General features: G+C 38.5%; 2 protein-coding genes across 2 annotated transcripts; one reads left to right on the top strand and one right to left on the bottom strand.

Annotated features, from left to right (window-relative positions):
• Positions 1 to 37,098: 37,098 nt before the first annotated feature.
• Positions 37,099 to 49,861, top strand: LOC149024261 (GroES-like zinc-binding alcohol dehydrogenase family protein). The gene is made up of 6 exons (XM_089144567.1): positions 37,099 to 37,678; positions 37,864 to 37,972; positions 38,059 to 38,150; positions 38,298 to 38,556; positions 38,933 to 39,076; positions 49,434 to 49,861. Exons 1-6 carry the CDS (start codon positions 37,338 to 37,340, stop codon positions 49,527 to 49,529), a joined length of 1,041 nt encoding a protein of 346 aa, XP_089000693.1. The 5' UTR covers positions 37,099 to 37,337; the 3' UTR covers positions 49,530 to 49,861.
• An 18,833-nt stretch (positions 49,862 to 68,694) lies between these two features.
• Positions 68,695 to 69,144, bottom strand: LOC149024260 (uncharacterized). The gene has a single exon (XM_089143445.1). The coding sequence runs from the start codon at positions 69,142 to 69,144 to the stop codon at positions 68,695 to 68,697; it is 450 nt and encodes a 149-aa protein (XP_088999571.1).
• Positions 69,145 to 72,089: the final 2,945 nt, after the last annotated feature.

Here is a 72,089-nt window from a genome sequence, read left to right as displayed (position 1 = left end):
TTGTTCCGATTGTCGAATTTCATGTTTGCTTTTCAGAACAAAACATGATGTCCAAAATTAATGGTTTCAGATGGTGATGGTGTTCTTTGTGGAGAAAAAGAGGGGAATATTCTACTGGCACTGGTATTGTTGAAAGTGCCCATCATGCTAGCAGGTAGTCTTCTGGTTTGAGAAGGAGTTTGTGGAGCAAAAATTTGTGAATTGTTCACTAACTGAGATGGGTTAACAAGAGAAGGTTGAGGATTTTCTGTTTCAGCTATATGAGATGCTGTAAGAGATTGTTCAGGGGTTATATTGACTATTATAGCTTCTTTGTGGTCTTTGTTCATATTGAGGGTTTCTCATTTGTTTATATTTTTTTACTTGTTTCCGATGAAACGGTATATTTTTGTTGTATTGTTGTGGTACATACATTATATCACTATAATTATTTTCTCCTTTTAATTGTTTTTGTGCAAATTGATCTGCACATTTTGCTTTCATATTACCATTATATATTCAATTTTTATTCCTAGACCTCATATATCAGATCTATTTTTTATTTGTTCATCTCAACCGTCATAGAATTTATTCCATTCTTCTAATATTTGTTGGCCTAATATGCCCAGTAGTTTAAGAAATAATTTTGTGCTAACGTCCTTGTCAAAATATAATCCTGCTTTTACATTATGATACATATAATCATTACAAAATTGTTTAATATGTTTATAATCTATTAATGACATTTGTTCTATTGTTTTCAGGGCATCTGCTTGTTCAGCAATATTTCCTACATTTGGATCTTTTCCGGTTATAATCTTTCCTATATAATTTAGGAAATTAAATGGATTATTTCCCATTGTTAGTAAATGTTGGTATTCAGGTTGAAATTGTTGTTTATATTTTTCCCAGATTGCTTTTGCTGAATCGCCTAAATAAGTTTTTAAGCGTGCAAACAATTCTTCAGAGGATAAGCGTTCTATGTCAAAATTTTTATAAAGATCATTTACTACTAATTGTTTCTATACATTAATTACTGAGTTCCATTTTTGTGGATCATGATATGTTAAATTTAATATTGTTCATTTTCCCATATTTTGGAATTCTATTGGTTCGTCTGTTGAGTATCTTATTCCTCTAGATTTCCATTGTAATGAGGTGGGGTTATTATTTCTATATGCTGGTGACCAATATACATCTGTGGGTTTAGCAAATGGTCTGGATAAATTTGTTCCTGATGTTCCTTGTTGGGAATCGTAGATTTGGTTTTGTCCTACACTACTTTGAGTTTCTTGTTGGTCCATATATTCATTATCATGTTGTACATTATTTAAGATGTCTTGTATGTATTCGACTTTAGGGTCGATAACATATTCATTATATGGTTCTAGAACAGACTCTGTTTCTATTATTTTTTTCTTTTTGTAATCTTTTAATTCTATCTTGTTCTATTTTTCTATTTCTTTTTTCTATAATTTTAATACATATTGCTAATTTTCTTTTATATTAGAAAAATGATTATCCATTTTTTCCATGTATTCATCAAAGTTTTCTATTATGTCTACTTATTTATTCACTAACAGATTCTGTATCTGTATCGATTTTAAATTATGATACTGTTTTATAATTAGTGAATTTGATTATTGTGTTTCCTTTAGCTGTTTGATATGTAGAATGTTCTGAAGGAGTTAATTTTGTTTGAGTTTCATTTTGTATTATTTGTGGAATATTCCAAGGTAATCCTGCATATTCGAATGAATCTATTTTGGGTGGTGTTATGGCTTTAACACCTTTACTCGCCATACTTTCAACTATATCTTGTATATTTATTTTATAATTAGTTGTCGAGTTTTGCATTCCTGCTCCTAAAAATCCTGTACAAATTATAAGATTATTTCCTGTAAATCCTTCATATCCTTTAGTTTGTATTCCAATTTGTATATTATTTATAAATGTTTCTTTATCTATTAGCATATCAGGTGTGAAGAATATTAATCCTATATTGTTGTTCATATCTACTTCCATTAATTGTATTATTGAATTTGTATTTTTCCATCTTGAATCGTATATTGTTACTAAGGCTTTTGTTCATAAATGTTTTCTTGTAAGATATTTTATTCCAACCACAAATATTCCAGTGTGTATTAGTTTAATATTTTTTTGTTTTAATAATGTTTTTAGTTCTTTGTCTACTAATGATAATCTAACTGTTTGTCCTTCTAAACAACTTATGATTTCTTCATTTTTATGTTTTATGAGTACTGTATCTCTTGGAAATTTAGCCGTGTTATATAATGTTTTGGGATTTAATAGATTTAATGCATTATTCCTACAGATTTGTATATTTTCATTTATATCTATTATTTCAGTTATTTTGTTTTCTTGTGAACTTTCATATGTTTTAGATGATTGTCCAATCACATTATTTTTTATGGAAAGTGTTTTTAGCATTTTGCTCATCTTTTTGCTATTAAGAAATTTGCTAATTTATTTATTTGTTGGGGTCTAGATTCTCCAATTGATTTATTAATATTTAAAATTTGCATTTTTGTATGCGTAGGTGACATCCATTTCATAAGATACTTTACTATAGTATAAGGATTTTCCAGTAATTAAATTTTTAAAGTGTTCAAGCTCTATTATGCAAAAATAATCTATTGTTCCTTTTTTTAAGGTTTCTTCAATGTGTTCATTAGATTGTAGTTGTAGTGGAGGCAATCCACATTGATTTCGAGAACACGCACAGTTTGGAGTTTGAGTGTTTTGTGGTATGGGTTTTTGACGTTTGGTTGTTGTTGTTGTTACTATTCCACAACGAAGAGCTGTGGACTTTGATGCAATGAATTCTTTATTAAAAATTGTTGGAGTAAGGGTAGAACTGTCAAAGAAAAGAAGAGCTTCTTTGGTAAGAAGTATACCAAAATTCTTAAGGAGAAATTGTAGTCCAAGAAGCTATCAATATGAGAGGGCATGTCATATTTGATAAAGACCATGTAGATAGGGTATTGTATGTTATAGTGTTTACAATGATCTCGAAAAGAGATGGTAGAAGTTTTTAGTTGATGAGTATAATAATGTGGAATCCTATCAATTCCATAGCTAAGAGTAAATTTAGGATTGGATATAAGTTCTATATCATCATCGACGACAAATTTGGAAGAAAGGAGGTTCTTAATACAACCAGTGTCAGCGGTTGCCATAAGAAAGATTTCTTTATTATTATGGGGCACTGTGAGTTTAACCTTGACATGAATTGTACGAATTGTAGGATTTGAAGAGCACTGAAAGGTAGGTTGTTCAACGCAAGAAGCAGATTCAGTGATTAATTCATCATGGAACTGTTCTGTTGGTGGTTGTTCAAAAGGTTGAAGCATATTAGTTATGTATTGAATTTGCTGTTTTAATTCAGCCATTTGTGTATCAAATTTTGTGTTCATATTTGTAAGTTGTGTTTTAATATCGGAGACATAATTTCTAATACTAATAATATCAAATTCAATATGTGCTACATTGGAATTTAATTGTTGAATTTGATGGGTATGTAACTGTGTGGTTTGTTCTAATTGAATAAATCGTAAGTCAGAAGGAGCTGTTGTAGATGGAAGGTTTTGAGGAAGAATTATACTCGGAAGAGAGGTTGATGTTTTAGGGAAGGGTGAAGGTTTTCCTGTTAAGCAAGATTTACATGCTTCTTTATAACATATATTACATTGATATCTATTTTGAAGTGATGGCAAAAAACCACAGTATATATATATCTTATGTGTAAATTTCCTTTATTATTTTCTCAATTATGTTGACAAGTTGTCATTTAATAAATATGAGTTAATGTAAGGTTGTGGAATTGTTTTTCGACTTGTGGTATTTCCTCGATTTCTTGTTCAAGATCTTCAACATCGAGTTGTATTTCTATTATACTATATATACTTTTTGTGTCGGATACATCAATATCCACTTCTAATAATGCTTGATTCGTATTTTGTACTAAATAAGCATTTCTAGTATATGTATTTTGTAATTTTTGGGCAACTATTACTAAAATGTCCTGTATTTCCGCATGTATAACATTTTAATTGTTTACTATATGTTCTTTTTGGATCATATCTCCTAGGGGTGTCAATTTTCAACCTAAACCGTTGAAAGCGGACTGAACCGGTACGTTATAGCCCGAACCGAATCTTAATGGGCTGTGTTTGGGCTGAAGATCCTCAGCGCGAACGGTTTCGGGCTGGGCCTGGTCAGCCGTGTGCGGCCCACTAGCCCGAACCGCTAAGCCCGAACCTCAGCCCATTAACCCGTTTGGATAAATAAAAATAAAAATAATAACTCTTATTCCTTACGGTTAAGGCTCATTAACTCACTGTTCAACCCACGTTTCATATTCTTTAAAATTTAAATTTCAAATTTCAAAGTTTTCATTATTTTAAATTTTAAGTTTTACCAAAACGGTGGCAAACCCTATTTCATTTAATTTTAAGTTTTACCAAGACGGTGGCAAACCTATTTCATTTAATGTTTTAATAATTCAATTTTAGTTTTAACTTTTATCATTTATGCCTTTTAACCTAATGTCTTAGTTCCTTAATTCTTACAATTTCACTTTCAGTTTGAGACTTTCTGCACTGTTTCGAAAAGGGTTTTCATTTTTTTCAGACCATGCGCTGTTACTAGGCTCTAGAAAATCTATTCCTTAACACAAGTAATTTCAAGTTGAGCCTTCATATAAATCTAATTTCATTGGGTGGAGATTATAAGGTTGACCTACACATGATAGAAGAATTTAAATTTTTTATTTTTTGGGGTTAGGGAGTGTTTGGATCAAAGCATCAAGCTAATGCCATCACTAGATTTACTTGGAGTCTTCTTCTTCTCTCTTTCAAAATATTTTGTGTGAAGGGTTGAGGAAAAATAAAAATAAGTTTCAATATTGATTTTTAATTTAATCCAAACCGTTAGCCCAAACCGAATTCAAACCGTTAGCCCAAACCGCTAATCAACCCGAACCCAAACCGCACCAAACCGAAACCACACCGAAACCGTTATCTTTTAAATGGGCTGTGTTTGGGTTGGAGGGTTTCCAGCCCGAAACCTTTAAGCCCAGCCTGAAACCGCTCCAAACTGCACCGTTGACACCCCTAATATCTCCTAACATGTTTATCTTTATTTAAAAATGGTTTTTTAGACATAGATTTTCTTATAGAGTAATTAGATTTTCTAAGGTTATTTTGACTATTATAGCTTCTTTGTGGTCTTTGTTCATATTGAAGGTTTCTCATTTGTTTATATCTTTTTGCTTGTTTCCGATGAAAAGGTATATTTATATTGTATTGTTGTGGTACATACATTATATCACAATAACTATTTTCTCCTTTTAATTGTTTTTATGCTAATTGATCCGCACATTTTGCTTTTAATATTTCCATTATATATTCAATTTTTATTCCTAGACCTCGTATATCAAATCTATTTTTTTGTTCATCTAAACCGTCATAGAGTTTATTCCATTATTCTAATATTTGTTGGCCTAATACGCCCGGTAGTTTAAGAAATAATTTTGTGCTAACGTCCTTGTCAAAATATAATCCTGCTTTTACACTATGATACATATAATCATTAAAAAATTGTTTAATATGTTTATAATCTGTTAATGACATTTGTTTTATTGTTTTTAGGGCATCTGTTTGTTTAGCAATATTTCTTACATTTGGATCTTTTTCGGTTATAATCTTTCCTATATAATTTAGGAAATTAAATGGATTATTTCCCATTGTTAGTAAATGTTGGTATTCAGGTTGAAATTGTTGTTTATATTTTTCCCAGATTGCTTTTGCTGAATCGTCTAAATAAGTTTTTAAGCGTGCAAACAATTCTTCAGAGGATAAGCGTTCTATGTCAAAATTTTTATAAAGATCATTTACTACTAATTGTTTTCATACATTAATTACTGAGTTCCATTTTTGTGGATCATGATATGTTAAATTTAATATTGTTCCTTTTCCCATATTTTGGAATTGTATTGGTTCATCTGTTGAGTATCTTATTCCTCTAGATTTCCATTGTAATGAGGTGGGTTTACTATTTCTATATGCTGGTGACCAATATACATCTGTGGGTTTAGCAAATGGTCTGGATAAATTTGTTCCTGATGTTTCTTGTTGGGAATCGTAGGTTTGGTTTTGTCGTACACTACTTTGAGTTTCTTGTTGGTTCATATATTCATTATCATGTTGTACATTATTTAAGATGTCTTGTATGTATTCGACTTTAGGGTCGATAACATATTCATTATATGGTTCTAGAACAGACTCTGTTTTTATTATTTTTTTCTTTTTGTAATCTTTTAATTCTATCTTGTTCTATTTTTCTTTTATATTAAAAAAATGATTATCCATTTTTTCCATGTATTCATCAAAGTTTTCTATTATGTCTACTTATTTATTCACTAACAGATTCTGTATCTGTATCGATTTTAAATTATGATACTGTTTTATAATTAGTGAATTTGATTATTGTGTTTCCTTTAGCTGTTTGATATGTAGAATGTTCTGAAGGAGTTAATTTTGTTTGAGTTTCATTTTGTATTATTTCTGGAATATTCTAAGGTAATCCTGCATATTCGAATGAATCTATTTTGGGTGGTGTTATGGCTTTAACACCTTTACTCGCCATACTTTCAACTATATCTTGTATATTTATTTTATAATTAATTGTCGAGTTTTGCATTCCTGCTCCTAAAAATCCTGTGCAAATTATGAGATTATTTCCTGTAAATCCTTCATATGCTTTAGTTTGTATTCCAATTTGTATATTATTTATAAATGTTTCTTTATTTATTAGCATATCAGGTGTGAAGAATATTAATCCTATATTGTTGTTCATATCTACTTCCATTAATTGTATTATTGAATTTGTATTTTTCCATCTTGAATCGTATATTGTTACTAAGGCTTTTGTTCATAAATGTTTTCTTGTAAAAGATTTTATTCCAACCACAAATATTCCAGTGTGTATTAGTTTAATATTCTTTGGTTTTAATAATGTTTTTAGTTATTTGTCTACTAATGGTAGTCTAACTGTTTGTCCTTTTAAACAACTTATGATTTCTTCATTTTTATGTTTTATGAATACTGTATCTCTTGGAAATTTAGCCGTGTTATATAATGTTTTGGGATTTAATAGATTTAATGCATTATTCCTATTGATTTCTATATTTTCATTTATGTCTATTATTTCAGTTATTTTGTTTTCTTGTGGACTTTCATATGTTTTAGATGATTGTCCAATCATATTATTTTTGATGGAAAGTGTTTTTAGTATTTTTCTCATCTTTTTGCTATTAAGAAAGTTGCTAATTTATTTATTTGTTGAGGTCTAGATTCTCCTATGGATTTATTAATATTTAAATTTTACATTTTTGTAAGTATTTCATTTATATCTTTTTTTTTATTTTTATTTTTATTTTTTATTTTTATGAAGTGTAAATTGGAGAATGTCTTGTTGAAGTTGATCCATTTCTTTTAATATTCATATCTATCATTATCTTCATTATGAATAAGTGTATTAAATTCTTTTTGTTCAGTCTCTATATATTTTATAATATTTCCATAAATATTTATTAAATTATTAATTTGTTCAAATAAATTTTTATTACTTCTTTCAATTTTATTCATTTGTTTTCTATATTTTTCAACTATTAATTCATGACCTTTATTCATAATATTATACATTATGCTGTAATTTTGTTGAATTCTTGTTCTTAACAAAACAAGTTCATTACCAATATTTCTCTGGTTTTGGATTTCTATTTTAAGTTCATGTTTTTTTTATTTCTAATGTTTCAGACATGTTTAATATTTTATCATAAGGATCAAATCCTATTGATGAGGAGCTTTTATTTATCATTCCTTTTATAAGATCATACCAAGGTAATTTTGTTTCTTTTTTATCAAAATGATTTATTGATAAATGTATCTAATATATATGTCTTTGTCTTTTAAACTTATTCCTTAATTGTTCTTTTGTTCAATAATATTGGTTGGTTTGATAGAAGATGCTAACTTATCAAAGATAAGTTTGCGGATTTCTATTGGAAGAGTTAGTCCTTGTTCAACATATGATTGTGGGAGTTCTAAAATATTCACAATAGACTTATAATATTCCAATAAACTACAAAATACATCCCTTATATGTGAAAATGTATTACAATTATGCCCAAAAATAAATACAAACAGTAAAATTATCAACTACGTCCTTCATTATATAAAATGTAAATGTTTTCTAGAAAAACTTGTAAAAAAGACTATGCATGATTATGACAAGTCAAAGGTGAATAGTAAGGTGAATAGTGATCATGAATAGTAACTTTTACTAAAACACGTATGATAGAATTATCAAAATGTCTATTTTGTGAATAGTAAAGTGTCTATTGTGTGAATAGTAAAATGTCTATTATATGAATAGTAACAATTGAATTGTAAAGCAAGTATGATTAAAAGTCTAACTATGAATAGTGACAAGTGAATAGTGAACGTGAATAGTAAAAGAGAATAGTACCTTAATAGTGAGTGAATAGTGAGCAGAGAAATTTTAACATGAACAATAATTTGTGTATTCCTACTCAGTACTACCATCATAATTGAGATGAGACTTCATTGGCCTTGAGCAAATGCAAATTTACACTATATGAATGCAAAGATATTGAAGGAGTGACTTTCTCATGGTCATTACTGGCGTTTTAAAGTAAAATTCCATTATAGCGCTGTACACCAAGTAATTCTCAAAGATCCACACTTATTGTTGCGAACAGCTAGAGGTGCTACCCCTTTTTGCTTAAGATATCAGAGGGCTATGGTATGAGACACATGCTCACTGATGCCTCTAGCACTATCATGACTGCTAGATGACATACCCAAGGAGTCTACTATTGCAAGGCTAGGTACCCTACATGCTATTTTCCTTTCGGTAGGGGAATTGAAGCCGAATGACCCGTGACAATGGTGACGTGACTTTGTTTCATCCTACAACGGTAACCAGTCCGTGCAAAGACTCAGTGGTTCACTATTGTTCATGCAATGGTAGGGTTGGGCTTATGGACGTCTAAGGAGCGGTCTGAGTGTCTTGAGGAGTCATGAGAGCTTTCCGCCCCAATAATATGTGGATGACCATAGGGTTAGGGAGTGGAGTCTAACTGTGAAATCCAGCCCTAACCTTGACCCGGAAGCCCTATTGTTTGTAGGTCCGAAGACCCAAAATGAAGGAAGAAGGCAACTATAGGCCATCTCAGTGGAAGACATGGTGTTTGACCCAGAACCCATGGAAATTGATGATGGTGTTCCATACTTGGAAACTTTGGTAGTGTTTGAGAAGAAACTGCACCTTGATGAAGAAGAGATTGGTTGATGGACCTAAAGCCTAGTTGTACATGGTTTGAAGGCACTCCTCTATACTAGGTGAGCCATTTGTTGAGTTGGGAGAAGTCCTGTTGATTTGGAAGACGTTTGGGCCTTGAAGTCCCTATTTTGGCCTTACTGTCAAGCTTGGTCGATTGCCTGGTTGATGGGGCCAGTCGACTAGCCAATCGACCATCTATTGACAGAATCAGTGAAGATCTTCTGTTTAGGGTTTTTGAAGCTCTATTTAATAGGACTTCTTGTTTCTTACCTCTTTTGTTTCTAAAACCTCTAGAGAACGTGGGAAGCCTCTCTCAAAGCCTCTCCTTGGTGTTGTTGAAGGACTCTTGCAAGATCTGAAGTTCTTCATCTCCTATTCATCTTCAAGGTTAGTAATCTCTTAACTCTCTTTTGATTTACTCTTGTATTGATCTAATCCTATTGCTATGATTATGAAGATGGTATTGCAACCTTGCAAACACCTCTTCGACAATCTCTAAAGTTGAGAATGAATCTCCATTCATTCTAATGATGCTATGATCTCCATACTTGATTTTTAGAAGAGATCATAGTTTTCTTCACGAAAGCATGATTTAATCTTATTGTTTTGAATTCTCTAGCATGATTGATCTATTTTCATGTTAGTATTCATTTATGATCTACTGTTGATATTCATCTAGAGTGAATCCTTGTTCTCTTTAGTTTCTCTTTTGAATTCATGGTTTGTTTTCATTGAAAACTATGTTTTTGATCAAATTAGTAAGTATTGTTATTTTTTATCATTGTTGGTGTCTAATCTATGCTAGTTAGTCTTAGATTACTATTCTTAATGTTCCTTTGAATTTTCAGAGTGTTTTGAATCTCGAAAGATGAGTTTCAGATCAAAATTCTCAATTTGGCTGCGTGTACTGTTCACCTCAATTTGGCTGCGTACTGTTCACCTAGTCGACTGGACCAAGCTGCAAGGCAGGTTGTCAAGCATGACAGGACTGGTTTTCTTCGTCCGATTTGATCCGTTTGACCTCCAATCTTCTAAAACTTATTCCTAATGTGTATCTATGCTTTTTTAGGGTTTATTTGCTAACTTTGGACTTGATCTCTTGTTCCTCCGGATTTTCTTCGAATCTAGTTAAGGTAAGGACAATTGTTTCCATATTAACATAGATTTCGTGAATCTTAGTTTCTAATTAGGGAATTTCATAGATTCTCTGTTGTTCTTTTATTTTCTTAATATGATATTACTACTGTAAGTATTGCAAGTACAGTAGGACCTTGTTCATGTATTCTTCTTATTACTTTGATCATGTATGGACATTATTCTTGTAATTTACATATTCAATTGATTGTGTTTACATATTTATCTTTCTATATGTTGGAATATCAGTTGTGTATGTTATGACTGAATTGGGAATGTGATTGATTAGGTATGATTTGGGATTGGGGAATGTCCTTTTCATGTTTCTATCCTTGGACATTAGTGGAAGTGGTATGGGACATTTCCTATGGTGCCCTTAGACTCTTTCCAGGAATATTGGTCACATACCTAGGGCTTGTCTAGCTGTGTTTGGCTAGGATGTCCTTGTTATATCAGACCAGATTCGGAAGGGTATTGAGATCGAGTATCCCGTGGTAGCAATGTGGGTTAGTGGGCGCTCAAGACCAGAAACCGACTCGTGAGAGGACATGGATCACATTGTGGGGGCCATTCATTGGTAGGGTTGCAAGTAGTAGACTTAAGCTCATGGGCGCTCAAGACCGGTGCGCAATCCGTGAGAGGACATGAGTGTGAAATCCATCCCAAACCTAGCCAGGACACCCTATTTGTTTTGGGTTAAAGAAAGGCTTGTCTAATGTTAGACCTTGAAGTCGGACCTTGATTTCAATGTTGCTATCTTTGAAAACCTTAGGAGGTCATGTCCGACCTTTCCCTTAGTGTAGATCCATGTCCTGAAGTGATGGAAGTTGTCCTTGGGGGTCCTCTTTATGGAAGACATGGTGTTTGACCCGAAACCCATGGATTTTGACAATGATGCCCCTTACTTGAGTACATTGTTAGTGTTTAGTTAGAAACTACGCATCAAAGAAGGGTGAATTATTTGAAGTACCTAATGAACTCCCGTGCTCAATCCGAAGGTATTTCTTGAAACTAGACTTCTTGATTGACTTGTAGGAGAAAACCCCACTCAATTTGATCTTGTATAGCCCTCCGAATCCTTGTCCGAAGTTACTGATCTATGTTTGGCCAATCTTGCTTGGTCGATCCTCTTTGGTCGATCCTGCTTGGTTGATCCTCTTTGGTCGATCCCATCAACCAAGCAGTCTGCTGCATTTTTAAGCCCGAGGATTTTGGGTTTTTTGGTCATTTTGGGTTCTTTTTAAAGGGGACTTCGTGGTTTTCACCCCATTCTATTGCTAGGACTCTCTTGGAACGTGGGAAAGCTCCTCTTAGGCTCCTCCTTGGCTTGGGTGATGATCTTCTACAAGAATCATATTCTCTCTTCTTAAATCTCTTCCCCAAGGGTCTTAATACCATCTTTGGATCATTCTCTTGAGATTATTGGATTATCATCATCGCAACTCGAGGTAAGGACGGTTATTACCATAATTACATGAATTGAATTATGCCTCTATGTTGGAAACTTGGTAGATTCACATTAATTGTTGTATTTCTAACATCATATGACTGTTGTATATACTTCAAGACAGTAGTACCATGTTATATATCACTTTGGTTATCATGATTATGTATTCTTCTTAATTACATATGTGATTGATCAAGCTATATTATATCTAGTTTCATATGATGAAATATCATTTATGTGTGATGTGATGGAATTGAGAATGTGATTGAATAGATATGATTTGGGATTGGGGAATGTCTTATTGACATTTATGTCCTTGGACATCAGAGGGAATAGTATGGGATGTTCTCCGAAGATACCCATCGACGCTTTCCCGGATCGTTGGGTGACATATATTGGACTTGTCTAGTGGTGTTTGGCTAGGATGTCCCTGTCGTATCAGACTCGAATCGGAAGGGCATTAAGACCGAACAACCTGTGGTAGTAGTGTGGTTTGATGGGAGCTCAAGATCGGTAACCAACCCATGAGAGGACATAAATCACACTACGGATACCCAAAAGGGGCCATTTATTGGTAGGGTTGCAAATAGTTAGACTTGGGCTCACGGGTGCTCGAGACCGGTGAGTCATATTTGTGAGCAAGGTTTAAAGTATCGGTATCGAGTATCGTATCGGTTAAGTGATTTTAAGAGACGCATCGTCCAGCATCGAGTATTGTATCGCTCTGACTAATGTATTTTAGTGTAATTCAATGAAGAGACGTATCGAGATCTATCGTCTTGGTTCGGTCAAATATGGATATGTATCGTCTAGTATCGTATGGTATCGTGGGATACTTTAAACCTTATCCGTGAGAGGACGTGAGAGCTTCCTGTCTACTATTTGTGGATGACCAATTGGGTTGGTGAGTTTGGTGAGTAATATCCATGACTCTAGTGTGAAAGATACCCCTGGGATGGGAGGAATGGACATATCTGGATCTGACATGATATGACTAAGTAGATGACTTGCATTGGGTTAGGCTTTACCTTGACATGCGCCAATACTTAGACCAAATGGTGATGTGAGAGAGCGGTGACCGAAACCCCAGCCATGGATTGTCCGAGAGGGATGCAGGACCCAATTCCCCCAGTCTCTGAGTAACTGAGACTTACCTAAAGAAGTATGGTGCTATGACTTAAAGCATGTCTACCATAGAGACCAGCATACATAGAGTTAGAATCATAATTGCATTATGTGTTTCATATCATATTGCATCATGTTATGTTTTGTATCATATGGCTTATGTTTTATGGAATAACTGCCTTGCTGAGTTCTTATGAACTCACTCCTTTTTGCAACACATTCTTTTAGCTCTTCCTGCAGGTACTACTGTTGACTATGATGGTCAACACTCTGAAGACCAAGTTGGTGACTCACACAATACTGGTTATGGTGACTAAGTTGATGAAGACTATCAGTACGAGATTGGTACTTATCTGGAGCAGTCCGACTTTTACACTTGTGTGACACCGATGGGATATCGTATTATTCTCTTTTGACCTTTTTTTTTATTCGTTGAGACTGTAGTTTAGTTGTTCCCCTTTTATTTGGGAACCGGTTGTAACCCTTATTTTTTTATTCGATCTACCTTCCCCTAAGTTGTATAGGGAATTTTGACCTCAGTTCCGCATGTTGACTATGTATCTTATTGGTATCTTTTCCGCACTCTGATGTTCTTTTGTGATCCTTCTAAGGTCCTTTCTTGACTTTTATTATTAAAGTAATTGATACAAAGATTTGTTATTGCTTTTGATTATATTATTGTGCTAAGTGGCTATGATCGTTCCTAAACTTGATCGGCGGGACCGTGAATCACTCCCCGGGTAATCTAGATAGGGTACCCCCTTGGTGGATTATAGGGTGGATGTGACAATGAGACCTTCCCATTTATTATTTATGGATCACCAATAGGGTTGATGAGTCCGTAGTCCGAGTTGGTTGTAGCCATAGGATATGTTGACTCTAGTGAGAAGGATACCGGAAAGGATCCCGAGAGGGGAGGAATGAAAGTATCTAACTCTAACTTGATATAACCAAGTAGATGACTTGCATTTGGCTAGGTTTTACCTTGACATGCGCCAATACTTAGACCAATGGTGATGTGAGAGAGCGGTGACCTAAACCCTAGCCATGGAATGTCCGAGAGGGATGCATGACCCAAGATACTAAGATGGTTGAGGGAGAGTGATTTGAGACCTACTTAGAGGAGTATGGTGCTATGACTTAAAGCATGTCTGCCAATAGAGACCAGCATACATAGAGTTAGATTCATACATACATGCATTGTTTGTTTCATATCATATTGCATCTGCTATGTTCTGATGTCATGTTATTTGTGTTGCTATGGAATAACTTGCCTTGCTGGGTTCTTTAGAACTCACTCCTTTTTGCAAATATCTTTGTTACTGTCACATCCCTCCATCTGGTACCCTACTTGGAATACCCGGAGGAGTGATCCACAGCCCCGAAGATCAAGTTTAGGAACGATCATATCCATTTAGCACAATAACATAATCAAAAGCAAGACCAAATCATCATATTCAAGTAATTTAATAATAAAAGTCAAAAAAAGATCTCAGAAGGATCACAAAAGAATATCAGAGTGTAGATAACAAGATACCAAATCATAAGACAATTGTAGAGTATAGCGGAAATATACCCTATAAACATATGCGGAAGTTAGATTGAAATCTAAAACAAAGCTCTAAGCTAATACAGGTAAAAGGAAAAGTCTAGAAGAAAAGAGACCATTTAAACAACATCCTCCATCGACTCTTCTTCTTCTTCAATCTTCATCTTCTTCACCTTTGGGTTGTGTTCTTGTAGCTTTAGGTCAGCATCTAACTCACGATCCCACTGGCGAACAAGACAATGCTGACTGCCGTCAATAGGAGCCATCAATGTAGTCCAAACTTGAGTGTTGGCTGCCTCGCTGGTCATAACCGTCTCTAGAGACTTCTGGAGTTGCATCATATATGGAAGGGTCCTCCGTACTATGGCATGGGTTCTCTTCCGAACCTACAATTATATCTAAAAACAAGTCCCCCAAGGGTAAGCTCAAAAGAACTTAGCAAGTGTATCCAATCACAATAAGCATCTTCACACACAAGCAAGAGCAAATATAATGGAATGATATGAAATAATATATGCTAGTATGCTTCTAACTCTATATATGTATGTTGGTCTCTATTGGCAGACATGCTTTAAGCCATAGCACCATACTCCTCTGGGTCTGGTCCAAATCACTCTCCCTCAACTATTTAAGATATCTTGGGTTCTCCGGTTGGTAATGGGTCCTTCATCCCTCAGAACATTCTATGGCTGGGGTTTAGGTCACCACTCTCTCACGCCACCGTTTGGTCTAAGTATTGGCATATGTCAGGGTTAAGCCTAGCCCAATGCAAGTCTTTTACTTAGATCCAAATCCAGATACGTCCATTCCTCGCCCTGGGCGATCCTTTCCGGTATCCTTCTCAGTAGAGTCAACGTATCCTATGGCTACAACCAACTCGGACTACAAACTCATTAATCCTATTGGTCATCCACAAATAGCAAATGGAAGCTCTCATGTCCTCTCACGGGTTGGTTACTAGTCTTGAGCGCCCATGAGCCCAAGTCTACTAAATGCGACCCTACCAATGAATGACCCCTACAATGTGATTCATGTCCTCTCACAAGTCATTTCACCGGTCTTGAGCGCCCACAAATCCTTATTGCTACCACGGGTCACTTAGTCTCAATACCCTTCCGAATTGGATTTGATATAACATGGTATTCCTAGCCAAACACTGCTAGACCAATCCTAGGTATGTCAACCAGTAATCAGGGAAAGAGTCAAGGGGCACCATAGGAAAGCGTCCCATACCACCTCCACTGGAATCCAAAGACAGAAATGCCAAAAGGGCATTCCCCATTCCACAACCACAACCTGGGCATTCACATCACATCATGATTCCATATATATCACATTCACACTCACATTCATGTCATAATTCAATAATTAATTTTAATATGTAAATCACAATATGAATATGTTACTGTAGTTGCAGAAGTATCATGATGTAAAGAAAATAAACACATCAGTAGCTAGATCATGCATTCATGTCATAATACATAAAAACATGTAAATAGGCATATTGTGAGTTGGAATACTTCACCTCGTAATCCGAAATTATAGTCTTCAAATAAGAGATAAGAGAACAGATCCAAAATCACCTAAACAAGCTTGATAAAACATGTATAGGTCATAAGAAGCAATTCCAAAAGATAGGGGTCGAAACGGAGACAACATAGGGTAAAATCTGCTGTCAGCAGCAACCTTGGTCGATGGCCTTGGTTGATGGTATTGACCAAGCAGATTTAGTATGGACATAATACACTACTTTGGTCATAACTTCATCGTTTGAAGTCCGATTGCTCCAAAATTCGAAAGGGAACTCCACACAATCATACTAAGGTTACCTAGCATGGATTAGACACCATCCATGATCAGAAATCATGACTTTATAATTTGGAAACATGACTTTCTAAATTGGAAACAACATGGTATTCAATGAAAACTTACCATGAATGCAAAGGAGAATTTAGAGAGAGCAAGGTTTCACTCTAAAGGAACATTAGAAACAGATCAGAGATAACAACTATCATAAAAATAGATCAAATCATGCTAGAGAAATAAGATCAAACATGCATTCATGAAGATATCCATGATCTCTTTTAGAAAATCAAATATGGAGATCATAGCATCATTGGAATTAATGGAGATTCATTCACAACCTTAAAGATCGTAAAAGAGGTGTTTGCAAAGATATAATACCATCTTCATAAGCACAACAAGAGTAAATTAAATAGTAAGTTAAGAGATTACTAACCTTGAACGAGAGAGACCAAAATAGAAACTTGCTAGAATGCTTAAATCAATGATCAACATAGAAAGCTAGAATGGCTAGAATGAATGGGGATTCATTCAAAGAGGTATATGTACAATAGTTCATGCTTAGAAATTGATAAGAAACAAGTCTACTACAGGTTAGGATAGAAGACTACAAGGATGATGAATCGTGTTAACAATACCAATAAAAAACATGAAGGATTGCCATATAGCTTCAAGGAATACATAGAGTGATTGAGGATTCACTCTAAGACACAAGGAGATCAGAGAATAGTCAATTACAATAGTGTAATGCCTTCCTCACAATCACAACAATAAGCTAGAACAATCAAGAGAAGCGATTAGAGAAGAAGGAGGTAGAATACTAACCTTGTTGAAGAAGAACCAAATTAGAAACTAGGAGGAATGCTTGAGGAGGAGGCTCTAGGGTTCTTCCCACGTTCACCAGCAATTGAGAGGCCAAACAATTAGGTTTAACACGAGGTTGCATTATATAGAGGATCCCACAATCAAAACTTCCAAAAATAACATATTATGTTCTCGTAACTGTCTTGGTCGATGCCTTGGTTGATGGGATCGACCAAAGGGTCTTCCACCTTCAAACTGCTGAATTTGGATCTCCAGGGTTAAATCCAATCACTTAGGCCTTCAACCAACTTAGGGAAAGGTTTGAATTGACTTTCTAGGACCTTCTAAACCTATCCACACTAAACTCTGGGTCCCACTTAAAGGTCAAACACCTACAAGTCACTTCCTTATCCAAAACAAATAGGGTGTCCAGGCTAGGTTTAGGGTTGGATTTCACAGTTAGATTATCCTGCAGGTACTGACGACTATGAAGGCCAATACTATGAAGCACAAATCGATGACGCATACTACTCCCAAGCTGGTTGTCACATCCCGCCAGCTGGTACCCTATTTGGAATACCCGAATGTGTGATCCACAGCCCCGAAGATCAAGTTTAGGAACAATCATATCCATTTAACACAATAACATATTCAAAAGCAAGAACAAATCATTGTATTCAAGTATTTATTAATAAAAGTCAAGAAAGGATCTCAGAAAGATCACTAAAGAATATCAGAGTGCGGAATAACAAGCTACCAAATCAAGAGACAACTGTAGAGTATAGTGGAAATATACCCCACAACATATGCGAAAGGTAGATTGAAATCTAAAGTAAAGCTCTAAGCTATTACAAGTAAAGTAAAAGTCTAGAAGAAACAAGAGAAGTCTAATCAACATCTTCCGTCGGCTCTTCTTCTTCTTCAGTCTTCATCTTCTTCACCCTTGGGTTATGCTCTTGAAGCTTCAGATCAACATCTAGCGCACGATCCCATCGGCGAATAAGACAATGGCGGCTGCCGTTAATAGGAGCCATCAATGCAGACCAAATCTGTGTGTTGGCTGCCTCGCTGGTCAACACCTTGTCCAAGGACTTTTGGAGCTGTACCATGTATGGAAAGGTCCTCCGTGCTGGGGCACGAGCTCTCTTTCGATCCTGCAATGTCATCTAAAACAAGTCCCCCAAAGGGTAAGCTCAAAAGAACTTAGCAAGTAATCCAAACATACTAAGCATCTTCACATGCATTCACAAACAAACATATATGCGATGATATAAAACAACAAATGCAAATATGCTTCTAACTCTATGTATGTATGATGGGCTCTAATGGCAGACATGCTTTAAGTCATAGCACCATACTTCTTTGGGAAGGTCTCAAATCACACATCATCGTTGGTAATGGGTCCGGCATCCCTAGGGACATTCCATGGCTGGGGTTTATGTAATATCCAAACCTATTCTAACCTTGACCCTAACCCAGATCCACTGTTGCTTTTAGGTCCGAAGACCTGAAGCGGTGGTAGAAGAGACTTATGGACCCTTTTGATTGATAATTATGAGGTCGGAGACCGAGCCCATGGACATTGACGATGATACCCCTTACTTGAGTACATTGTCGATGTTTAAAGAGTCTGCGCATCAGAGAAGAATGATTTAGTTGAAGTACCAAATGAACTCCCATGCACAATCCAAAGGTATTCCCTGAAACTAGACTTCTTGATTGAATTGTAAAAGAAAACCCCATTCAATTTGACATTGTATAGCCCTCCAAGTCCCTGTCTGAATTTGCTGAACTAAACTTGTTTTTCTGCTGAGTAACATTTTGGTCGATCCTCTTTGGTCGATGCCATTGACCAAGGACCATCGACCAAAGTTTCCCAGTCAGACAAGTTAATGATTCTTTGGAATATTCCTTAATCTATTTATACTAGCCTCATGTTTTGAACCCTATTGCAATCATTTTCACTCCTGAGAACGTGGGGGGAGCTTCCCAAAGCAACTCCTAGGCATTTGTGAAGGATACTCCACCAAAACTCATTGTTAATCATTGTTTCTTGTCTCCATCTACAACTACAAGGTATGATTCATCATTCCACTCTATATTCTATCTTTTTCTATTCTTTTCTATTCCTCTTTTGCTGTTGAGACCTTGGAGATGGTGCTACAACCTTGCAACCATCACTCCAAGTGTCCACTCTTGCTTAACCTATGATCCTCTTACCTATCTATTGATGCTATGCCCCCATTTCAAGCCTAGCATATGCATTCGTTGATTTTCTTCTTAACATCATGCCATCTTGTACAAAACTGAGATATATAGTATGCTATGTACATGTTTATCACTAGCATATGATCCTAATCGAATTTCTATAAGTTTCCCTAGCTAATGCATGCCTTTTCAATGTCAATGCAATCAATTTCAATTCATGCTATGATGCTTGTCCCTTGAACTTAGTAGCTCAATTTGGGGCTTTCTATTTAGACCATTGGATTATGTTAATTCCTTGATTTGTAGTGTCATCATACTGTTCTTAAGCATTCCTTCAAGTTCCGGATCAATCCGAACCTCGGAAGACCAATTTCGGACCAAAATCCCCAAAACCCAATATTCTGTCCCGAAGACATTTTGATCGATCCTCCTTGGTCGATGCCATCAACCAAAGACCATCGACCAAAGTTGTTGCTGACAGCAACCTTAGCCAGTTTTGACCCAATTGACATCCGATCTTCCCGATTTCTTCTCTAACTTATTATTGATGTTTGTTTAGGGTCTTAACATTACTTTTGGACCATTTCTTGGTAATTCTCGATTCATCATCAACTCAACCTAAGGTAAGGATGGTTATCTCCATAAACATATAGGCCATGAACTTATGTTTAGTGCTTATACTTAAAGAACATAGTCTCTTAATTGCTTTTAATTATTAAAGGACTGTTATACATGTTTTAGAATAGTAGTATTGTGAATTATTTTACTCTTGTTAGAATGATTTATTACTTTTTCTATTTGTATTCATGATGGATCAATTCGATATTATGATTTAACTCTTATCATGAAGATGTATTGAATGTATGAGAAATAATGGACTTGAATATGTGATTGCCTAAGTATAACTTGGGATTGGGGAGTGTCCTATTGACACTTCTGTCCTTGGGCATAGGAGGGAATAGTATGGGATGTTCTTCGAAGGTGCCTATCGACACTTTCCCAGGTTATTGGATGACATATATAGGATTGTATAGTTGTGTGGCTAGGTTTGTCCTTGTCGTGTCAGACCCGAATCAGAAGGGCATTGAGAGCGAACGGCCCGTGGTAGTGTATGGTTTGATGGGCGCTCAAGACCGGTAACCAACCCTGGAGAGGACATAAACCATGCTACGGATACCCAAAAGGGGCCATTTATTGGTAGGGTTGCAAATAGCTAGACTTGGGCTCACGGGCGCTCAAGACAGGTAACCAACCCATGAGAGGATGTGAGAGCTTCCCGTTTACTATTTGTGGATGACCAATAGGGTTGATGAGTTCGAAATCTGGGATTTTGCTGACTCTAGTGTGAAGGATACCAGAAAGGATCACCCGGGGCGAGGTGTCACATCCACCCAGCCGGTACCCCATTTGGAATATCCGGGATGTGATCCACAATCCAAGGATCAATGATCTGAGGTCCATGCCTCCCACATACACGGTAACACAATCATGAACAGTAATAATCAATGGTAAAAACAACTAATATCAAGTATCATGAATAAGACAAGATTAACTAAATCAGAGTGCGGAACATAGATAATAAATAAGATATGATCAAAATCATAGAGGGTGAGAAGGTATGGTAGTCACCCTCTCAGAGCAGGGGAAAAGTATTAAATCAAGTTAGTTACATATCCAAGTATCACCGGAATAATTCAAAGACAAGTTAATTACAAAATCCAAGGTTCCACAAATACACCAGGGGAATGGGGCACTATGCTAGGGTTTCTTCTATACTAATGGTAGTCTCCTCAACAGTACGGATGAAGTAAACCTAGCACTGCCGCTCCCGCACAACTGTGGGGCTAACCCTAGTGCGAATAATAATCCTCCTCGGCTCCAATATACGAATCCTCACCGACGCCACTACCCGGAGGGTAGTATGTGGAATCATAGTCCACCTCATAGGAGGTGCCATCGTAATCTTCGGTACCTGGAATGTAATCTAAAACATTTGCACAAAAGGAATGAGTTCGAAGAACTCAACAAGGAAGTTATTTCATAATCAGAAATCATACACATTCAGAACATATAATAATGCAATGTGATATGGAACATATGATGCAGATATGAGCCTAACTCTATGAATGCTGGTCTCTAAGGTAGACATGCTTTAAGTCATAGCACCGTACTTCTCTGGGTCATCAGTCACTCTCCCATTTCCATATCTTGGGAATGCCCGGGGAAGATCGGTAAAGTCATCAAAAACCATGGTAAGGGGATCGGTCACCGCTCTCTCACATCACCATTTGGTCAAGTACTGGCGCATGTCACAGTAAAGCCTAGCCCAATGCAAGTCATCTACTCAGTCGGTCAAGTCAGATTCAGATACTTCCATTCCTCGCCCCCGGCGATCCTTTCCGGTATCCTTCACACTAGAGTCAGCGAAATCCCGGATTTCGGACTCATCAACCCTATTGGTCATCCACATATAGTAAACGGGAAGCTCTCACGTCCTCTCACGGATTGGTTACCGGTCTTGAGCGCCCGTGAGCCCAAGTCTATCCATATGCAACTCTACCAATAAATGGCCCCTTTCAGGTATCCGTAGCATGGTTTATGTCCCCTACCGGATTGGCTACCGGCCTAGAGCATCCATCCAACCATACACTACCACGGGTTGTTCGGTCTCAATGCCCTTCCGATTCGGGTCTGACACGACAAGGATGAACCTAGCCACACAACTAGACACTCCTATGTATGTCATCCAATAACTCGGGAGAGTGTCGATAGGCACCATCGGAGAACATCCCATACTATTCCTTCCGATGCCCAAGGACAGAAGTGTCAGTAAGACACCCTCCAATCTCAAGTCATACGTAAGAAATCACACATCAAATCTCATCATTTCTCATGCATCCAATGCATATTCATAATAGTACTCAAATCATGATATTGAAACGAATCATTATAAACATAAGCAAATCAAAATGATAGAGTAACACAACAAATGTATAAAGATTTAAATGTTACTGTTCTAACACATATATAACAGTATCATAATGATTGAAAGAAATTTAGGGATTTCACTCTTTGAATAAAGCATAGTTCAATATTTGATGACTTATATGTTTATGGATATAACCATCCTTACCTTGGATGAGTTGATGATGAATTGAGAATACCAAGAATAGTCCAATAGAAGTGTTAAGGCCCTAAACAAACATCAATAATAAGTTAGAAAAGAAGTCGGGAAGATCGGATGTCATTTGAATCAAAACTGACCAAGGTTGCTGTCAGCAACAACTTTGGTCGATGGTATCGACCAAAATGATCGACCAAAATACTCCTCGGGCAGAATAGTGGATTTTGGGGATTTTGGTCCGAAATGAGTCTTCCGGTGTTCGGATCAATCTGAAACTTGGAGGCATACTTAATAACAGTAGTAGGACACTATAAATCAAGGAATTAACCCAATCCAATGGTCTAATTAAAAAGCCCCAATTTGAGCTATCAAGTTCAAGTGATAAACATCATGGCATGAGTTGGAATTGATTGCATTGATGAGGAATAGCATGCAATAGCTAGAGGAACTAATAGAAATTCGATTGGAATCATATGGCAATGTTAAACATGAACATAATACACTCTATAGCTCATTTGATATCAAATGGTATGATGTTAATAGGTAAATCATGGAATACATATGCTAGGCATGAGATATAAGCATTAGCATCAATGAATGGCTAAGGGAATCATGGATTGAGCATGAGTAGGCACTTGGAGTGGTGGTTGCAAGGTTGCAGCACCATTCCAAATGTCCCATCAGCAAGATGACAATAGAAAAGAGTAGGAATTGGTAGGGTAGAGAGTGGAATGAAGAGTCATACCTTAGTGTGGAAGATGGAGGCAAGAATCAATGATAAACTAAGTGTCTTTGATGAGATACCCTTCACACTAACCAAGGAGCTGCTTTGGGAAGCTCTCCCCACGTTCCCAGGTGAGAAAAATGATTGCAAAAGGCTCAAGGCTCGAGGTCATATTAAATAGAAAAGGAATATTCCATGGAATCATTAACTTGGCAGACTGGGACATTTTGGTCGATGGTCCTTGGTCGATGGTATCGACCAAAATGATCGACCAAAATGTTTTCAGCAGAAAACTCAGATTTAGAATAGCAACTTCAAGTAGGGATTTGAAAGGCTATACAAGGTCAAATTGAGTGAGGTTTTCTTCCACAATTCAATAAGAAGTCTAGTTTCGGGGAATACCTTCGGATTGTGCACAGGAGGTCATTTGGTACATCAACCATATTAATCTTCTCCGATGCGCAAACTTTCCTTAAACACTGACAATGCATTTAAGCAAGGGGTATCATTGTCAATGTCCATGGGCTCGGTCTCCAAATCATGATCATCAATCAGGATGGTCCATAAATCTCTTCTTCCACCTCTTCGGGTCCTCGGACCTGAATACAACAGTGGATCCGGGTCAGGTTCAAGGTTAGAATAGGGCTGGATATTACACGAGGAATGGACATATCTGGATCTGACTTGATACGACTGAGTAGATGACTTGCATTGGGCTAGGCTTTACTATGACATGCGCCAATACTTATACCAAACGATGATGTGAGAGAGCGGTGATCGATTCCCCTACCATGGTTTGAGAGGACTTTACCCAATTACCACGACATTCCCAAGATACGGAATGGGTTGAGGGAGAGTGACTGACTACCCAAAGAAGTATGGTGCTATGACTTAAAGCATGTCTACCATAGAGACTAGCATTCATAGAGTTAGAATCATATTTGCATCACATGTCTCATATCACATTGCATTATGTTATGTCTTGAATCTGTATGATTTTAAATTATGGAATAACTACCTTGCTGAGTTCTTTGAACTCATTCCTTTTGTGCAAATGTTTTTAGATTATCCTGCAGGTACCGAAGATTTTGATGGCACATTCTTTGAGACAGACTTTGATCCCGTATACTACCCTCCAGGTGGTAGCTTCAGTGAAGATTAGAGTTTTGGTGCCGAAGAGGATTACTCTTCGTACTAGGTTAGCCCCACGATAGTGCGGGAGTGGCAGAGCTGGGCTTTCTTCATCCACACCTATGAGGAGAAGATCATTAGGATAGAAGAAACCCTAGTCTAGTGCCCCATTTCCTTGGTTTATTATGGAACAATTGGTTATGTAATTAACTTTCTCTGGATTACTTTTGAAACATGGATTGTAACTAACTTGATTATTACTACATTTCTGCTGCTTTGAGAGAGTGATTTTCACTTATCCTCTCATCTTTATGATTATACTTATACATTGATATTATCTATTTTCGCACTCTGATTAATTGAATCTTATCTTATTCATGATATCTATTATCTGTTGCTTTTACCTTGATTATTATTGTTCATGATTGTGTTATTGTGTATGTGGGAGGCATGGTCCCTTGATTCTTGATCCTTGGACTGTGGATCACATTCCCGGGTATGCCAGATAGGGTACTGGCTAGGTGGATGTGACAGTTTAGGTCACCGCTCTCTCACATCACCATTGGTCTAAGTATTGGCGCATGTCAAGGTAAAGCCTAGCCAAATGCAAGTCATCTACTTAGTTATATCAACTCAGGTCCAGATACATCCATTCCTCGCCCCGGGCGATCCTTTCCGGTATCCTTCTCACTAGAGTTAGCGTAGTCCCGAACTACAGACTCATTAATCCTATTAGTCATTTACAAATAATAAATGGGAAGCTCTCATGTCCTCTCATAGGTTGGTTACCGGTCTTGAGTGCCCATGAGCCCAAGTCTACTATTTGCAACCCTACCAATAAATGGCCTCTTACGAGTATCCACAATGTGATTCATGTCCTCTCACGGGTTGGTTACCGATCTTGAGCACCCACAAATCCCCATTGCTACCATGGGTCGTTTGGTCTCAATACCCTTCTGAATCGGGTCTGATATAAAAGAGGTATTCCTAGCCAAACACTGCTAGACCAATCCTAGGTATGTCAACAAGTAGTCAGGGAAAGAGTCAAGGGGCACCATAGGAAAGTGTTCCATACCACTTCCATCGTTGTCCAAAGACAGAAACGCCAATAGGGCATTCTCCATTCCACAACTACGACCTAAGCATTCACATCACATCATGATTCCATACAAGTCATATTCACATTCATATCCACATCATAGTCCATATCACATTCTCATAATCAATAATCAATTCTAATATGAAATTAACAATATGGACATGGTATTATAGTTGCAGAAGTATCATGATGTAAAGAAATCAAGGTAGTAGCAGCTAGATCATGTATTCATGTTATAATACATAAAGACATGTAAATAGACATAATGTGAGTTGGAATACTCACCTCGAAATCCAAACTTGTAGTCTTCAAATAAGAGATTAGAGAACAGATCCAAAATCACCTAAACAAGCTTGACAAAACATATATAGGTCATAAGAAAAAATTCCCAAAATATTGGAGTTGAAACGGAGAAAAACTGAGTAGATTGCTGTCAGCAGCATGCTTGGTCGATGGTCTTCGGTTGATGGGATCGACCAACCAGAATTTAGTCCGGGCAGATTACATTGCTTTGGTCACATTGTCTTCATTTGAAGTCCGATTGATCCGAAATTCGAAGGGGAACCTCACACAAACATACTAAGACTATCTAGCATGAATTGGACATCATCCATGGTAAAAAATCAGTACTTTCTAATTTGGGAACATGAGTTTCTAAATTGGAAACAACATAGTTTTCATAGTAAGCACACCATGGATTCAAGGGGGGAATTAGAGAGAACAAGTCTTCACTCTAATGGATTGTCAATAACATATTAGAGATAAGAATCATCATAAGAATGGATTAATCATGCTAGAAAAGTAAGATCAAACATGCATCATGAAGATATCCATGATCTCTTTTAGAAAATCAAATGGTGGGGGGGGGGGGTCATAACATCATTAGAATTGAATGTATTCGCAACCTTGAAGATCATAGAAGAGGTGTTTTCAAGGATGCAATACCATCTTCCTAATCACAACAAGAGTAGCTAAATAGAAAATCAAAAGAATACTAATCCTTGAATGAAAGGAATAAAAAATAAAAACTTGCTAGAATGCTTATATCAATGATCAATATAGCAAGCTAGAATGGCTAGAATGAATGGGGATTCATTCAAAGGGATGAAATACATTAGAACAGTAGTATAGACTAAGATTAAACATGTTAAAACATTGATTAGAAAGGAAACTACAGTAGGATGATCATGCTGTCCAAAACTCAATTAAAAACCAATGAGGAATTGAGGAGATTCACCATATGACTTCAAGGAATGCATAGAGTGATTGGGGGTTCACTCTAAGACACAAGGAGGCAAGAGAATAGGTAGTTACAGTAGTGTAATACCTTCTCTACAATCAAAACATTATGCTAGAACAGTAAGAAGAAGAAATTAGAGAAGAAGAAGGTAGATTACTAACCTTGGTGATGAAGAAACCAAATTAGAAACAAAGAGGAATGCTTGGGGATCTTCCTTGGCTTGAGGAGGAGGCTCTAGGGTTCTTCCCACGTTCACTAACAATTGAGAGGCCAAACAATAGGGTTTAACATGAGGTTGCATTATATAGAGCGTCCTAAGATCAAAACTTCCAAAAATAAGAAGTTCAGGCAATCTGGGCAGCTTGGTCGAGGCCTTGGTCGATGGGATCGACCAAAGGGTCTTCCTTCATCAAACTTCTAAATTTTGGTCTTCCGGGGTTAAATCCGACACTTGGGCCTATAGCCAACTTAAGGAATGGTCTGAACTGACTTTCTAGGGTCTTCTAAACCTATCCACACTGAACTTTGGGTCCCACTTATAGGTCTAATATCCACAAGTCACTTCTTTATCCCAAAACAGACAGTGTAATATCCAGCCCTATTCTGACCCTAACCCTAACCCGGATCCACTGTTGTATTTAGGTCCGAAGACCCGAAGAGCTAGTAGAAGAGACTTATTGTCACGTCCTCCCAGCCGGTACCCTATCTGGCATACCCGAGAGTGTGATCCACAGCCCGAAGATCAGGTATCGAGTGATCAGCCTCCCACATAAACAATAACATAATCATGAACAATCATAATAAAAGTGCGGAAGATAAACCATAGATCCAATTAAGAAAGAATGAATCATAAATGAATCAGAATGATAGATATAATCAGAGTATCAAACAGATAAGTAAAGTGAGGCAAAAATCCCACTTTACAACCAGCGGAAAAGTAGCTCTAAAAGATAATAAACTAGACAAAATCTAATCCCAGTAGCAAGTACATTGGGTAACTAAATTGTTCTCCACTTTATAGACAACATCCTTATAAGTGTAAATCTCATAAATAGCACAAGGACGCTTCCACTCAATGGTCGGACTAAGCATCGTACGGAGCATAACCACTCGCGGGATCTTCAGTGTAATTGTGGTAACCGCAATCACCTTCCCGGAGATATGCCTCTTCGCCTTGCGCTTCTTCATAGGGACCGTCATAGTACTCGGTACCTGCAGGGATAGTCTAACAAACATTGTACAATAAAGGAATGAGTTTCAAAGAAACTCGGTAAAGGCGATTAAAATCCATAATAACATAAATGGCAGGATTTCCAGAACAAACATAAATGCAATATGACATGAGACAAGCGATGAATGAATGAATCTAACTCTATGTATGCTGGTCTCTATTGGCAGACATGCTTTAAGTCATAGCACCGTACTTCTTTAGGAAGGTCCGCTCACATCCTCAACCATTTAAGATATCTTGGATTCTCTCACGGATCATTTCACCGGTCTTGAGCAGCCGATTGGTAATGGGTCCTTCATCCCTCAGGACAAACCATGGCAGGGGGTTAAGTCAACACACTCTCTCACAACCATTTGGCATAAGTACTGGCACATGTCAGGGTAAAGCCTAGCCAAATGCAAGTCTTCTACTTAGTTACATCAAGTCAGATCCAGATACGTCCATTCCTCGTCCCTGACGATCCTTTCCGGTATCCTTCACACTAGAGTCCTCATAGTCCCTGACTACGAACTCATCAACCCTATTGATCATCCACATATGGTAAACGGGAAGCTCTCACGTCCTCTCACGGGTTGGTTACCGGTCTTAAGCGCCCGTGAGCTCAAGTCTAACCATATGCAACCCTACCAATAAATGGCCCCCACAATGTGATTCCTGTCCTCTCACGGGTTGGTTACCGGTCTTGAGCGCCCATGAATCCCCATTGCTACCACGGGTCGTTCGGTCTCAATACCCCTCCGATTAGGGTCTGACATAACAGGACATCCTAGCCAAACACTACTAGACAATCCTAGATATGTCATCCAACAGTTTAGGAAGGTGTCCAGAGGGCATCTCCGGAAACATCCCATAATATTCCTATAGTAGTCCAAGGACAGAAGTGTCAAAAGGACACCTCTCCTTTCCAAACCATACTTAAGCATACACATGCATCAATTCATATCATCACATATATGGTAACTTCATATATGGAAAGAAATCAATAAGTACAATCAACTTGTATATAATTGGTAAGTAAATCATTCATGAATCAATTAATCATAAACAAGTAATGCTACTGTAATCAAGGTTATACAACAGTAATATATCATTGTAAGAATCTAATTTAGGAAACATGTCAATGATATTCAAATATAAAAACTAGATTCATGCTATCTATGTAATTAAGGAAATAACCATCCTTACCTTTTATAACTCGCAAAGGAATCCTAAGAAGTCAAGTAAGATTTCCCTTGAAAAAGAGGGGGGGGGGGCAAAAAATATTTATATATAATAGGGGGGGGACAAAAACGAAAAGAAAACAAAACAAACCACCCCCCCCCATTGCGGGGTTCTTGGCCCCAACTCATTGGTCGAGTGGATTGGTCGACTGGCCCAGTCGACCAATCAGTCGACCAATGCTGACAGCAAATCCAAAACAGGGAATTGAAGGCCTAGATCAAATCCAATCCTAAAGGGGTTTTGCACACAAGTCAAGTGACTTACCTAATAGGTAGAAATGCCTTCAAACCAAGATAGAGAGCACTCCAAGTCCATCAACTAATCCGATCTTCAACAAGATTCAGTTTCCATAAATAGAACTTCATCATCAACTCTCATGGATTCAAAGCTAGACACCAAGTCCTCCACTGGGATGGCCCAAAGCTGACTTCTTACTTTACTCCGGGTCATCGGACCTACAAATAACAAGGTTCCCAGGTCAAGGTTAGGGCTGGGTTTTACACTTATGGACCATTCTGATTGATGATCATGATTCGGAGACCGAGCCTATGGACATTGATGATGATACCCTTTGCTTAAATGCAATGTCAGTGTTTAAGGAAAGTCTGCGCATCGGAGAAGATTAATCTAGTTGAAGTACCTAATGACCTCCTGTGCACAATCCGAAGGTATTCCCCGAAACTAGACTTCTTGATTTAATTGTAGAAGAAAACCTCACTCAAATTGACCTTGTATAGCCTTTCAAAACCCTACTTGAAGTTGCTGAACTAAACCTGTTTTTCTTCTGAGAAACATTTTGGTCGATACCATCGACCAAGGACATCGACCAAAGTTTCCCATTATGCCAAGTTAATGATTCCATGGAATATTCCCATTCTATTTATTATAACCTCGAGCCTTGAGCCCTATTGCAATCATTTTCTCACCTGAAAACGTGGGGGGAGCTTCCCAAAGCAATTCCTTGGCTAATGTGAAGGGCACTTCACCAAAAACTCCTTGTTTATCATTGATTCTTGTCTACATCTTCCACACCAAGGTATGAATCACCATTCCACTCTCTATCCTACCATTTTCTATTCTTTTCTATTCCTATCTTGCTGATGAGACATTGGAGATGGTGCTGCAACCTTGCAACCACCACTCCAAGTGTCTACACATGATTAACCTATGATCTTCTTAGCCATCCATTGATGCTATGCCTCTATCTCATGCCTAGCATATGTATTCCTTAATTTTTCTATTAACATCATGCCATTTTGTACCAAACTGAGTTGTAGGGTATGCTATGTTCATGTTTATCACTACTATATGACTCCAATCGAATTTCTATTAGTTCCCCTAGCTATTACATGTCATTTCCATGTCAATGCAATCAATTCCAACTCATGCCATGATGTTTGTCACTTGAACTTGTTAGCTCAATTTGGGGCTTTTTGTTTGGACCATTGGATTGGGTAAATTTCTTGACTTATAGTGTCCTACTACTGTTGTTAAACATTCCTCCAAGTTTCAAATTGATCCGAACACCGGAAAACCAATTTTGGATGAAAACCCCCAAAATCCACTATTTTGTCCCGAAGAGAATTTTGGTCGATACCATCGACCAAGGACATCAACCAAAGTTGTTGCTAACAGCAACCTTGGCCAGTTTTGATCCAATTAGCACCCGATCTTCCCAATTTCTTCTCTAACTTATTATTGATGTTTGTTTAGGGTCTTAACAATTCTTTTGGACTATTTCTTGGTATTCTCAATTCATCAACAATTCAACCCAAGGTAAGGATGGTTATCTCCATAAACATATAAATCATCAACTTATGATTTATGTTCTTATTTATGAATAGAATCTCTTGATTACTTTTAATTCTTTATAAGATTGTTTTATATGTGTTAGAACAGTAGTATTGAAATATTTATACTCTTGTCATGTTACATTACTATTCTTGTTTACTTATGTCTATGATGATTCATTTCAATATTATGATTTAACTTTTATAATAAGATGTATTGGATGCATGAAAGATGATGAACTTGAATATGTGATTGCCTACGTATAACTTGGGATTGGGGAGTGTCCTATTGACACTTCTGTCCTTAGGCATCAAAGGGAATAGTGTGGGATGTTCTCCGATGGTGCCTATCGACACTCTCCCGGGTTATTGGATGACATACATAGGACTGTCTAGTTGGGTGGCTAGGTTTATCCTTGTCGTGTCAGACCCGAATTGGAAGGGCATTGAGACCGAACGACCCGTGGTAGTGTATGGTTGGATGGGCGCTCTAGGCCGGTAACCAATCCGGTAGGGGACATAAACCATGCTACAGATACCCGAAAGGGGCCATTTAATGGTAGGGTTGCAAATGGCTAGACTTGGGCTCACGGGAGCTCAAGACAGGTAACCAATCCGTGAGAGGACGTGAGAGCTTCCCGTTTACTATTTGTGGATGACCAATAGGGTTGATGAGTCCGAAATCTGGGATTTCGCTGACTCTAGTGTGAAGGATACCGGAAAGGATCGCCGGGGGCGAGGAATGGACATATCTGGATCTGACTTGACCAACTGAGTAGATGACTTGCATTGGGCTAGGCTTTACTGTGACATGCGCCAGTACTTATACCAAATGGTGATGTGAGAGAGCGGTGACCTATTCCCCTACCATGGTTTTTGAGATGACTTTATCAAAGTTCCGTGGCAGACCCAAGATATCTTGTATGATTGAGGGGGAGTGACTGACCACCCAAAGAAGTATGGTGCTATGACTTAAAGCATGTCTACCCTAGAGACTAGCATTTATAGAGTTAGAATCATATTTGCATCATATGTTCCATATCACATTGCATTATGTATGTTTTGTATGTGTATGATTTCTAATTATGGAATAACTACCTTGCTGAGTTCTTCGAACTCATTCCTTTTGTACAAATGTTTTTAGATTATCCTACAGGTACCGAAGATTATGATGGCACCCCCTTCGAGACGGACTATGATTCCGCATACTACCCTTCGGGTAGTGGCATCTGTGAAGATCCGAGTGTTGGTGTCGAGGAGGATTACTATTCGCACCAGGGTTAGCCCCACGGTTGTGCGGGAGTGGCAGAGCTAGGTTTACTTCATCCGTACCATTGAGGAGACTATTATTAGAGTAGAAGAAACCCTAGCTTAGTGCCCCATTTCCCTGGTGTATTTATGGAATATTTGGACCTATAATTAACTTGTTTGGATTTATCTTTTAGATACTCGGACATGTAACTAACTTTATCACACTTCTTTTCCGCTGCTTTGAGAGGGTGGTTATCACACCTTCTCTTACCTTTATGATTATGTTCCCACTTTGATATTATCTGTTTTCCGCACTCTGATTTATTTAATCTTACCTTATTCATGATACTTAGTATTAGTTGTTTTTACCTTGATTATTATTGTTCATGATTATGTCATTGTGTATGTGGGAGGCATGGACTTACGAATCTTGATCCTTGGACTATGGATCACAGTCCCGGGTATTCTAGATGGGGTACCGGCTGGGTGGATGTGACAGACAGGGTGTCCAGGCTAGGTTTAGGGCTGGATTTCACACTAGTGGCTACAGTGACTATGAAAGTGAAGAACTCATGGGTGACGATGTATCGCGTCAGGATTAGTCGTACTCGTGTGCTTGTTACGCGTTACTTGGATTCTGAGATTTATACCTTTAGAAGTTGTAAAGAAGAGACCTTAATTTAGTTTGATTACTTCTTTTCTTTTCCTTTCATTTTGGGAATAGGTTGTAATCTTTTTTTTTTTGACTTTCGATCTACTATTCCGTTGTGTTATATGGAGTGATTTTCCGCACATTCTACACGTGATTATTCTATTTGATCATTATATTGGTATCATTCTTTTTGCACTCTGAATATATTGTTTGTCTCTTGAATCTTATCTTGATCGCTCTAATTATTGTGGTATAACATTGATTTAGTTTTGTTCTTGATTATGCTATTGTAAATGTGGGAGGATGGTTTCCTCGAATATTGGATCTTCGGGGCTATGGATCACACACTCAGGTATGCCAGGTAGGGTACCGGCTGGGTGGATGTGACTCCAACAAGGGTAGCCAGTTCGTGAGGGTTCTCATTCCTAGGTTGCGAAGGATACGAAACCGAGTTGGTTGGTGCCATAGGGGAAGTATTTGGACTTCATATAGTATGTTACCAGTATGACTTTGCATTGGATTAAAACCCCGACATGCGCCAGTGAGCCAATGGTCGTGGTAAAAGAGTGTTGACTTAATCCCCAGCCATGGATGTCTAATAAGGACTTGACCCGTTTACTTAGATCCCAATAGAGGTAACCTGTCGGTGAGGGATCAGAGTGACTAGACCTACCCAAAGGAGGGTTGTTGTTATATCTTAAAGCATGTCAACTATCTAGAGACTTGCATAGTTAGATCTTAGTAGCATTCATACTATTGCATATCATTCATATCATATATGCATTGCTGATTTTGTTGACATATGGATGAGAAATGTGTTATCCTTACTGAGTTCGTCAGAACTCATTCCTTTCTTTGTATGTTATACTAACTGTATAGATGGTTATACATCCTCGGAAATTGGAGAGAATTCGTATGATCGAACCCTCTCATATAAAGAAGATGTGGCACCGTCAGTGGGAGATGGAGATAGCTTGCATGAAACCTCCTGCGGATGCTTGGAATGTGCTTCTAGCACTCATTGATGGCCAAAGGAGGCAGATTGCCAGACATTTTGAGGACCGTATGGAGAAGAACTGGAGAACTCCCTTTCTTGCTATTTATGAAGCGCATTAGTTAGTTTTAGAGAAAGAAACTAGAAAGAAACTCATTTAATATATTTGGATTGCTTCCGCTGAACTCGTTATTTCTTTGATTATTGATTCTTTCTTTTATTCTTTTATTGGAGTTTTTGGACCCTTGTAATCCTTTGATTAATTATTTGAACTTGCTCTATTATTATTGATGGGCAAGACCGTGGATCCTATGATGGATTGCACCCACGGGTTGTCGGGACGGTAACCGAGACCGGCGGGTGGGGTGTGACAAAAACACAAAAATACCATATTTTGGGTAGGGGCAGTTAGTCAACTGGATCAACCACCTCCAAGAGACCGCCCCTATATCTTCATCCAAAAGCGGTTTCGGTTGGGTTTTGGTCGGAAGACTCTTCTAAACATGCTTGACTCAATGGTAACATTTACCTGGGTATTGAAGTCTTCCAACCTCAATTTTCGTGTATGCAAAATCCACCTTTCTAAGCCATCTAGGTTGGCTTTCTCTGTCCTTCCAAAATCATTAATGGTGACTGGGTCATCTCCTATCTCATTCATTTTTATGTGTTTAACTCTGGATTCCATGGTCTTAACTTGGATGTACCATAGTTGCCTTTTATTGACACTCCAGGTTCTTGGACCAACAATGATAGGTTTTTGGGTTAGGGTTCGGGGGGGATTTCATAACAAATGCCATGAAAATAAAGCAGCAAGGGTGGGCATTCTACCTAATCAGGGGTGGGAGTTGCATACACCAGAGCCTCTTGATGTAATCTTGACTACTTGGAAGAAAGACATCGACATGGTGTCATGAAAAGATGTGGAGTTGGCTTCAATTTGGACTATTAGAGTCTTAGTTGTTCTCATTATTTCCTACCCGTAAAACCCTCCCCCCCCCCCCCCCCCCCACCCCCAAAAAAAAGAAGAAGAAAAAAGTTGGCTTACTTGTCATGGGGATCTCCTCAACACTATATCTTGAGGCTTCCACATTTGAAACTTGGGTTTTGCTAGATGCTAGTGTCCTTAATTTCATTATTATTAAGTTTTAGATACTTAAAGGCTAGGGTTAATGTTTCTACCTTTTTATATTCTTGGTATGGAGTATGGGTGTTAATGGTTTGGATTGAGTTAGTGTTGGGCTAAAAGTATCAAACTACTTTTTTTTCTTTCTTCTTTTCTTCTTTTTTCTCTTGGTAAAACTAAATGTATCAAACTCAAACACTAACCATTAGCAAAGTTTGGGCTTTGGTTTGATTGAAAAAGGTTGGTGCAGTTTGGATTTGGGTGGGGTTTGGTTTGTGCTAACAATTTCAATTCAAATTGGTTGGCTTTGAGATCATTACCAACCTATTATCATACCTAGATGTGTCAATTTGCAACCTGAACCATTAAAACCGACCTATTATAGCCCTAATTGGACCAAACCAAACCTTGATGGGCTGGTTCAAGTCAATTTGTGTGGCTGAACCAGCCTGAGACCAAATTGTATTGGATTTCAATATTTTATAACCTATATTAAACTTACTTGATTCTACTCATTTTAGTTTGACTGTTTTAACTATTAGAGTTTTAGGCTTTAAATTTCAGTTTTCACTTTCACAATTTTGTTCAATTTACAAAATTGGACACTATTGATTACCATACACTTGTCATGCCAATATGTTGGATGCATACAACTAGTAGTTCTACTAAAATATAGTTTTGGAGAGTAGATTTTAGTGGACTAGTTTTCCATTCAATAGCATCTACATTTATGAAATATCCATAGGTTCAATTTTGAGCTTTAGTTCTTTAATATATTTCATGTTTACTTACACCTAGTGCCATAAAAATGCTTTTTGTTTCAAATGCTCCCTATTTTCTATTCAAAATCTATTATTGACCGTGAATAACAATATTTTTCATGTACATTGTGCATTTAAAAGTAAGAGATATCTTATTTTTCATCATTTAAGCAAGTCGATAGGTCGTGGCACTTGTTACTTGTAGCAACAATCTCACTGTTATATGGGATTGGGCCGTTGGATTATGTCTATTCAAGATTTTAGATGGAGTTTATTGAAGGTTGGGCTTGAACTTTGTGCTTTAAGTCAAAGAGACTAGAGCATTAGATCAAAGAACCATATGAATTTTAATTCAAAATGGAATATTACGGTTTGATAACAAGTTGGTAATGGTCAAAATTGTCCCAACCCAGCCCTTAGATCACTTGATAATGACTTGCAAAACAATCGTCAAGATGTAGCCCGACCGTGGGGGTTGGGAGTCCACCTCCGATGGTTAAATCAGTTAATGAACTGATCACAAAGGCTTTGACTAGTTGCAGAGCTAAAGTAAGAATACGATAATTGGGAATACAATTCAGATACCTTCTTTGTACGTAGGTTTTGACTTATATAGAGTTTACCTCTTAATCCCGTTCGTTGAACTCGTACGCGCCTTCTTCTGGTGACCGTCAGATCTTGACGGTTAGACCCGTTAGTGGGGTAATGGATAACCTCCCTTGGTTGCACGATCTTGATGCTAGGGCGTGACAGTTATCCGATTTGGCACGATCGTCCACTCCCGCAAGTGCTAATAATCGTCTCTTTGACGGCGTATTCTTTCCGTGAATCTTGGACTCGTGCTTGCCTGCTGACCGTGTTAGGTCGATTCGTTCCCGATCGGGGTTGAGGATTGACCCAATGACAGACCCGGTTCAACGATATTTTTTCCCGTATCAATTATTTTGTAAATGGGCTAGCTATATTTGGACTTTTGGTGTTTTTAAACCCAAATTGTTAAGCTTAAACTGAAACTGCCTCAAAGTGAACCATTGATATTCCTAATCAAACCAATTCACCATGTGTTTTAAATTAAAAGTTATATTTAGGCGTTGGGGTATTGCCTCTTGGACTTAAGCCCAAGTAAAGCAACCTCGCTGACCTCTTTAAATCGGGTTATAGTGGATTAGGTTTTTAATGATTTGGGTGATAGGCTGATAGTGACAGCTTTACTCGGTTTAGACTAATGGGGTCACTGACATGTTCGACCGGACCAACCTGAAACTGATAGGTTTTTCAGTCTTTAACCCGTGGCCATTCTAGTTCGCCTCGGATTGGTACTGTCGGTTTAGTTCGGTTTTACTAATTCAAGTTCAAGAATTGAAACCCCTCAGAATCAATATTGAATCGCCCCGTATCACCCTCTGTTGATTCCAGTGCGGATTCCTCTCCTCTCTCTGTCCATTTCCAGAATTAGAATGTACAACGACCTTATAGAAAATGTTGTCACAGGTCTGAAATAACTTTTCAATTGGAATTGCTACTCCAGAAACCTGTAACTCGAATTTCATCAAAACAATGGAAGCTCTGCTATGCAGAAAGCTTGGAGATCCAACTATCCCCATTACAGATTCCTCGCCAATCACCTTTTCCTCATCTCATCCCATCCCGGCCTTGACTTCTCCGACCTCCATTAGAATACGTGTGAAGGCTACCAGCATCAACTACGCCAATTACCTGCAGATACTCGGGAAATACCAAGAGAAGCCTCCTCTTCCCTTCATTCCAGGCTCCGATTATTCTGGCGTAGTCGATGATGTTGGAAGCCAAGTCTCCAAGTTCAAGGTCGGCGATAGGGTTTGTTCGGTTGCTGCTCTTGGGTCTTTTGCGCAATTTATCGTCGCAGATGAGAAGGACCTGTAAGCTTATGCCCAACTTCTCTTCATAAATTTGGATTGAGACTATGTTGAGATAATTGGGTTTTTCTTGCTCAATCTTATACGTGATGTGGATGTTAGTAGTGGAGAAAACAATAATGTTGCAGAAATGAATCCTTTTAACCATGGATATCGTTTACTAACTCTTTGTATTGGGAAAATTGAAGGTATTTAGTTCCTGATGAATGTGATCTGGTTGCTACTGCTGCACTTCCTGTTGCATACGGAACTTCGCATGTGGCTCTTGTTCATAGAGCGAACTTGAGCTCTGGTCAGGTACTGATCATGGAGCTATCTCTTTATTGTATTGTGATGGCTTGCTGCTATGTGGGGGTATGACTTGATGTTAGACAAAACTGTAGGTCTTGCTCGTTCTTGGTGCGGCCGGTGGTGTAGGTCTCTCGGCTGTTCAGATTGGGAAGGTCTGTGGCGCCACTGTTATTGCCGTTGCTAGGTACTTGGTTAAGAATTGGGCATTGGTTAAAACAGATTATTTCTGGTTCCCCTTCCTGTTGTCCTTTATGTACCTGCAACATGTTCAATGTTAATTACTAAATCTAAGAGGGATGTGATTCTTGACTGGAATTGTTTTGCATTTCAGAGGAGAGGAGAAAGTTCAGTTTCTTAAATCAATGGGTGTAGATCATGTTGTTGACTTGAGCAAGGGAAGCATAATTGACAATGTGAAGGAGTTTCTGAAGTCAAGAAATCTAAAAGGAGTTGATGTTCTATATGATCCTGTTGGAGGCAAGCCTATGAAAGAAAGCATGAAACTGCTCAAATGGGGTGCTCATATTTTGGTCATAGGGTTTGCCAGTGGAGACATCCCTGTGATCCCAGCGAATATTGCTTTGGTTAAGGTACTACTGCTGATCTTTGGAGTATAAATCATGTAAAATGCTTAAGTTAACAAATAAAAATTCAAATGGTTACACTTAAAAATGTGGTCACTGTTGCTCAACTGGATCAGAAATGTGTGTTGGGCTATTTTGCAACTTGAACATTGATGTATTTGGTAGTTCATGTATTTCTTAAACTCAACAATTGGTATGCTGTTTTCTCGATGAAACCAAGAGTAGAATTCAAGCTCCTAACTTGTGGATTAAAAGTATGAACTGTGGTTTTCTTTCATGCTTTTAAGGTTACTTATTGTTTGGTTGCTTTTCTTTGACGAATATGTTTGTATGGCTAAATTGCTTTGGTTCTGATTTGCTAGACTTGTTTGTTGCGTTTCAGAACTGGACAATCCATGGACTATATTGGGGGAGCTACAAAATACATCGACGAGGTGTTCTTGACGATTCTATGAAGGAGTTGCTTTCTTGGCTAGCAAGGGGCTTAATAACCCTTAATATTTCTCATACCTATGCTCTATCAGAGGTTGGACCTGTTATGCCTTCAATTTATTTACTTAATTATTTCTTCTGATCACATATTTACTCCCCCCCCCCCTTCTTTTTTCTCACCCCTCTTCTTAGTTGGCTAACCTTTTGGTACTTTATCTTTCTGTTAACACAGGTTTCCGGGCCTTTGGCCCGACTACTCCTGTGGTCCATACTGACTCACAACTGCATGAATTGGGTTATTCTGGGGTTGAATGAGGACCATTCAATTTTCACTGAAAGGCTAACCTTCTAATTACACATCTGTCCTACATATTCACACAGAATTTACTGCTGTCTTTCTCTAGTTCATATTAGTAGAAAATGAACCCAAGTCTGAGAAATGTAATGCTTAGATTAGGACAACTTAGTCACAAATAACTCACAGATCAGGACATTAGAGAAAAGGAGAAAAATTAGTAACCTTGGGTTAACCAAAAGAATTGCCAAGATTTTAATAAGCATTGAATTGATTGAAGTTTGTATGTTCGAAGTCCTTTGGGCTCTTTAGAATAGATAGAAAGGATTGGAATTCTTAAAATTCACTATTTAAGGTCTCAGGCATTAATCAGACTCATCGGTTGTCTCAGACTATTCTGAACCAAAAACCATGAGTAACTGGAGGGCTCCCAGTTTCCATCAGGTCAGTCTAGATGCAGCTGGATTTGGATTTGGCCCAGCTGGAATTGCCAGATGGCTTGGGAGAGGATGTATTTCTGCATTAACTCAAATTACCTGACTAACGAATGCTGAATGCATATATTAACTCTTATAGGAAATTCATCTTGCACTATCTTGATTTTAAGCTTTTTGGAGAGGATTCAATCAATGGTGGACATCAATAATCTATTTTAATGCTTAAGCGATTATGTTGAATGCCTAAGATATGGATACTAATCAAGTTATATTATATTGACAAGTAAATGATGTATAGTCAGATGATTATAGTAAAAGAATGTGGCTTGACTTTATCTTTGTAGACTCTAAATGTATGCATGTTTGGTTTTTTCCTCATTAGTTTTGGAATGATACAAGTATAATGGGAAAATGATGAGTTGAGGAGGATGGTAAGAGCCTTGGAATCAAACAGTTATGCAAAGTGTGTGATGATTGGAATACAGTGCTGCAAGCTTCACTCAATTCCAGTGGTTGGATTGGGAGATCTGGCATTAGTCACCAAAATAGAAACTTTTGTACTATAAGGCAAACCAGCCAACTGACTGGTTCCAAACGTAGATAGAGTGGAGGCCTGACGGAAGTGATAGCGTGCTGCAAGTTTGAGTTAATTTTGATGGTTGGATCTCCAGTAAACTTTCGATTGAATGGTGGAGCCACGGAATGAAGTAATGGATGAGTGGAATGATGGATCGAGTGAAGTAATGTGTGGGATGGAACTGAGGGTAGTAAATCAACAGGGTTTGTGAGGGTTTTCTTTTTTTTTTTTGGGGGGGGGGGGGGGGGGGGGGGAGGGAGAGGATTCAGTCAATTATTTAAGCAGGCTTATGACAGAGACTTGGAAGTGAAATCTCCTCAATTTGGTGGTCTCAACAGCAGCAGCAGTTCAGGAACAGTTTCAATGAATTTTGGACGATACAGAGGTGGCAGGGTGTCAAGACCCTGCTTTACACACACTGAACACCACACAAGACTGCACACTTAATAGAAGACTGAAGATCAGATTAAGAGAATTTACCTGTTGTCTTCAATTTCAGTAGCCCTTCACTGAATTTGCAGCAGCAGAAACCTCTGTTCGTCCCTTCTTTTCTTCTATCCCTAGAGCTAAGCTCTCTCTACCTTTACTCACAAATTCTCTGCCTTCTTCTCCCCTCCCTCTAATTCTTATTAGAAACGAATACTTAACTTCTACTTTACATGTAGGCCATATTGTTGTTCCTTTCCACGTAGGGGGTAGGTGATTCAGCCTTCTCCATGTTCATGTGCAGTTTGGGGATGATCCCTGTGACCCATTTGTTTGGTTCGCATATACACCTTTGACACTAGGGGCTTATCACACGGTTAGCTGGATTTAACCCTCTATGGCAAGGATCCTTCAGCCTTAGGGTTTAGCATTTGACAGACAGGCCCTTAAGTCTTCTTATATCATACTTGGACAAGGAATAAGACTCGGCTAAGCAAATCTTCATTGGTTTTGTTAGAAAACAAGCATTAAATAATCAAAACAGCAGCTGAACTTGAACAAAGAAAAGAGATTAGAAGAAGAAGAGAAGAGAGATGAAGAACTAGTAGAAGAGGCTTGTGATTCTTGCTTAAGAGTCTAGAATCACAGAGCCCTTTTATTTATAGCTTCTAATGAATCTAATACAACTTGAGAGACAAGTAATTGTCCTCTAGAAAAAGAAAACAAAAAATTACAACTTTAGTAACTTCCTAGCTCCTAAAATAGAAAGTTCTGAAAATAGAAACTACTTCCAAAATAGAAACTATGCTTTCTAAAAACTCCCAAACTTATGTAGTAAGATTCCAACATTAGAAATAGAAAGTAGAATAATATCAATAACATAATATTGTTCATGTAAACAGTACAAACAAAGTTACTGTTCACGTGAATAGTACCGTGAACAGTAAAAACAGATTTTTACTGTTCACGTGAATAATATCGTGAACAGTAAATATCCCAAGTGTATATACTTCAACACTCCCCCTCAAGCTGTAGTGTGCACAAAGAAAACTTCAGCTTGCACAATAAGAATAAACTTGAAAAGTAGCACCAATCTTGAATCGTGTAACAATGGCAGATTGTCGATAAACATTGAGAAAACTTCACCCAAGAGATAATCAACACCAACTTAAAAAACTTTAATTCTTCATGTCAATAGAACCATCCAATATTGAGAACAATCGATGTTGAAGACGAACAAAGTCCATAAGTATAGCAAGATCAAAGACACTATCCATATAATGCCGGTAGTAGGGAGAAATATCCACACTAAATCTTCAAAATTATAACTCCAAAGTCCAAATAAATGCTTTGTAAGAAGCCAAGTTGTAGGTAGGCAAAAGGCACTATCCACATAATGCCCGTAGTAGGGAGACAAGTCCACGCTAAATCTTCAAAATTGCAACTCCAATGTCCATATAAATGCTTCGCAAGAAGGCAAGTAATAGGTAAAATATGGGTAGGTAAAAGACAATATTGATTACTGTGGACCAAGTTGGTAACGTAGTATGGGATACTACGGACCAAGTAGGTAGGTAAAGGACAGTATGAGTTACTGTGACCAAGTAGGCAAGGTAAATCGTCTCACAAGACAAAGTCTTGTGCACCAAGGGGGAAAAAAAATTCTGGACCACCGCTAACCCTTAGGCAGGAGCAAATTAGATCAGGAAAAAAAATATATTGAACCAGCTTGGAATCTCAAAATTGCAGTAGTCGTTGCAGCAATCCACTCGGAAGAAGTGCAATAACGGTTGCTGCGGTAGCAGATAATATCAAATCTCGGACCATAGCAACAAACTTCTGCTAGATTTGAAACACTAACAGATCTCGATATGAAGGAAAAATAGTCCTCTAGGTCTTTGTAGAAGTATTAGATAAAAAGAAGGCTAAACTTGATTCTGAAATAAACAACGGAAGAAGTAGTAAAGCAAGAAGGTAGCAACAAAATTTTTAAGAAGAGAGAAATTCAATGAAACAGGGGTACTAGTATATGACTTGCAACTAAACTTATAGCACAAACAATGGAAGACAATACTTAGGTCTTGCAATCCGAATTATGGGCATATCTTTGCAAGAATCAAGAGGAATCCCAAGACATCAGTATAGTGCAGATTGAACTTCAGATTTGTACACAAAAAAAAAAGTAGTAGCAGCCTCAATTGAATCAAATAGGTAGACATATCCCCAGAAAGCTTAGGGCCTTTTTGTAGTATTAATACAGAGATACTTGGTGCTTCAAAAGTTAAAGAAGAAGGACAGCTATGTACAATTATTGCAATGAAGGTTGGGGTTGCCCTAGATAAGAAAAAGGAAAAAAAAAAAAAATAGAAGAAGAAAAAAAACTGGGCAGCCAAGAGAGAGAAAACGGTCCCTAAGTTGATTAAACTTGCTCTGATGCCATGTTAGAAAACAAGCATTAAATAATCAAAACAGCAGCTGAACTTGAACAAAGAAAAGAGATTAGAAGGAGAAGAGAAGAGAGATGAAGAACTAGTAGAAGAGGCTTGTGATTCTTGCTTAAGAGTCTAGAATCACCGAGCCCTTTTATTTATAGCTTCAACTTGAACAATGAATCTAATACAACTTAAGAGACAAGTAATTGTCCTCTAGAAAAAGGAAACAAAAAATTACAACTTTAGTAACTTCCTAGCTCCTAAAATAGAAAGTTCTGAAAATAGAAACTACCACCAAAATAGAAACTATGCTTTCTAAAAACTCCCAAACTTATGTAGTAAGATTCCAACATTAGAAATAGAAAGTAGAATAATATCAATAACATAATACTGTTCATGTAAACAGTACAAACAAAGTTACTGTTCACGTGAATAGTACCGTGAACAGTAAAAACAGATTTTTACTGTTCACGTGAATAGTATCGTGAACAGTAAATATCCCAAATGTATATACTTCAACAGGTTTGTTTCATAAAATCATGGGTGGTAAGGGTGGCTAAGTACAGTTTTACATATTTATAGAGCTGTGGTGCTTGATCCCAAGTTGCTTAGAAAATAGAAACTATTAATTCTAACAACAGAAAGTAGCTTTGGTGAGAACAAAACCTGATCCTCGGTACTAAAAATATATAGAGGAAGTTCGTAGGAAGGACGATTCAGTTAAAATAGAAACAAATAAATTCCTCATTACCCCATACATATATGAAATCAACCCATTACAAATCTTCACCTGTTCTTAGACCACACAGAGTCTCCTAGTAATATCCTACCAAGTCCAAAAAAGAGGCCGTGACACTGTTCACATGAATGGTGTTTCAGCCTCTTTTTGGCCCTTCTAGAAGATCTGTTGGACTTGCTTGACTTGATCCAGTTCTTGTCCATCTAGAATTGGTTCACAGACCTTCGGTTTTCTTCTTTCCAGGATCTACATAAAAAAACGAAAGGATCAAGCATGTCTATTTCCACAGTTTTTGTGCCCGTCATGTACCCATGTGCAGGTTTAAATTTTGATGAGTTTTCGCTTATCACCAACTTGGTGGCAACGATTTGTATTTATAATTTTATGCTTTGTAGAGTTCGATACACTGTGAATGACTTCTGACAATTCAAAATTTTAGTTGCAAATTCTAAATATGAATTTGAGATTCGGTTAAAACCTCATAAGGATAAACTCAAAATTTAGAATTTGAATTCGAGATTCAGTTACAACATGATAAGAATAAACTCAAAATTTAAAATTTGAATTTGAAATTAGGTTACAACGTGATAAGGTAAACTCAAAAATTAAATCGAATTTTAGATTCTAAATTTGAATTTGAAATTCTGTTGCATGAGAACTAGTCAATCGTTATCCTTAAAAGGACCCCCTGAAGTTGAAGGTGGAACTTAGGTCAATCTTCAACTTGGACTTTAATTCTTCATGGTGATAGTGGGCAAAAGGCTTTGTAAAATTATCAGCAATTTAGTCACAGGTAAAGACGAAGCAAACTTCAAGTTTCTTCTGTGACACCAAATGTCAAGAGCCCTCTATGTGCTTGCTTATGCATGCATGGAATAGAGGGTTGACAATGAAACATGTTGCCCCTAAGTAGTTGTGCCATAGAACTGGAGGCTTCGACGGTCACACACCCAATTCTTGAAGTAAAGATTGCATCCAGACAACTTCTGCCATATATTTAGCTATTGCGTTGTATTCAGATTCAGCTGAAGACTGAGCAATGGTATGTTGTTTTCTTACAAACCGGGAAACAAGATCATTTCGTAAATAAATATCATATCCACAAGTTGGGTGCTGATCTATTGGAAAGCCAGCCAAATTCGCATCACTCTGGGCATGGAGGACATAAGATGAATTATGGGTGAGAAGCCTGTCCTGGTTTTTTTACAATGCGGGGAATCACCTGCTCGTATGTGGTTGCTGATTTTTTTGAGCTCCAACAACACTATGATACGCCTTTGCATCCATCAGAGGTTGACAAGGATCCATCTAAAAATCAAGTTTGGTTGTCACAGTGTATGAACCGGTTTGCACCCATCCATCTTGGTGTGATGTAGTATATATGCCATATACTTTTGTTATGACAGAAGTAATCTACTTGGGTGCTTGACAATCGCTTGTAATGGAGGTCTTCAAATCTTTGATTGCAATCTCCTTGTGTAAGGAATCAATTATGTCTTGAATCAGTGGTGTGGTGATTACAATGTCATCTACATAAACAAGCATGTAGACAGTTACATTAGCTTTGCATGGGATGAAGAGAGGTATCAGTTCTTGACCCAAGAAAGACAATATATTTAAGGGATTGACTTAGCCGCTAAAACCAGGCCCTTGGGGCCTGTTTGAGGCCACATGGTGAGTTTCTCAAGTTACAATCATGGTTCAGTTAAACCTTGAGGTCGACTCATGTACACCATGTCTGTTAAATAGCCATTTAAGAAGGCATTGTTGATGTCGAATTGACGTAGCTTCCACCTGTTTTTTGTTACCAATGAAAAAACCAGTTAAACGGTGGTGCTTTGACAACAGAGCTGAATGTTTGTGTGTAATCTATGCCCTCTTGTTGATTGTATAGGTTTTAGCCACTGTGCAGGCCTTATACCCATTTACCGACCCATCTAAATTAGGCTTGATCAGGTATAGTACCTATTCAGAGCCCACAATGTTTGCATTCATTTGAGGTGGTACTAAAACCCATGTGGCATTTTGTAATAGGGCATGGAACTCCACCAATATTGCTGTCCGCCATTTTTTGGATTTTTGGGCCTCCATAAAGCAACAGCTTGGATCTTGTTCAGACTGGCTTTACTCAAGTGGGCCAAAGGGTAGTTGTGTGTTTTGGATATACACAGTTGCATTGAGTTTCTCTAGGTTGAAACGGGGTTCACCTCAGGCTGGTCTGGAAGCATTACTAATGGTTCCAATGGGAGGAAGATGAAAGTGATGTGATTCTCCCAAATAGGAAGAAGCACATTGTTTAAAATCAGCAGGAGAAGAAGATAAATTATTTGAAGAAATAAAAAAAATTGACTTCGTGTTACTCTAGATGCCCCATTTGAGCATGCCAATCACTTGCAGTAACTGAAACAGTATTTGCAGAAGGAGACGATGGTTGAGGGCATGGCACCTGGTACACCCCATCTTTAAGCGAACCTTGTAGAAGGGCACTCTGGTCTGTTGGTCCTTGATGACAAAATGAAAAAGATGGAATTCAAAGAAACAGTCATTATCTCAAGTAAAATGATGAGCTGAAAGCAAGTTTCTAGTAATTGAAGGAACATGCAATATTTTTGAAAAATCAAGATTTTTTGGAGGGGTAAACTAGACGAGCCGATATTACTAATAGACAAAACCAGTCCTGTTACCAACACGTAATGTCTCATTACTAATATGAGGGCAGCATTCTGCAGGTTGGAGCTATCAGGGGTTACATGATGTCTAGTGGCTGTGTCTGGAAACCATTGTGCATAAGATGGAGTGGGAAGTATGCCTGCCATCTTTGCAATTGGAGGGGGAATATTGTTCAGTAGATTAGTGTACAAAAAATAACTCTTGGCTGCAGAGTGGCCAAACTGTTGGCGTATTTGGCAGGGTTCTCTAAGGGTTTTGGATTGAAATCCATGGCCGCAGGTTTCAGATTTTCCCCCCCTTCCTGATGAAGCCAAAGGATTAAATTAAACATCAAGAAGTCTGAGTACAGTAGTAGTATATTACTTCCCTATTCAGTAGTACATTGTTCACCACCTAGACTCACCAAGACTTTTACGTGATAATATATACATTAGGTAGTTATGTGAAGGGAATTGGGAAAAGTTGGCTTGAGTTAGCTCCTTTGATAGATGGACCAGCAGAGGGAGAAGGTAATACAGCCAACATTCTTTCGGAGGTCTCGGCTGCATAATGGCTATTTTAGGAGTATTTGTCCAAACTTGTGTAAGCTGGATTCCATTATTCTTGGCCTGCTGTGTTTGGTTGAAGAACCCTTCAAGTATCGTTTCTAGCTTAGTTTCAAAAAACCAACCAGAGACTGCACAATATACAAGTTGTCCTTCAGTGACCAAAAAGACGCCCCATTTTTGGCGATCTAACCCAGGGGGTTGAATACCTGCAACCATTAAAATAGAGTCAGCAATTATACTCCAGTCAGGCTGATTAGGAACAAGTAGCATACCTGTGTTGATAGCAGGAACATCTGAATCCTGTGAGTAGTGTGTGATTGAGGGGGAAGTTGGGGAGTTGTTGATGGATATAAGTGAAGTTCCCTATAGTTTGCAGCACATTAAAATGGTGGATCTGTTTGGAATGGAACAATGCCAAATTTCTGGCCCCCCAAGCAGGTTTATGAATTGGTTGAAGGGATGGTAGGTTATATTGGGCATGCGTGTGGTAGGTTTAGGCATGGGGTTTTGTGGTGTAGGAGGGGTGATAGTGAGGTTAACCTCAGCTGGAATGGTCACGGAGTTCAACCGAAGCTCATGTAATGAGCAGTCAATGAAGTTCAGGTAAGGGAATAGCCTTGATTTTTAGTAACCAAGGCAAACACAGTGTCTGTATGCTCAGGGCCCAAATTTTGAAAAATAATAGCATTGAGTTCTTCACTAGCCGATGGAACAGCAGACAGTCAGAGATATAGCTGACCTCATGCAAACATGTCTCCATTTATTGATCACCTTTGCTGTTTGTTATTTTGCAATTGCATATGAAGTCGTATAATAGACGTAAGGGGAAAGGAACCAAACTTGGTTTGCAGAGTTTTCCATACTTAAGAAGCTGTGTACAAGCTAATCACTTATGGCAGAATCTCTGGGGATAGAGAGAAAATAATCCAGCTTACAACAAGCTATCTTTATGAACCCATTCTTCATATGCACGGTCCTGTAAATGTAAAGGAACTGTGGCATCTGTTTAAGGTATCTTCGCTGGACAAACTGCAGTTCCATCAATGAATCCCGTCAAAGCTTGACTACGTAGGAGAGGGAAGAGGAGTTGCGTCTTCCATAGGAGAAAATTAGTGCCCCACACTTCAGGACTGAGATTACGTCGAATTTAGCGGGAAGATGAAATAGGAGTTGGTGAAGAAGAGGAGCCATCCATGGCAGATCTCGTGAGAGGTGGGCAGAGTTATGGTTGCTGTAGAGAGAGAGAGAGAGAGAAAGTTCGATCATCCAGGAACAACTAGGATGATGATACCATCACCATGTAAACAAATGATAGAACAGTTTCAATTTTGATGAGTTTGGCTTGTCTCCAACTTGGTGGCAGCGTATTGTATTTACAATGTTATGCTTTGTGGAGTTTGATACACTGTGAATGACTTACAAGTTACAACAATGTAAGATTCCAATTTGAAATTTGGTTACGTTTTAATAAGGATAAACTTAAATTTCAAATTGTAGATTTGATTTGAAATTCGATTGCATGAGAACTGGTCAATTGTGATCCTTAACACTCAACAGTTGAGTTTGATATCAAAATTTTAATTTTGGCACCCAAGAATTGAGCTCAGTTACCAACAACTAGATTGCCATCTTTGCTGCGTGGCATGCTCACTGCGTGTTGGTGCATGATGGGTGTGCAAGCAGAAAGTAGACAAGCTGGATCCTAAGTTAATACTTAATTAAATCAATTTAAAGCAGTATTTGAGACCTGAAGATAACAAACGACTCCAGATTTACTGGCATTGCTTGTATGATGATTCATAGTGTGATATTGTAGTAGCTTAAATAATACATGTTATAGAAACTAAGAAGAAAACACGTCTTTTCTTTGCATTTGAAATCTCGTCTTTGAAACCAGTTAATGAAGAGTCCACCTTCCCATCATCAAGATCTCTTTATGAATCAATAGAGCTTGCTATAATTCCTTCATTTACCTCAGATCTATGTATTCCCTATATCAGTGTCCACAAAACTGGGGTAAGGTTGTGTACTTGTGCCCTGCCCTAATCCTGCAATTGGGGGAGCCTTGTGCACTAGGTTGCTCTCTCTTTTAGTTTTCTTTCACTGTTCAGGAAGCTTATCAACTGTTCCAGATCTGAGAAATCAGGGTGCGAATGGATATGATGATTGAGCCTACCTCCTTATAAATAGATAAAAAGGAAAAGCATTGATCAGAAGAGGGACTTTCAAACATACCCTGTCTTATTGTGTTTCTGTATTTAGGTTTTACAGATAAAATATTTGTTTTGGATGTCTGTCAGCTGATTCTGATAATATACTATTTACAGGCCAACCTTGCATTTTCTGCAATCAAAGATAGGAAAGTCATTGGGAAGGTGCTAATTGCTTTTGATAACAACAAAACTGTGAGATCAAAGCTCTGAAAGTTACTGGGAATCAGATTGGTGGACAAAAATATTACTTCGCTTGAAATTGATGTGCAGAACCATCTCTATCCCCTGTTTCAAAAAGTCTTTAAATGTTAGCTGCTTCTTTATGTACCATAGATGTTAATAATTTCCTTGATGACAATGACTTCATGATGTAAAAGTCATGCTCTGGAAAATAACCAAATATGGCGGAAATTGTAAGCATTTGCTTCATAAATGGTCAGCTGTTTAATACTGGTGGTAAATGTAATGAGAATAAAGCTATATTTAGTATGGTGGCACTTTCTTCTTTTCATTTCTTTTGCATCACAGATTATAGCCAGAAACATATTCTCAACTTATATGAAGCGGTGAAGGGTCGGTTTCAAATTAACCAGTGGGTCGTCTCCCTCTCCCAACTTTACTACAAGAAGAAGAAATTTTTTCCCAATCAAATGGTAGTGGTTGTATGGTCCTTGCCTTTCAATTAGTTCTATTTGAGGTTATGCTAGATAAAATATCAAAGCTATGTATATCCTTTTGTCCCGAATTAAATCTGCCCCTAATTCTATATTCTTTTAGCTTTCTTGGGTGATTTAGATTTCAGAACAGGAAATGGTTGCATTAAACAGATCAAGCGGTTAAAACCATGGTGTCTGTAATGGGACATGCGATGGGATTTTTCATCACTATTTAATCTCCCATGCGTACTCAAGCTATTTCTTGAAATGTCCATCAAATGATACTTACCTTTTATTTTGATCTTATGATTCCCCCCTTTTTGGGGAATTTTACTGCAAAGAGAGTGTACAACTAATAACATCATTTGCTACAAGCTCATGAAGCCAAGGATTAGAGACTTTGACCAGTTTGTCATACACTAGTGACATGGCCTTCTAAGTAGGAGGTAGCAATAGTATTAACAGTCAGTGGTGAGTATAGGAAGGACTTTAGGTCTAAAGAGAAAGATAAACGTTTTACATTAGAAACTAGAACCTCAGATTGTAGTGGACATAACTTGGCTTTGTGTGGTCAGCTCCAATGCTTCTTTGCGTAGCTTTTGATCTATATTTTTGACTTCTTATGCATTTGGGTCCTCTCCTTGGACAAAATCTTCCAATAAGTGTCTAATGTGTGAAATTCAACCCAAACCCTAACCTAGGCACCTTGTTTGTTTTGGATGAAGAAGGGCTTGTTTATTGTTTGACCTTGAAGTTGGACCTTGAGTGCAGTGTTGATATCTTTGGAAGGTCCTAGGAAGTAAAGTCAGACCTCTCCCTTAGTGTAGATCTGAAGACCCGAAGTGAAGGAAGAAGACTTTGTGGGCCATCTCAGTGGAAGCATGGTGTTTGAATCAAAACCCATGGAGATTGATGATGGAGTTCCCTTTTTGGAAACCTTGTCTGATTTGGAGATGAAACTGCACTTTGGTGTTGAAGAGCTTGGTTGATGGACTTGAGGCCTAATTGGACATGTTTTGGAAGGTTCCTCAACGCCAGGTAAGTTGCTTGTTGAGTTGGGAGAAGCCCCATCGAAAATTTTGAGGTTTAGAGCTTGAAATCCCAATTTCTGGGCATGTTGTCAGCCTGGGTCGATTGGTGGGTTGACTGGGCCAATAGACCCAGCAATCGACCCATGATGACAGAATTTGGCTAAGATATTTTGTTTAGGTTTTGATACTCTATTTAATGAGACTAAGTGATTTCAGCGTCTTTTGTTTCTAAAACCTCTGGAGAACGTGGGAAGAACCCTAGAGCCTCCTCCTCAAGCCAAGGAAGATCCCCAAGCATTCAACCAAATTTCTAATTTGATTTATCTCATTCAAGGTTGGTATTCTACCTCTTTCTTCTCTAATCTCTTCTCTCTACTATTGTTTCTTATTGTTTTGATTATGAGGAAGGTATTACACTACTGTAATGACCCAACCTTTGATCTCCTTTTGTCATAGAGTGAATCCTCATTCACTCTATGCATTCCTTGAAGCCATATGGTGATTCTCATTGATTTTAATTGAGATTTGATAGCATGATCTAATCCTACTGTAGTTTTCCATTCTAATCTGTATTAGACTTGTTTCTTATCAATTTTCCATGATTGATCTACTGTCTTCTACCTCTTTGAATGAATCCCTATTCATTCTAGCCTTTTTGTGTTGATCCGTGGTTTTAGCCTAATAGGGGTTTTGTTAGAATTCTATTTCATTGACCTTTCTTGATGCTTAGATTTTCATAGATAGTCTTAGTATGTTTTGGTGGAGTTCCCCTTCGAATTTTAGAGTAATTAGACTTCAAACGAAGAAGTTATGACCGATTTAGGTTTGTTGCCCATACTGTTCACTAGGTCGACTGCCTGGTCGACTAGGCCAGGTTGCCAGCCAATCAACCCACTGAGTCAACAACTCCAATTTTGCTCTGTTTCGACTCCTATCTCTTGGATTTACTTCTTATGGTCTATACATGTTTTCTCAAGCTTGTTTAGGTGATTTTGGAATTGATTTTTGATGTCTTACTTGAAGATTATAATTTCGGAACATGAGGTGAGTATTCCACTAACAATTTGCATATTTACATACCTTGTTATGATATGATTCGAATGCATGAGTTAGCTACTGTTGTTTTACTTTCTTAGCATTATATTACTTCTGTAACTACATTAGCATGTTTAATGAGATTTACATATTAGAATTGATTATTAAATGATGTGAATGTGATTTTGACTATGATGTGAATATGAATGTAAGTGTGATGTGTATGGAATCATGATATGATGTGAATGCCTAGGTTGTAGCTGTGGAATGGGGAATGCCCTTTTGGCGTTTCTATCTTTGGACACTAGTGGAAGTGGTATGGGACGCTTTCCTTTGGTGCCCCTTGACTCTTTCCCTAACTATTGGTTGACATACCTAGGGCATGTCTAGAAGTGTTTGGCTAGGAAACCCTTGTCATATTTGACCCCATCGGAAGGGAAATTGAGACCGAGTGACCCGTGGCAGCAATGGGGATTTGTGGGCGCTCAAGACTGGTAACCAACTCGTGAGAGGACATTTATCACATTGTGGGGGCCATTCATTGGTAGGGTTGCATGTGGTAGACTTGGGCTCGTGGGCGTTCAAGATTGCGAGAAGCATGAGAGGACACGAGAGCTTCCTGTTTACTATGTGGATGACCAATAGGGTTAAGAGTCTACGTAGCCGGGAAGGAGACGGTGACTCTAGTGGGAAATGTACTGGAAAGGATTGTGGGAAGCGAGGAATGGACGTATCTAACCCTAAGTAGATGTGACTTAGTAGATGACTTACACTGGGCTAAGATTAACCCTGTACATGCGCCAGTACTCAGACCAAATGGTGATGTGAGAGAGTGTTGACCTAAACCCCAGCCAAGGTATGTTCGGGAAGGTTTCAGGACTTATTTACCAAACGGAGAACCGAAGATGCCGGGAAGGCTGAGGGAGAGTGATTTGAGACCACCTAGAGGAGTATGGTGCTATGACTTAAAGAGTGTCTGCCAATAGAGACTAGCATACATATATAAAGTTAGAAGCATACTTGCATATATATTGTTTCATATCATTGCATTTATGTTTGCCTTTGATTGTGTGTGGAGATGTTTATTGTGATTGGATTACTTGCTAAGTTCTTTTTGAGCTTACCCTTTGGGGGACTTGTTTTTAGATTACCTTGCAGGTTCAAGAGAGAACTCCCTGCTACGGTATAGAGGACCCTTCCTTATATGGTGCAGCTCTAGAAGTCTCTAGAGAAGGTCATGACTAGTGGGGCAGCCAACTCACAGGTTTGTACTGCTCTGATGGTTCCTATTGATGGCAGCCGACATCATCTTGTTCGCTAATGGGATCGTGAGTTAGATGCTGATCTGAAGCTACAAGAGCATGACCCTAAGGTGAAGAAGATGAAGACTGAAGATGTGAAACCCGACCCGAACCTTAACCCGGAAACTCTATTGTTTGTAGGTCCGAAGACCCGAAGTAGAAGTGAAAGTCAACTATGGGCCATATCAGTAGAAGAAATGGTGTTCGACTCCGAACGCATGGAGATTGACGATGATGCCCCATACTTGAAGACCTTGATGGATTTAGAAAAGAGACTACACCTTGATGAAGAGAAGATTGGTTGATGACCTTAGAGCTTGGTTGGACATGAATTGAAGGCATTCCTCCATACTAGGTGAGTTATAGTTCATGTTGTGAGAAGCTCATTTGATTCTGATAAGAGTTAGGCCTTAATTTCCCTGATTCAGGCTTTGTTGATAGCCTGGGTCGACTGGGCCAATCGTCCTAGCCAATCAACCCAAGTAGACAGAATCTATGCAAGATCCTCTGTTTAGGTTTATGTTGCTATATTTATATAGGACTTCGTATTTTTAGTTTCCCTTGCCTCCAAAACACCTAGAAAATGAAGGGAACTCCTCCTCCAAGAAGAAGATCAACTCTTGCAACTTTCAAGTTTCCTCTCTTGTTCTTCAATCAAAGGTTAGTATCACTCTTGTATGGTATTGATCTACTCTTACTATGATCCATTCTCTGTACTAAGATTATGAAGAAGATGATGCATCCTTGCAAACATCTCTTCTACAATCTCCATTCATTCTTTCATGCTATGATCTTCATATTCAATCTTAACCATGATTCTTATGTTTTCTTCACGAAACTATGATCATACTCTTATTATGATTTCTTTAGCGTTATAGATGCATCTTCATGACTATTCATACCCTTGATTTACTGTTTTAAACTAATAGAATGAGATCTCATCATCTTTAGTTCTTCTCTTGCATTCATAGCTTGTTTTCATTGAAAACTATGATTTTATCAAATTAGAAAGTATGATTTCAAATTAGTAAGTATTGGTTTTTATCGTTGTTTGATGTCTAATCTATGCTAGTTAGTCTTAGATTAATGTGTTAGACATTTCCTCCAAGTTTCGTAGCATTCCGAATCTTGTAGAATAGGTTTCGGATAAAAAAAAAAAAAAAAAAAAAAATCAGATTTTGGATGCAGACTGTTCACTGGGTCGATTGCTTGGGTCGATTGGACCAATCGACCCTGCCAGTCTTCCCAGCATGACAGCATGGGATTTCTTCGTCCGTTTCGATCTGTTTGATGTCTATTCTTTTAGGACGGCTTCTTAATGATTCTTTAATGCTTGTTTAGGGTTTGTTTGCTAACTTTGGATTCATTCTCTTGTCTGTCTGGAATATCTTTGAATCTATTTAAGGTAAGGACAGTTGTTGCCATATTAACATAGATTGCGTGAATCCTAGTTTCTAAATTGGGAAACACCTAGATTTGCTATTGATATTGTAGTTTCTAATTATGATATGAATGTTGTAAGTACAATAGGATCTTACTTTTATATTTCCTTTATGTACTTGATCATGTATGGACACTTACTCATGTATGTTGCTTATTCAATTGATCTTTTCTTTATGTATTCTTTCATATGATGTGATATCAGTTGTGCACGTTATGACTGAATTGGGATTGTGATTGGTTAGGTATGATTTTGGACTGGGGAATGTCCTTTTGACATTTCTGTCCTTGGACATTAGTGGGAATAGTATGGGATTCTGATGGTGCCCTTTGAAACTTTCTTAGATTATTGGTTGTCATACCTAGGGCTATCTAGTGGTGTTTGGCTAGGATGTCCCTATTATATCAGACCCGATTCGGAAGGGTATTGAGACCGAACGACCCTTGGTAGCAATGGGGATTTGTGGGTGCTCAAGACCGGTAACCAACCCGTGAGAGGACATGAATCACATTTTGGGGGCCATTAATTGGTAGGGTCGCATTAGTAGACTTGGGCTTATGGGCACTCAAGACCGGTAGCAAATCCGTGAGAGGACATGAGAGCTTCCCGTCTACTATTTGTGGATGACCAATAGGGTTGATGAGTTCGTAGTCCAGGACTATGCTGTCTAGTGTGAAGGATAAAAGATGCTTTCGGGGGAGGAATGAACGTATCTGGATCTGAGTTGATATAACCAAGTAGATGACTTGCATTTGGCTAGGCTTTACCCTAACATGCATCAATACTTAGACCAAATGGTGATGTAAGAGAGAGGTGACCTAAACCCCAGCCATGGAATGTCTAAGAGGGATGTAGGACCCAACTACTACCGGCAGAGCCCAAGATACCAAGATTGTTGAGGGAGAGTGAATGACCTTCCCAAAGAAGTATGGTGCTATGACTTAAAGCATGTCTGCCTATAGAGACCAGCATACATAGAGTTAGACTCATACACGCATTGTTTGTCTTATATCATTTTTCATCATGCTATGTTCTATTATCATGTTATTTATGTTGTTATGGAATAACTTGCCTTGCTGAGTTCTCTTGAACTCACTCCTTTTGTGCATATATCTTTTGTTAGATTATCCTACAGGTATAGATGACTACGATGGCCAGTACAAGGAAGTGCAAGTTGAAGAAGTGTACTACACACAAGGTGTTAACGGTTATGAAGATCTCGGAGATGATCCCTCGTGTGATCACGCTACATACCATGATTAGCCCTACTATGGAGTGGGAGCGTCCGTGCTTAATTCCTGAAGTCTATGTTTATGAAGATGTTTTTTATAAAGTAGAATAAACTCTAGCTTAGTTTGATTACTTGTTTCTTTCCTTTCTTTTGGAATCGGTTGTAATCTCCTTTTTTATCTTCGAACTACATTTCCGCTGTATCCATGGAGTGAGATTCCGTTTCACTCTACATTTTGATTATATATATATTGGTATCATTTTCGCACTCTGATGTTATTTCGTTACTTTGGTTTGATCTACTAACTAATATTGATAAGCTTGATTTAATCTTGTTCTTGATTATATTATTATGAATGTGGGAGGTTGATTTCCTCAATATTGATCTTCGGGGCTGTGGATCACACACTTGGGTATGCCAGGTAGGGTACCGGCTGGGTAGATGTGATAGAAGAAGAAGAAGAGTCGATGGAAGATGTTGATTAGATATCTCTTATTCTTTCTAGACTTTTACTTTTGTTTGTAATAGCTTAGATCTTGCTTTAGATTTTGATCTACCTTCCGCATTTATTTGTGGGGTATATTTCCGTTATACTATACAATTTTCTTTTTATTGGTATCTTGTATTCCCGCACTCTGATATCCCTTTGTGATCCTTCTGAGATCCTCTCTTGACTTTTATTATTAAATTACTTGAATACAATGATTTGTTCTTGCTTTTGATTATATTATTGTGCTAAGTAGATATGATCGTTCCTAAACTTGATCTTCGGGGCTATGAATCACACACTCGGGTATTCCATATAGGATACCGGCTAGGTGTATGTGACACAATGAGTTATAAGCTTCAGCCCCTTGTAATATTTTAATCCGAAGACAATCATTGGAATTATCCTAATCCTTGGATTAGAATATTACATATGGCAGAATCCTATAACTCATTGGTACTCATAGGGAGAGCCTCTCCAAGAAGAGGACTCAAACTCCCTTCTTCTAGCAAAGCTTTGTACAACATAGTGAATGGCTAAGAGCTTCCCTTGCAATCGTGAGCTAAATAATGATGACGAGGGATTGAAATCACATGGCATTGTGCACTGTGTGACCCCTGTCAAGTTCTCTTTAGATAGGTTTACATCAGAACTAATTTTCATAGATCCCACTTCTAGTGGCTCCCGTGTTGGGTTGGTGGAGCATATGTTTGTTGCATTGCCACACTTTCTATGTCTTTCCATTGCTGCTGTAAACTCAGTATGAGTAGTGTCGCTCCAAAATCTTCCCGCTTTGATTCAACCAAGAAGAGTGTTGAACCAGGAATATGTGAATCAAAGAAAGCACATGAAAGAGGGCCGCCTCAGTGGATGGGAAATGACCTCCGATGGTGAAGTCAAATTTTGGATAACACAGTTCCTCTGAGGGAGGAGTAAATGCCCGAAGAGATGAAACTCTTGGGTAGGTGCAAGAGTTAATTCTAGCTTACCAAACAAGAGTCTAAGTGACGGTTTGTAAAGTGGAAGCTAACCATGGAGACAACTAATGCTAGCCGTTAGATGACCATATACGATTCCCAATGGAGAGGACTAAATCTGGCTTACCAAACAAGAGTTTGAGTGGCCACTAGATGACCATGGAGATGACTCATTGAAGGGACCACCACAAAAGCTTACTTTCGACATGCTTGATAGGTTCGTACAGGTCTTTGTGAAAGTTGATAGTAGAAGTGACATGTATTGTTCTAAACTCTCGACAAGCCGGCGAGAAGCAATACCCAAAGGGATTTTGGCATGTTGGCATAACTCCTGATAAGTGCAGATCATTAACGCATAGGTACAGTGCATTAAATGTTGAATTTAATGCTTTGAGATGCATATAGCTGTATAAGGAGTACTTCTTGTTTGACTGTTTTATTGCTGATAGTTGAAGGTCAAGAAGTCCATCGAGTGACAATCCTAGGAAGTGGGTGTTGCCAAGTGGGTAATCAAAAAACTAAAATTTGAGAAGTACTAATGTGAAACCCATCCCTAACCTAATCCTGACCTTGACCCGGAAACCCGGTTGTTTTTATGTCCGAAGACCCGGAGTAAAGGAAGAAGCCAACTATGGGCCATCTCAGTAAAAGACATGGTGTTTGACTCTGAACCCATGGATGTTGATGATGGAGCTCCATACTTGGAAGTCTGTGTAGATCTAGAAAGAAAGCTGCACTGTCTTAAAGATGAGATTAGTTGAAGGACTTGGAGTATTATTTGACTTGGTTTGAAGGCATTTCTACACACTAAGTATGTCACTTGATGTGTGTGCAAAAAGCCCATGAGGTTTGGACTTGAGTTGGGCCTCCATTTCCCTATTTTGGCCTTGCTGACCTGATTGGTCGACTCATTGATCGACTGGGCCAGTCGACCAACTATGTGTTAAATCCGAGAAAATCCAATTTTAGGGTTTTTCACTCTCTATTTAAACCTACTTTGAGGATTTGACCAACTGTGAGATTTGTATAAAATTTGCAAAGTATACGTACCCACTAACCAACTAGTGACTTGGCGAAATAGGAGTTATAACATATTCCGACAAGTGGTCAAATCCTCCTTCATTAATAAAATTTCTTTAAGTGTACAGAATTCCATGCATGAGTCAACTCGCTTTTTGTCTCCATATCCATAAGCTTGTAAGTCTTAGACTGTAGTTCATGAACAACAAGGTAAGGACCTTCCCACCTTGGAACAATTTATTTATGTCTCTAGGATTTGAGATGTCAATTTGACGCAGTATTAAGTCATCTAGCTGAAAACTCTTGCTCCGTACTCTATAGTTGTAGTACTTCGACGTTTTCTTTTTAGGCTATATTTTTGTAAAGTTCTTCTTCTCGTACTTTGTCTAGAAATTCTAAATTTGTCCGAAGACCTTCCTCATTGGCTTCAACATTATAATGGGTTGATCTGAATGAACCTACTAACATCTCCACAAGTACCAAGGCTTCAGGGCCATAAGATAACTTAAAAGGTGTTTCCTCAGTTGGAGTTCTCACAGTCATTTGGTATGCCCATAAGACGTGATGTAACTCTTTGACCCACTGTCGATTGCACTCATCCAAAAGTCACTTAATCTTTTCAAGTAGAGTCTTGTTGGTAACCTCAACTTGACCATTGTAATATCCAACCCTATTCTAACCTTGACCCTAACCCGGATCCACTGTTGCTTTTAGGTCCGAAGACCCGAAGTGGTGGTAGAAGAGACTTATGGACCCTTTTGATTGATAATTATGAGTTGGAGACCGAGCCCATGGACATTGACGATGATACCCCTTATTTGAGTACATTGTCAGTGTTTAATGAAAGTCTACGCATCGGAGAAGAATGATTTAGTTGAAGTACCAAATGAACTCCCATGCACAATCCGAAGGTATTCCCCAAAACTAGACTTCTTGATTGATTTGTAGAAGAAAACCCCATTCAATTTGACCTTGTATAGCCCTCCAAGTCCCTACCTGAAGTTGCTGAACTAAACCTGTTTTTCTGTTGAGAAACATTTTGGTCGATCCTCTTTGGTCGATGCCATCGACCAAGGACCATCGACCAAAGTTTCCCAGTTAGACAAGTTAATGATTCTTTGGAATATTCCCTAATATATTTATACTAGCCTTGTGTTTTGAACCCTATTGCAATCATTTTCACTCCTAAGAACGTGGGGGGAGCTTCCCAAAGCAACTCCTAGGCATTTGTGAAGGATACTCCACCAAAACTCATTGTTAATCATTGTTTCTTGTCTCCATCTACAACTACAAGGTATGATTCATCATTCCACTCTCTATTCTACCTTTTTCTATTCTTTTCTATTCCTCTCTTGCTGTTGAGACCTTGGAGATGGTGCTGCAACCTTGCAACCATCACTCCAAGTGTCCACTCTTGCTTAACCTATGATCCTCTTACCTATCTATTGATGCTATGCCCCCATTTCATGCCTAGCATATGCATTCTTTGATTTTCTTCTTAACATCATGCCATCTTGTACAAAACTGAGATATATAGTATGCTATGTACATGTTTATCACTAGCATATGATTCTAATCGAATTTCTATAAGTTTCCCTAGCTAATGCATGCCTTTTCAATGTCAATGCAATAAATTTCAATTCATGCTATGATGCTTGTCTCTTGAACTTAGTAGCTCAATTTGGGGCTTTCTATTTAGACCATTGGTGTCACGCCCTCCCCCGTCCCTATCGCATCCCGGAGTGTGATCCACGCCAAGATCGGTTCGGTGATCAACCTCCCACTAAACATAACATAATCTGAACAATCATAACAGAGTGCGGAGTAAATCTAGATCCATGAAGAATGAATCATATGAATCGATAATAGATATAATCGGTATCGGTGTGTGCTCCCACTTTACAACCGCGGGTAGCTCTGTAAACTAGACAAAACCTAATCCCGTACAAGTACTTGGGTAACTATTGTTCTCCACTTTATAGACAACATCCTTGTGTGTAAATCTCTATGCCGGCGCTTCCACTCATGGTCGGACTGCATCGTGGCTCCACCCGCGGTCTTCGGTTTGTGGTACCGCATCACCTTCCCGGAGTATGCCTCTTCGCCTTGCGCTTCTTCATGGGCCGTCATGTCTCGCCCTGCGGATAGTCTAACACATTGTCATGGATGAGTTTCAAGCTCGGGGGCGTTTCCATTCATAATGGCGGTTCCGCAAACTTGCTTGTTGGCACATGTGTGAATCTAACTCTTGTTGCTGGTCTCTTTGGCGGCATGCTTTAAGTCTACCCGTACTTCTTTAGGAAGTCCACTCACATCCTCAACCATTTAAGATATCTTGGATTCTCTCACGGATCATTTCACCGGTCTCGGCGCCGTTGTGGTGGGTCCTTCATCCCTCAGACAAACCTTGGCGGGGGTTGTCAACACACTCTCTCACAACCATTTGGTATAGTCTGGGCTGTGGTAAACCTGCCATGCAAGTCTTCTACTTAGTTACATCAAGTCAGTCCGGATACTTCCATTCCTCGTCCCCGACGATCCTTTCCGGTATCCTTCACACTAGAGTCGCGTATCCTATGGCCCCCCTCGGACTACGGACTCATCAACCCTATTGATCATCCACATATGGTACGGAGCTCTCCGTCCTCTCCGGTTGGTTACCGGTCTTAGCGCCCGTGAGCCCAAGTCTAATCTATGCAACCCTATCAATAATGGCCCCCACAATGTGATTCCGTCCTCTCACGGGTTGGTTACCGGTCTTGAGCGCCCATGAATCCCCATTGCTCCACGGGTCGTTCGGTCTCAATACCCCTCCGTTAGGTCGCATCGACATCCTAGCCCAACACTACTGACAATCCTAGATTGTCATCCAACGTTTAGGAAGGTGTCCGAGGGCATCTCCGGAAACATCCCATAATATTCCCGTAGTGTCCGGACGGTGTCGGACACCTCTCCTTTCCAAACCATCTTGCATCACATGCATCAATTCATATCATCACATATATGGGAAGAAATCAATAATTACAATCATTTGTATAACATTGGTAAGTAAATCATACATGAATCAATTCAACATGAATAAATAATGCTCTGTAATCAAAGTTATGCAACAGTGTATATCATTGTAAGAATCTAATTTAGGAATCATATCTATGATATTCAAATATAGAACTAGATTCATGCTATCTATGTAATTAAGGAAATAACCATCCTTACCTTTTATAACTCGCAAAGGAATCCTAAGAAATCAAGTAAGATCTTGGCAAACTTGAGAGAAGGTCCTAAACAAGTATATACAACATATTAGGAAAGATCCCTAACGAAAAGATATCAAACATCCGAATGACCAAATCTGGAGTTGCTGTACTCATTGGTCGAGTGGATTGGTCGAGTGGTCCAGCGACCAATCGGTCGACCAATGCGCTTAGCCTATAAATCGGTTTTAGATATGAAATCCGAATTTGGTGGTTCAAAGGGTACTAATCAAGGGGTGGACTACATCGTAGTATTCTAACAAATAGGGGACCTCAAAACACTAATCCAATCAGGTATCAAGATCCAAATTAGGAAACAAAGTTACCATAATTAAATCAATCATGGATCTTGATGAATTTGAAATAGAAAACAAAGACAAGAACAATAGGAGGATGGATCATTGCTTTCGGTAATGAAAACATGAAAACATACATAGATCTTCATGGAATAAGGCTTAGAGTATAAATCTAAATAAGGAAATAAAACCTACCATATATGTAACTACCATGCATCATGAAGAACACATAGTATGGTAGAAGAGAACAACTAGAAATCTATGATTATGGATCATGGGAAGAAACACGTAATTAACTACTAACATGATCAACATAGAAGATCCAAAGAGATCGAATTCAGATTAGAGTTTAACGAGTTAAATCATGGTTTGATCATGATTCCTTCAAAGCTTGCAATGATCATGGTTAAGATCATTGTTCTAGCCTCAAATCCTTGGATGATCATGAGACATGTTCGGAGATGTTTGCACGAGAATGCAGCATCTCTTCTCTGTCTCAACTCAAAAGGAAAGAACGATGGAGGAGGGAGGGTAGACATACCTTTTGATGCAAAGGGTTTCGACGAAGATCCGTCAAGAAACACCAAGGATGCAGAGAGTGACTTGCGAGGTCTTTGGTTCGTTCCGGAGTTTGGAGGCGCAATCGGTGGACTCGAGATTGGACTTAAATAGAGCAAGAACAACCTATTGCCAAAGACGCACTCATTGGTCGGTGGATTGGTCGCTGGCCCTCGACCAATCGCTCGACCAATCTTGCGAGACCAAACGGGAATTGAAGGCCCGATCAAATCCAATCCTAAAGGGGTTTTGCACACAGTCAAGTGACTTACCTAATGGTAGAATGCCTTCAAACCAAGATAGAGAGCACTCCAAGTCCATCAACTAATTAGATCTTCATCGGATTCGGTTTCCATAAATAGAACCTCATCATCAACTTTCATGGATTCAAGCCGACACCAAGTCTTCTACTGGGATGGCCCAAAGCTGACTTCTTACTTTACTTCGGGTCATCGGACCTACAACTAACAAGGTTTCCGGGTCAGGTTAGGGCTGGGTTTTACAATTGGATTATGATAATTCCTTGATTTGTAGTGTCCTCATACTGTTCTTAAGCAATCCTCCAAGTTCCGGATCGATCGGAACCCTGGAAGACCAATTTCGGACCAAAATTCCCAAAACCCACTATTCTGTCCAGCAGACATTTTGGTCGATCCTCCTTGGTCGATGCCATCGACCAAAGACCATCAACCAAAGTTGTTGCTAACAGCAACCTTAGCCAGTTTTGACCCAATTGACATCCGATCTTCCCGACTTCTTCTCTAACTTATTATAGATGTTTGTTTAGGGTCTTTACATTTCTTTTGGACCAATCCTTGGTAATTCTCGATTCATCATCAACTCAACCTAAGGTAAGGATGGTTATCTCCATAAACATATAGACCATGAACTTATGTTTAGTGTTTATACTTAAAGAAAATAGTCTCTTAATTACTTTTAATTATTAAATGATTGTTATACTTGTTTTAGAAAAGTAGTATTGTGAATTATTATACTCTTGTTAGAATGACTTATTACTCATGCTATTTGTATTCATGATGGATCAATTCGATATTATGATTTAACTCTTATTGTCACATCCTCCCAGCCGGTACCCTAACTGGCATACCCGAGAGTGTGATCCACAGCCCCGAAGATTAGGTATCGAGTAATCAACCTCCCACATAAACAATAACATAATCATGAACAATAATAATCGATGTGCAACAGATAAACCAAAGATCCAAATAAGGAAAGAATGAATCATATATAAATCAGAGTACTAAATATAATCAGAGTGTCTAAATCAAATAAGTAAAGTGAGGCGAAATCCCACTCTACAACCAGCGGAAATGTAGTTCTAAAAGAGAAGAAATATAATGAAATCTAATCCCAATAGCAAGTACAATAGGTAACTAAATTGTTCTCAATCTTATAGACAATATCCCTATAAGTATAAATCTCATAAATGGCACAAGGGCGCTTCCACTCTATGGTCGGACTAAGCATCGTACGGAGCATAACCACTCGCGGAATCTTTAGTGTAATTGTCGTAACCGCAATCACTTTCCTGGAGATATGCCTCTTCTCCTTGCGCTTCTTCATACGAGCAGTCATGATACTCAGAACCTGTAGAATAATCTAACAAAACATTGTACAAAAGGAATGAGTTTCAAAGAAACTCAGTAAGGCAGTTAAATCCATAATAGCATAAATGGCAGGATTACAAAACAAACATAAACGCAATATGGTATGAGACAAACAATGAATGTATGAATCTAACTCTATGTATGCTAGTCTCTATTGGCAGACATGCTTTAAGTCATAGCACCATACTTCTTTAGGAAAGTCTCATTCACTCATCATCAGTTGGTAATGGGTCCTTCATCCCTCAGGATATTCCATGGCTGGGGGTTATAGGTCACCACTCTCTCACATCACCATTGGTCTAAGTACCGGCGCATGTCAGGGTTAAATCCTAGCCAAATGCAAGTCTTCTACTCAGTTACATCAAGTCAGATCCAGATACGTCCATTCCTCGCCCCTGGCAATCCTTTCCGGTATCCTTCACACTAGAGTCCTCATAGTCCCTGACTACGGACTCATCAACCCTATTGGTTATCCACATATGGTAAACGGGAAGCTCTCACGTCCTCTCACGGGTTGGTTACCGGTCTTAAGCGCCCGTGAGCCCAAGTCTAACCATATGCAACCCTACCGATAAATGGTCCCCACAATGTGATTCCTGTCCTCTCACGAGTTGGTTACCGGTCTTGAGCGCCCATGAATCCCCATTGCTACCACGGGTCGTTCGGTCTCAATACCCCTCCGATTAGGGTCTGACATAATGGGACATCCTAGCCAAACACTACTAGAGAGTCCTAAATATGTCATCCAACAGTTTAGGAAGGTGTCCGAAGGGTATCTCCGGAAACATCCCATAATATTCCCGTAGTAGTCCTAGGACAGAAGTGTCAAAAGGAACACCTCTCCTTTCCAAACCATACTTAAGCATACACAAGCATGAATCCATAACATCACATATATGGTAACTTCATATATGGAAAGAAATCAATAATTACATTCAACTTGTATAAAACTGGTAAGTAAATCATACACCAGTCTATTTAATATAAACAAGTAATGCTACTGATATCAAGACAGTACAACAGTAGTATAACATTGTAAGAATCTATTTAAGGAGATAAACTAACAAGATTCAAATATAGAAACTAAGATATACAATTTATGTTGTTAAGGAAGTAACCATCCTTACCTTTTATAACTTGCAAAGGAATCTTAAGAAATCAAGTAAGATCTTGACAAACTTGAGAAGAGGGTCCTAGACAAGTGTATACAACATATTAGGAAAGATCCCTAAAAGAAAAGATATCAAAACATCCAAAACAGACCAAATCTGGAGTTGCTTTGTACTCATTGGTCGATTGGATTGGTCTCTTGTTTCGTCGACCAATCAGTCGACCAATGGAGACAGTGGCCTACAAAATCAGAGTTTTAAGAATAAAGAACCGAATTTGGTGGTTCAAAAGGGTACTAAACAAGGGGTAAACTACATTGGTAGTATCCTAACATATAGAGGACCTCAAAACACTAATCGAATCAAGTTTTCAAGTTACAAATTAGGAAACAAAAAGTTACCATAATTAGATTAATCATGGTTCTTGAAGAATTAAGAATACAAATCATAGACACGAACAATAGGAGAATGAATCATTGATTTTGATAAAGATATCATGGAAGGCATACTTAGATCTTCAAGAAAATATATCTAAGAACATGAATCTAAATAAGGAAACAAAACTTACCATAGATGTATCAGTCATGATTCTTGAAGAAAGCATGGTATGATAGAGGAGAAACAACTAGAGATTGATAGATCATGGATTATGTAAAGAAAACACAGCGATTGACTACTAATATGATCAATATAATAGATCTAAGAACATCAGAATTTAAATCAAAGACAAACAGATCATGATTTAGATCATGATTCCTTCAAAAGCTTGCAATGATCATGATTACGGACATTGCTTTAGCCATTAATCCTTAGGAAGATCATGAGAGATAAGTTCAGAGATGTTTGCAACAGAGAATGCAGCATCTCCTCTACTGTCTCTACTCAAAAAGGAAAGAAAACAAGGATGAAGAAGAAGAAGAGAGTGTAAACATACCTTTTTGTATAAGAACACAAGTTTTGACGAAGATCCGTCAAGATAAACACCAAGAGTGCAAGGGAGATGACTTGCAGAGGTCTTTGGTTCGTTCCAAAGAGTTTGGAGGCAGAAAATACGAAGTAGACTCGAGATTGGACTTAAATAGAGCAAGCAAGACCTAATTACCAAAGACAGAACCCATTGGTCGAGTGGATTGGTCGACTGGTCCAGTCGACCAATTAGTTCAGCAAGTTCAAAACAGGGAATTGAAGGCTCAGAACAAATCCAAACATAAAGGGGTTTTGCACACACACCAAGTGACTTACCTAATAGGTAGAAATGCCTTCGAACCATGATAGAGAACACTCCAAGTCCATCAATTAATCCGATCTTCATCAAGATTCAGTTTCCATAAATAGCACATTGTCATCAACACTCATGGATTCAAAGCCAGACACCAAGTCCTCCATTGGGATGGCCCAAAGCTGACTTCTTGCTTTACTTCGGGTTGTCGGACCTACAAACAACATGGTTTCCGGGTCAAGGTTAGGGCTGGGATTCACACTTATCATGAAGATGTATTGAATGTATGAGAAATGATTGACTTGAATATGTGATTGCCTAAGTATAACTTGGGATTGGGGAGTGTCCTATTGACGCTTTTGTCCTTGGGCATCAGAGGGAATAGTATGGGATGTTCTCCAAAGGTGCCTATCGACGCTTTCCCGGGTTATTGGATGACATACATAGGATTGTCTAGTTGTGTGGCTAGGTTTGTCCTTGTCGTGTTAGACCTGAATCAGAAGGGCATTGAGACCGAACGACTCATGGTAGTGTATGGTTTGATGGGCCCTCAAGATCGGTAACCAACCCGGGAGAGGACATAAACCATGCTACGGATACCCGAAGGGGGCCATTTATTGGTAGGGTTGCAAATAGCTAGACTTGGGCTCACAGGCATTCAAGACCAGTAACCAACCCATGAGAGGACGTGAGAGCTTCCTGTTTACTATTTGTGGATGACCAATAGGATTGATGAGTCCGAAATCTGGGATTTCGCTGACTCTAGTGTGAAGGATACCGAAAAGGATCACCGGGGGCGAGGAATGGACGTATCTGGATCTGACTTGATACGAATGAGTAGATGACTTGCATTGGGCTAGGCTTTATTGTGACATGCGCCAGTACTTATACCAAACGGTGATGTGAGAGAGCGGTGACCGATTTCCCTACCATGGTTTGAGAGGACTTTACCCAATTACCACGGCATTCCCAAGATATGGAATGGGTTGAGGGAGGGTGACTGACTACCCAAAGAAGTATGGTGCTATGACTTAAAGCATGTCTACCATAGAGACTAGCATTCATAGAGTTAGAATCATATTTGCATCACATGTCTCATATCACATTGCACTATGTTATGTTTTGAATCTGTATGACTTTAAATTATGGAATAACTGCCTTGATGAGTTCTTTGAACTCATTCCTTTTGTGCAATGTTTTTAGATTATCCTGCAGGTACCGAAGATTCTGATGGCACATTCTTCGAGACAGACTTTGATCCCGCATACTACCCTCCGGGTGGTAGCTTCAGTGAAGATCAGAGTTTTGGTGCCGAAGAGGATTACTCTTCGTACCAGGGTTAGCCCCACGATAGTGCGGGAGCGTTAGAGCTGGGCCTTCTTCATCCACACCTATGAGGAGACGATCATTAGGATAGAAGAAACCCTAGTCTAGTGCCCCATTTCCCTGGTTTATTATGGAACAATTGGTTATGTAATTAACTTTCTCTGGATTACTTTTGAAAGATGGATTGTAACTAACTTGATTATTACTAATTTTCCGCTGTTTTGAGAGAGTGATTTTCACTCACCCTATCATCTTTATGATTATACTTATATATTGATATTATCTATTTCTGCACTCTGATTAATTGAATCTTATTTTATTCATGATATCTATTATCTGTTGCTTTTACCTTGATTATTATTGTTCATGATTGTGTTATCGTGTATGTGGGAGGCATGGACCCTCGATTCTTGATCCTTGGACTGTGGATCACATTCCCGGGTATGCCAGATAGGGTACCGGCTTGGTGGATGTGACAACCATTGCACTATAAATAACTGATTGTTGTTGTATATAACTTTTGTTAATGTGAACTTCTTCCTCTACTTCTTAATGATAGATGCCATTGGCTCTACTTCTACCTATTTGGTGAAGCAATCAATTGCTACTATTAGGAACTTTCTTCTAGCATATGCCGGAGGGAAAGGACATAAAATGTCCATCCCCCATCTGGAAAAAGGATAGGACTTAAGATGGAGGTTAGAGGCACTGGGCCCTTTGGATAGGATAGTGCATTTGACACTTCTCACAACTTAGGACGTAGTCCTTAGTGTCTTTCACCATAGTTGGCTAATAAATTCATTATCTTAAGATCTCTTGTATGCCAAGGCTCTAGCTCCCATTTGACCTCCAAAAATTCCTTCATGTACTTCAGCCAAAGCATATTGAGCACCTGCAGGTCCCACACATTTCAATAGAGGCCCCTCAATTGACCTTTTATATAATTCTCCTTCAATTAGAGTGAACTTAGTTGCTCTTCGCCTAACAGTTCTGACTTGTTCATTATCTTCAGGAAGGTGATCATCTCTGAGGTAACAAATTAGATGATCTATCCATGATGGTTCTACTTCGTCGATGTCTATCAATTCCCATTCTTCAATGCTTGGCTCATGGAGGGTTTCTTGGTACACATTAGCCACTATGTCCTCATACCATGGAAATGCTAGCTTAGCTAACATATTCGCCTTCTTGTTAACTCCCCTTGGGATTTGGGTGATGGTGAAGCTTTGGAAGTGAATCCTCAATTCGTTAACCATGGTCAAGTATTGAGACATTATTTCTTCTTTCGCCTCATATGTCCCCTCCATCTAGTTTGCAACAAGCTGTGAATCTTTGTATACCTTCATGTGTTTAACACACAAGGACTTGGCTAGACGCAACCCTGCCACTAAGGCTGCATACTGGGCAATATTGTTAGTTGCTAGAAATGTGATGCTTAAGGCATAATTGATGATGAAGCCACCTGGGCTTTGCAGGACCACACCAGCTCCATTTCTAGCTGCATTGCTTGCTCCTTCAACAAAGAGCGTCCAAACCTTCATTTTTTGTGCGGGTTCTGAAGTCCATCCAGTTGAGGATTCTACCAGGAATTCAGCTAAGGCTTGACCTTTGATTGCAATTCTCGGCGTAAAGTTGACTTGGTGTTTCCTTAACTCAATTGCCTAAGATACCATTCTTTTGCCAGATTTGGATAGCAAGACCTTCGTCAGGGGTGCATTGGTTAAAATCGTCACAAGGTAAGCTTGGAAGTATGGTCTGCACTTTTTTATGGAAGCTATCAGTGCTAGAGCCTATTTTTTCTAGCTCAGGGTATCTGGGTTTCGCTTTATGTAGAATATGTCTCACATAATAAATGGGCTTTTGGATGACCCCATCTTCTTGATTAAAACTAAGCTTACAACATTAGGCGAAGTCACCAAGTACAAAAAGAGTTATTTTCCAGGAATTGGAGAAGTGAGAAGTGGTGAGGAACTTAGCTTTTCTTTGAGATCTTTGAAAGCCTTCTAACAGTCCTCGTTCCACGGTATTCCCTTCGTTTTGCTAAGAGACTTCAAGGCCTTGAAGAAAAGCAAGCATTTGTCCCCATAATGAGAAATGAAGCGGTTCAAAGTGGTTACTCTCCTAGTGAGACATTGAACTTCCTTGATAGTCTTCAGTGGCTGCATCTCTAAGATGGCCTTAATCTTCTCAGGATTTGCTTCTATGCCTCTTTTCGAGACCATGAAGCCCAGGAACTTTTAGGAAGTAACCCCAAAAGTGCACTTGTCGAGTTTGAGACACATCTTATGTGCTCGAGAACTTCAAAAACTTCTGATAGATCACTGATATGGTCACCTCGAAACACACTTTTGACCAACATGTTGTCAATGTAGACTTCCATGATGCATCCCATTTGTTTGCAAAGTTTACTGCCCTCTGGTACGTAGCTCTAGCATTTTTCAAACCAAAAGGCACGACCATGTAGAAATAGCTTTCTCTATTGGTCATGAATGCTGTGTGACTTCATCCTTCGACCTCATCAAGATTTGGTTATACCTTGGGTAAGCATCCATGAAGCTCAACACTTTGTGCTCAGCTGTAGCATCTATCAACAAGTAAATTCTAGGAAGTGGGTAGTAGTATTTGGGACATGCCTTATTGAGATTAGATAATTTGTTCACATCTTCCACTTCCCGTTAGCTTTCTTTACCATTACTACATTGGCCAACCTAGTAGGATATTCAATGGGCTGAATGAAGCCAGATTTCTCTAGTTTCTCAACCTTTGCCTAAATTGCCTGATGCTACTCGATTGAGAAATTTTGTCTTGCTTTGGACAATTGGCTTGGTGCCTAGGTTGATCCAAAGGCTGTGTTTGGCAACTTGTCGGTCAATTCTCGACATGTCCTCTGCTGACCAAGCGAAAACATCAAAGTTTTGCTTTAGGAATGCCGCAAGCTTGTGCTTGAATTCTTCACTTTGTTCAGATCCTATCATGGTTCCTTGAGAGGGGTTCTCCTAGCTCCGGTTCCCTTCTTTGAACTTGATCCTCATCTCGATCATCTCGAACTTCCATTGGGAAATCCAGCCCTTTCCTAACCCTGACCCTCACCCGGATCCATTGGCGTTTGTAGGCCTGAAGACCCGGAGTAGTGGAAGAAGAGACTTGTGGACCCTCATAGTCGAAGATTCGGTGTATGACTCAAAGCCTATGGATATTGACAGTGATGTCCCTTACTTGGATACACTGCCAGTGTTCAGTGAGAAACTGCACCTAGAAGGGGGGGAGCGTAGTTGAAGTACATGATGCACTTCCGATCTTGTTCCAAAGGTATTTATCTATTCTAGACTTGCTGATTGACTTGTAGGAGAAAACCCAACTCAATTTGGATCAGTTTGGCCTTCTATTTCCTTGACTGAAGTTGTTGTTCAGGCTTGGTTGACGAGAAGATTAATAAATCCGAAAATCACAAATTCCCTATTATTTTAACCCTACTTTATGGGAACTCGTGAATAGAAGCCTAACCTAATCATTGGCACTCCAGAGCTCGAGGAGTGAGCTTCCCAAAGCCCTCTCTTGAAGTTGGTGAAGGATCTTGGTCTCAATCATTGCCTCCCACCTCCATTGCTTCCTCAAGGTATAATTCCTCTCTCTCATTCTCTAATCTACTCTCTCCTCCACTCTTTCTTACTATTGAGACTATGGCTGAAGTGTTGCAACCTTGCAAACACTTGGCCATGTGTTTCCCCTTTCATCTCCATTAATTTCTTTTCATTCTTGCTATGCTATGCATTCAATACAATCAATAGCATTGCAATTCTATGATTCTTGTCATTCCAACTTGTCTTATTGATCTAAAATGATGTGTAGATGTATGCTAGGTCTGATTTACTATTGGTTTATGATTCTAGTATAGTTCTTATCACTTCCTTAGCTGATTCCCCATCATTCCTTGCCATTGCAACAAATTCCATTTCAATTCTTGATGTTTAGCATATAGAACATAGCGTTCCAATTTGGGTATTCCTAATTGGACCATTGGATCATCATAATTTTCATTGTATAGTGTCCTTATATTGCTATGATCATTCCCTCCAAGTTTCGGATCGATCCTCTTGGTCGACTGGTTGGTTGATTGGTCAGTTGACTAGTTAGTCGACCAAAGGAAAAAAGCAACTCAACACTTGCTCGTTTCGCTCCATTTGATCTCCAATTTGATTGT

The sequence above is a fragment of the Hakea prostrata genome, chromosome 2 (assembly GCF_041222555.1).
Source record: "Hakea prostrata isolate BN-2017 chromosome 2, UWA_Hpros_2, whole genome shotgun sequence".
NCBI lineage: Eukaryota > Viridiplantae > Streptophyta > Magnoliopsida > Proteales > Proteaceae > Hakea > Hakea prostrata.
This window is presented reverse-complemented; position numbering and strand designations above follow the sequence as displayed.

Excerpts from the sequence above, each read along its gene's own strand:
- LOC149024260 (XM_089143445.1), bottom strand. The coding sequence starts at position 69,144 with ATGGTTAACGAATTGAGGATTCACTTCCAAAGCTTCACCATCACCCAA.
- LOC149024261 (XM_089144567.1), top strand. The coding sequence starts at position 37,338 with ATGGAAGCTCTGCTATGCAGAAAGCTTGGAGATCCAACTATCCCCATT. Across the intron at positions 38,151-38,297 it reads ACTGTTATTGCCGTTGCTAG|AGGAGAGGAGAAAGTTCAGT; the intron begins GTACTTGGTTAA and ends TTTGCATTTCAG. Across the intron at positions 39,077-49,433 it reads ATACCTATGCTCTATCAGAG|GCCAACCTTGCATTTTCTGC; the intron begins GTTGGACCTGTT and ends TACTATTTACAG.